Below are 72089 nucleotides of genomic sequence, written 5' to 3' on the forward strand. Positions count from 1 at the left end.
GACCCATGGCCACCGGCAGATGTGATCCAGCACTTCTTTGGTGTACTGCAGGTTAATGGCAAGGAAGCTGGGGCTTGGGCTGCTCCCAGAAAATTGGGACATCCGGGAAAAGAAGAAAAAAAGGACTCCAGGATGGCTGAAGCAACACCCACTGCTGGGGCCTAGGGTCCCTTTGCAGGACCCTGAACTACCTTGATAACACCTGAGGTTTCCCCATGGGGCAGCTCAGGGGCTGAACAGGTTAACTGGGAAAAAACCACATTTGATCTTTAAAAACAGTATTGGTGGGCAGCCCTGCGCTGTGTAATGGAAAGAAAACCCGGCACACGGCTGGGTAATCCTGTGATATTTTGAAGAAATCGTGCCCCCTGCTGATTTAATTAGATTTTTTTTAGCCTCGGCTCTAAACCTGGTGAGAACATTCAAACATACTGATTAGTGTTCAAGGTCAATAACTCAGATGTCCTGCTGGATAGTAAAAATCTTCTCTTTCAATCCTGAAATAAGATGCTTATTATTGATTTTTTGGAAGCAGAAGGCAAAAGATGAATGGTATATCTTTGCAGGGCCAGCCTTTCTGAAACCATGCCTAGCATTTTACATGCCCTTTGCAGCATTTAATGGGGAAATAAAAGCCTGGAATAATAATAAGAACAGAAATTTGTGACTAGGGGATTTGCTGGGTTTATAAACCCTCCGTGAGTGTTTGTGACTTCTCCCCATGGCAAAATCATCTCATTTCCCAGCCTGCCAACAAAGGACAATCATGTCCATTTAAAATGGTCACGAGTGATTAGCACAATAAAAATAAATCACTGTGGAACAGAAACCACTGTTATTTTACGAGATGGGTTTTTATACCCCAATATCTAAGATCAATTCTCTCAATGGTCAGCAGTATAAAAAAAAGCATGTTTTTCAGAAAAACCTCAGCCGTGTCAAACTGGCTAGTATGGAGGTCACCCGCAAAGATTCTGTCCTTGCAGGTTGGACAACAAAAACACGAAAAAAAGAAAGACAAGCCAGTGGTGTGCTGCCATGCGAGTGTGAATTGGGCTCCCGGCCAGCCCCACACTCCCATCCCACAGTGGGGCTGGATGTGGGCTCATGCTCCCCGCCTTGCTCCCCAGGAAAGGGCCACCAAACCCTCATTTCCCAATGCCCCATTTCCATCTGGCAGTTTGGGTGTTGCTGGGGCTGTGGTACAGACATGTTCCTGCTGGATTTAAGCTCGTCCAATATTTTTTTTCCCTAAAATCCTCCTTTCTGTGCTTTCCGGTCCTGTTTTGTGCTCTGCTATTGTTAAAGCGACTCTCAGTGACATTTTCTTTTGGCTTCCCTCTCCCAGTCGCTAGACCGCAAACCTGCTTGCACTGGAAGGGCATCGACTACCCTCTAGTGGATATTTTTGGAAAATATAGCTCAGCTCTTTATTGGTCTCCGGAGACTCAGCAGCAGCTCTCTGGAAAGCCTTGTGTTTATAGTTAAGATACACAAGGGATGGATTACAGTAAGTACAGCACATGCTAACAGTTGCAAGCTCTTACAAGAGCTCCTTCTCTTTAGTTAAATCAAACATGAAGGGCAAACAAGATTAAAAATCAATACTTCAGAGAGAAACTGCTCGAGTCTTTTGAACTAGTAGGTGTGTACAAGGGCAAAAATACCTGTAAGGAAAAAACAATCTGTCAATAACATCCATTTTCAGTTTTTGGAATAGCTTGGGATGGCAGCGGGCCCCTGACTTATGGCATCTAAGGACAGGCTGGAAATTACAGCAGAGAGCTCCTGGGAGGAGCAAGGACATATCCCCATGATTGGCCTTCTTACCCTTTATTTATTAGCTTTATTAATCATCTGGGGTTTTTTAAGTTAGCTAATGCATTTGCTCTTTGCTTCCTGTGAACCGTAGGTGGTGGGTTAGCCTTTGCAGACAGACAAAAATCCCACCCAGTCGCTTACTCACTCCCTCTCCTCAGAAAATGGGATGAAAAAGGTCTTGTGTCAAGGTAAGGACAGGGAGCACACTTGCTAGTTACCATCACAGGCAAACCAGACTTGATTGGGGGAAAAAATATTTTAATTTGTTGCCAATTAAAATAGATTCAGGTAGTGACAAAGACAAACATTAAAATGATATCTTTCTTCTCCCCCTTTTCGCAGGTTCAGCTTCATTCCCATCTCCTCTGCCTCCTCCTCCCCCAAGGTTGCACAGGAGGACGGGAAATGGGAGCTGGGGTTGGTCCATATCAGCTCCTCTCTGCCACTCCTTCCTCTTCATGCTGCAGTGTGGGGTGCTCCATAGGCTGCAGTCCTTCAAGATAAACCCGCTCCAGTGTGGGTCTTCGACAGCATGGTGGATGTCTGCTCCAGTCCTGGAGTACCTCCTCCCCTGCCCCTTCCTTCTCTTCCTCCCACCGTGGTGTCCCCTCTGCTGTTTCTCACTTTTCCCCTTCTCCTCTGCCCGTCCAGCGTTTTCTGTCCTTTCTGATACCACTTATCAGTAACGTTTTCACCAAAGTGTTGTATGGTACTGAACCAAAAAATTAACAGAAAACCAAATATCTGCCTACATAGAGTGCAGAAAATAGTCTCTGTGCAGAAAAACCCTCCATGCCTTTCTCCTCTTCGTCACAGCGAGCAGCATTAGTTTCTGTTCCTGTCATCTATCGGTCCAATCCCTCTTGTCAGCAGTCTCATTGGTTCGCCTTGGGCTGATGTCAGACTAAATGTCGTACAATTACCAGGCTCATCTTTATATCTTTTTAACAATAGCTTGATGCTAATACTCTGTAAGACTTCAGGAATTTCCCTGGTACACCAGGTTGTATTCAAAATTAAGATGAGTGGGCCAATTATCTCCTAGGCAGATCTTCCAAGCCTCCTGAGTATGTAGCAAGACATATCTATTTATGTCTAATACAGATTTTTAATGTCCTCCCTTATAACTTAGCAGCTCACAAATATGAGTTCTCTCATTTTGCTCGAATACACCATCCTGCATCTTTCTAAATGCATAACAAATATTTATCTGTCTTTACCTTTTCTCTCCCACCTCCTTAGTAGGGAGTTGCTGCAGCTGCTGCCTGCTGTTCTTCAGGGACATCTGTCAGGCTTTGCCCTTTGCGTGTCTCATTTCTCTCCTGAAGCACAAGCTCCATGCTGGTCTGCTGGATATTTAATAAAAATACAGTACCTCTGCCAACGTAAAAGGCTTCTGGACCTCTCCTGGTGGTATGTTGTAAGATCACCTCCTTTTTTAACACCCTTTCTTGTGGAGCTTTTGGTCGTGACTCCTGAAGCTAGACCTCACACACCCTTCTTACGCCAAATGTTGGTCACTGATGAAGGTTCAATTTCTGAATCACCTCAATGGGGGGAGTTTTGCTTTTTGCTGGGAATCACCATTATTTCCAGAAGGCTGTCCATTTGTCATGTTTTAAGAGAAAACCAGACTCTTTCTATATACACGTAGGTAAAAGGCCAGATGAGTCCTGAACCCTCTCTCTAACCTCCTCTTTCAGATCTTCCATAGTCCACCCTCTCCACTAACAGCTGAGACACCTCCAGCCTCCCTCTGCCCTGTCTCTGGGTTGGTCAAGATTTCCGAAGGGCGAGTGTTTGGTGAGGACACATTTCCGGTAATGGGCAGGTGTCATCTGAGGAGCTTCTCAGTCATTGGAAATTGGCCCTGACTTGAGCAGGGGTTTGGACCAGAAGGTCCCCAGAGAGACCTCTCAGGTTAAGTTGTTCTATAACTCTACATAAAAAATACAGTATATCACATAGTAAGATAAGTAAAAGTAATAAAAAGAGGCAAGAGTGGGGTACCGGATGAGATACAAGATGTACCTCAATTACATTATTGAAAAAAAAATTCAGCTTTTTAAAAATTTTATTTCCTGCAGTAAAAATCTCCAGAAAGTGTGTAACCATTGTTTAGTTTTATATTCCCTAATCCAATGATTTTCTAATTGCTTTGAAGCTTTTCCATAGATGCCAAGCTGCGGTGCTACCGCCCAGGGATGTACCCAACACCCCGATGACGTACATTTTCCTTGTTGGCTCCTCTGTTAGGAAGAACCTGTGCTCTCCGGTGAATGAGGCAGTGATAACACCGCTGTTTTGAAAGCAATGAGTCACCTCGGTTTACTAATAATACGTTCAAAATGTGTCATTTCTGGCTGTGTTTTAGCCAGGGCTCTGAGACACCTACCAGACAGCGTGGGACCACAGGAAGAAGTTAACCAGCATCAGCAAGTGCTAAAAGTGGTTTTCCAATGAACCGGCCCCTACGGCACATGCAGCCTTGGCTTTCCAGACACGCTCTGCAAGTATGCATCTACCACACAGGAGGCTTGTACGCCCTCTCCACAGTCAGCGAGTCCATGGGTTTGGCTTTGAAAGTTTGGTGGTGGATAAGAGAGGATTAATTTTTCCCCTTTCACTTACTCAACAGGCTTCAGAGAGTTTTCTACAGCATTGGAAAACAGGGTGTATTTGGATTTGCATGGCAAGGTTTTGGTAGCGGGACAGCTGCAGGGGTGGCTTTTGTGAGGAGATACCAGAAGCTTGCCCCCATGTCTGACAGAGCCTGTTCCAGCCAGCTCCAAGACAGGCCTGCCACTCTCCAAGACCAACCCCACCAGCGATGGTGGTAGCGCCTCTGGGATAATGTGTCTAAGAAGGGGAAAAAACTGCTGGGGAAACAGCAGATGGAAACAGGAGTGAGAACATGTGAGAGGAACAACACTGCAGACACCCAGGTCAGTGCAGAAGGAGGGGGAGGAGGTGCTCCAGGCACCGGAGCAGAGATCCCGCTGCGGCCCCTGGAGGAGACCATGGTGAGGCAGGCTGTCCCCCTGCAGCCCATGGAGGATGATGGTGGAGCAAATATTCACCTGCAGCCCCTGGAGGGACCCCATGCTGGAGCAGGTGGAGACACCTGAAGGAGGCTGTGACCCGTGGGAAGCCCATGCTGGAGCAAGATGCTCGCAGGACCTGTGGCCCCATGGGGGACCCACGCTAGAGCAGTTTGTGTAGGACTGTCCCCCGTGGGAGGGACCCCAGGCTGGAGCGGGAGAAGAGTGTGAGGAGTCCTCCCCCTGAGGAGGAAGGAGTGGCAGAGACAATGTGTAATTAACTGATCATAACCCCCATTCCCTGTCCCCCTGAGTTGTTCAGGGGGAGGAGGGAGAGAAATCCGGAGCGAAGTTAAACCTGATTCTTCTCAGAGGGGTGGGGTGGGGGGAAGGTGTTTTAAGATTTGGTTTTATTTCTCATTATCCTACTCTGGTGTTAATTGGCAATAAATTAAATTAATTTTCCCGAGTTGAGTCTGTTTTGCCTATGACAGTAACTGGTGAGTGATCTCTCCCTGTCCTTGTCTCGACCCACGAGCCTTTCGTTGTATTTTCTCTCCCCTGCCCAGCTGAGGAGGGCAGTGACAGAGCGGCTGTGGTGGGCACCTGGCCTCCAGCCTGGGTCAACCCAGCACACAGGGATGTGCCAGCTCAAGCGTCAGTCAGTCTGTTTTACAGAGCAAGCAGATTTGTTTCCGCATGATTTCAAGCGCAAGCAACAAACACGTATAGCAAAAAATAAATTGGCTTAACCAGCACTTCAAAGGGTGTGAGCTGCCGCCCATGGTAATTTCAATGATACCTGCCACTTTCCCCTTTGCAAAAGGCTGCTGGAGTGATTCATGTGCTTGTCTACCAACATTCACAGCTTCTTAAACCACATCACTTTTTTGTCTTGGACCCAAAGTGTTCAAATGAGTTTTAAAAAGAGGTTTTTTTGGTTGGGTTTGGTTTTTTTTTTTGTGTTCACAGAGCCTTCTTTTGAAAGAGAAGTGTTCCCAGCCAGCGCCCCAAGAAACAGGGATGGCAATGGGAAGTCGCCCTCCGCCCCTGCCTTATTCACCTCCCTCACGCTTGCTTTTCCCTGCAACTGCTCCCCATGAAGGGATGGAGACTTGTCCTCTCGAGAGTTGAGACACCCAGCCATCGGAACTCCCTGGCTCTCCACAGCAAAGGGGACCCTGTTCGTTACTGATTAGGCTACAAAGTTATAATGCTGATGTGCAGCCAGGCTGCAACCTTACCACGCTGACCCAAACAGAAAGCCGGGACGTGTGAGCACCTCCTCCTCCTGCTTTATTGCCAGATGGAGGAATGCTGGGGGCTCCAGCAGCATCGTGCTTCCATACGCTCCTCTTTTTTTTGTGCTGGATCCCCCCATGCCAGCCCAGCCACTCAACATTTCAAAGAAACTTCAAAATCTTTCCTAAAAAGCATTAGAATTTTGGGGTTTTTTTTTTGTTTTTTAATCAGCACAGATGGCAATGACCCCTTTTTAAGAGGAACAAGTTGCTCTGCATCTCTCCAGCCCTGCAAGGGCACCTGTACGGGGCTGGCATGGTGGGTGGGCACCACGCTCAGCAACGCTTTCCCAACGCCTCTGGTGACTGATCCACTCGGCAAAGCGGCTCTTCTGGTTATGTTCAGCTCCTTAATCCTTTTTCTCTCCCTTTCCAGAAGTCACAACTTTTCTGTTTACACCTCCGTTGCATCATCACCCCCCCCTATAGCTGCCCTGCATTTTTCTGCCTCACAGCATGTAATTAATCAGCTCAGGTTTGTAATAAAATATGACGCCCATTTAATAGACTGAGTCACGGGCAGAGCCAAGCAAAATTAGCCGATGGGAAGGATGGCAGGGGAGATAACGCCGGTCCATCAGCAGGCGAGGGGCAGGCCTGCCTCGCACAGCCAGCGCTCCGCAGTGGCGACCTGGGCGACACCGAGACCAAACCTGCTCATGTTTCCTGGTTGTTTGGTGACATTTTGGCACCTTTTCCTGCCTTACCCAGCGCCCCTGCGGTGGGAGCCAGATTGGTCAATCCTTTCCATAAGCGATGAGCACGAGCGGAGGGTTAGGCTGGGAACCGGGAAACAAACAGAACAGATGGAGCGGAGAGGTGACTGCACCCTCGTGGGGACACAAGCCCTCTGGCAGAGGGGACGAGCCTTTTTGGGAAGGGGGGGGGGGGGGGGGGGGCCACCAGCCTGGTCCCTGAGCTGTTGCTGGCATTTCAAATGTTGTGTTGATTGCTATTCATAGCATTTTTCACTGCCAGCTGTGGTACAGTCACATCATTAGGCTTCATTAGGGGGTGATAAAACACACATGTAGAACCCACAGTAAAACCAGCTGATCACCAGCACTGTGCTTTACCAGCTCTGGAATCGCAAGACAAAGCAGTTCTGTGGCATTATTAAAAAAAAAAATTAAAAAAAATCTCCCTCTCGTGGCTCAGAGATCGTCAAAGCTAATGAAGAGTTGTCGTTATGGGGCTGACGAAGGCTTTAAGGCTTGTGTACAGCTAAACTGGCGTATTAGGGACCGCTCCTTAGTAATGCCAGGAAGGTGGGGGTTTGTGCAACTTACTTTGCAAGAGTTGCAGAAAAACACAGCAATGGCAGATTAGTTTCATTTTAACATCAGAAATAGAGAAAATAGCCCGTATGGACTCACCATAGATACATGCACTTTGGAAGCAGAAGGACTGTCAAAAGTGAAAAGGGCAACATCACAATTTCAATAATGGGGGTGTCTGGTTGTGTGTATCTCCAGACACACGTAGCAAAAGTAAACACTTTGATTTTATGGTTAACACAATTGCAGTTGTTAGAAGCTTTCTAAGCAAAATCATTTTAGCTTTGTTTCATGCAATTATTACCATTTCCACATGACTGCTTTTCAACTGTTTGTTAGAAAAGGCTTACGGTGTAAGCTAATTACATCCCAAATTAAAAAAGATTTTATTATTAATGAGCAAGATAGTGGGATCTGGCATTTGCTTTCAGCAAAATTCCTACGTAATGCTGTGCAAACTAATTTGGTTTCTTATGCCAGACCAGAAACTGCAAAATTTGTGACGGTCCAAACGGCACGTTGCAGGATATTCATCGCACGAGGACATTCAGGCGGCTCTGAGGAGGGGCAGGAGAGGCAAAGCTCTGCCAGTTCTCTGGCCAGCCGTGCCCCGGGAGGCAGCAGTGGCCGGGGGACCTCGCTTCCAGTCCCCTCGGTGCAACGAGTCCCGTACAGAGCTTGCAGACGCAGCGGCAGCCTTGTGTTAGCCTGCCACAGCTGCGGAACAGGATCAAAGGAGAGAGTCATCACTACCCAAGTTCTTGCAAGTCTTGTTTCTGGTTCTTTACCTAGTATTCCAACCACTTCGTGAATGTCTGGTTTGGGGGTTTTTTAATTGGAAAAAAATATTAACAAAGAGCTAACACTAACACAAATTACTTACCCCACTTCTTACTGTTGAATAAATAATCTCCTTATTTTATAGCGCTGCCAGGAGGGATAACACTATTGTTAAGGCATGACACCACGCTGTAGAGAGGGTGTCTGCTCAAAACTTGTTCAATCCTCTCTCATCCTTGCGTGTAGCCACTGGAAAACCTACAAACCTCCTGCAGTTAAACAGCACAGTAGCCATTCCAGGTAAACTACAGGTCTTTTCTTTTGGTCTCCTTTCCCTGTTAAGGTAAAAAAAAAAAAAATAGCCCAAAGCTAAATACCTGAGAGTGGTCTCTTACTGATGTTCAGAAGCTCCTGGAGGAGCAGCTTTTGCTTTTGGTCATAGGTGGACACCAGAAAAGCCACTTTAAGATCGCTCATCAGTTACATTTTCAAAGCCAAGGAGGTGGAGCTGCAGAAACGCCCTACCTATCAATGCCAGAACATTATTTAGCTCTTCCTTAGAAAACATCAGTAGTTGGGAAAGGCTCCAGGTTTTCCTAAGGAAACAGTGTAGTGAAATGCATCATCAAGCTGGCTGTGCCTTCACTACCACGCACCTGCATCCACCCCTATGCAGTGCAAGCTGGTAGCAGCTGGCAGGTTGTGCAAAACCCACTAAATCCAACTGCTACCTAGAAAATGTTTTGCAAGTGGATGCAGATTCCAGCTACGAAATTTTCCCCTTCCCCACTAAATTGCATACAGCAGAAATTCAGTACCTCCCATTTTTTTTAATTTACTTTTTAAAATTGCTGTTCAGTCAATCCCGTAAGTCCCCAAAGGTAACCAGTCCCATGGAACAGGAATGACCAGCAATGAAAATGTTGTAATTTTAAAAGTGGTCAAAGCCAAATATTCCTATGGTTTCTTTCACTTTCCATGGAACACCAGGGCCATCCTGCTGGCCATGTATGGATCCCTCCTTGCTAACATAAAATGCTGCTTCTACTCCAGAATTTCCAGCTTCAGGAACTGAAATTCTGGCTCAAATGTTCAGATTGCATTATAATGGCTGAAAAAAGAAATCAAGAAATATAATTAGCCCACCCCCCATCTCCGAGTGTATCGTTAATCTCTTTCCTACAGCATTCTTCAAAACTGTAAAGGCTATTTTATCTAAGCAACAAAGAGAAACAGGTTCTGGATGGGGCTTTAACACCAGATACTGACTTTCTTAAAATAAATAGCATTAGTAAGCAATAATGAGGGCATTTCTTAATTTGGTTGTTTCTACTACTAAAATAGCAGAGGGTACAAAAAGAACAGTAAGTAACAACCTCAGCAAGCACACTTCAGGGATTTAGGACAAAAAAAAAAAGCTGGTTTTTTTTCAGAATTGCTGGTTCCTAAACATAGCTTTTGCAGCCAATAATTGCATATACCTGGCCTACCCACAGTGCTGGAAAAAAACCTGTTGAATATATTTACTTTCTGGCAGATTATAGAATTTTTAAAAAAATCTTTAATTCAGATCCTGAATACACTGCTCAGCAGGTCGTAACGATGTTGATAGTTAATCTTGCATTAGGATTACAAAGTGAGTTTTACTCAGTGAGGGAGGTACTACTGTACAGCGTTCTGTGCCTGTTCTAACAAACAAAAAAAGAACCTCATTGCCTCAAGATGTTATACTCCCAAACTTGCTACACCAAAGTTTAAATTGAGAACAGTGGCCAGAATCACTTGGCTGGCTAAAACAACATGTTATTTTCAGCATCTTTGCAATTTAAACGTGAGCAAACCACTAATGCTTTGTGCATCTGTTTGTAACCCAGCATATGTTCCTACCCCCCACGAAAAACATGCATCAAGATATGATGCAAAGAAGATGCCAAGAATATTTGGGTCAGGCTAAAATACCTACATAGGCCCCAGTCAGTAGTTAAAATTCCAAACAAAACACTTTACAGACAAAGTAATCGAATTCTTTCTATTTAACGCATCGCCTATGAGGGTATCTGAGCAGCCATCTGCTCATACACGCAATGAGCCGCTGAGAGCCCAGCGCAGCTCCCCGGGAGCCAGCAGCAGGGCCAGAGCCTCATAAAGTCAAAGACTCAAAGTGCTGAAAGAATGAGAAATTGCCTCAAACAGGTGCCAAAACTGAGCCAAACCATACTTTCACCAGGTAACACGCGAGTCTAAGCATGGGGAAAAGAAAAAAACCACCAACCCTGGCTTGCTTGCTTTAGAATTCAAACTGTCATCCCAATGGTTCAATTCAAGGATTTTAGTAAATCAGTGCCTCGATAGCTTTCGATGGGCTTTCGAGGAGGCCTTCCAGATCCAAGGGATTTATGGACCTGAGAGACGGGCAGCTTACGCCAACTGCTTATCGTTACAGTACTACAGGTGCATTCCGTCGCGCTGGTGCAACTAGAGGCATTCAAGAGTTTGAGCTGCAAGTGTTGCACATACAATCTCTTATCTGAGCCCTTATCAAAAGCCTATTTAATAGTATCAGAAAGCAAGGAAAAAAAATTACCCTCTTCCCAGCACAAAGCAGGTTTTTTTCTCAGTAAGGGACCTGCTACAGCCAACGCTGCAGAAGTTCAAAACACGTTGCCACTTCCCCTAGTGTTTTACTAAAGTAATTATACCTTCATTGTAAAGTCTTTTAAAAAGAATCTAAATAGAAAAATAATTAAAGTTCTTGGTACTTATTCTTCTAGCATCACAGAGTGTCCTTAGCTAGTGAAAATTCTCACTGAAATAAGTGAAACTCTACCTAGAGAGCATCAAAAAGTCAGGATGAGAATTTTTACCTGTGCAAGAAAATATCTGTACTAGTTACCTGACTTTGAAATAAAAAACAAAAGTCAGATTTATATAAAAATCCATTTTTTATTAAACTCTGATCACAACAGAGAAGAGCTTTGTATAAAATCTCTAACAAAGTGATTTCATAGCGCAGTAAACTCTCCGTCTCCCGCAGTCATAAGCTCTGGTTATGAGTGTACAATACGTCTTTGTATCATAGAACCCAAAACTGGAGTTTGTCGTTGTAGCCCCGTATTTGTTAAGCAGGAAAACCAAAATTTAATCAAAGCTGTTCCTTTTTCTAGCTTATTGTATCCACAACACCCAGTTTTGTAGTGATGCTTTGAGACCATTACACGCGAAATATTGTTACTACTCAACCTGCTCAGACTGTGTGGCTGCTATTCGGCATTTCAGACCATAAAAGAAGTCACTTCAAATGCCCCAGTGACAAAGGGCAGCAGTGAATTATTTCCTGAACACACATAGCAATCTTCATCCAAGGAGCCATCCCAGCAGAGCAAAAAGGCATGCACAGTGCTTAAAGGGAGCAAAGGGGAAGTCTGTAGTAAAAAACTAGCTACTATGTAAAGCCTAAATTTCTGAATAAATCCTAAAAGGGTTCGGGTGGTTTATTGTTGGTTTTTTTTCCTATTTAACTGGAGTACTTCCAGCACATTTGGTTTATGTCAAGCAACTAAGAACTGAAAAGCATGCTAGGCTCTCTATGAGTACTGAATCCAGGGCCACATTTTCTTCAAGCTCTGCACCTCAAGCTGTCAGCAGAAAGCGTTCAGACACCCCCTGCCACGTTTGGTGTCTTGAGAGTAGGCACAACAGCAAAAAAAATTCCTCTTTGACCCAAGGACTTCTCCTGCCCCTTCTGCCAAATGTGTGGAAACCAGGTCAGACACCAAATCCCAGGTGAGAATCTCCTGTCCAGTGAAGAAAATTCATAATGGGCTGGTTGGACCCAGACTGCTGTTGCCTGTGCCCATGAGCAGCACTGAAGGCAAAGCCAGTGCACCAAGCGATGCCACGGACTTCAAACCCCTGACTGTACAACACCCAGAGTCCATTTTAACATTTTACTCACGTGCAACTACTACAAGATCTATGAAACACATCCCACTCTGGAAGAATTTAGTAAGCAAGCACCTGACCTGAAGACACATTTACAAAAAGAGAAACAAAATACTAATAGGAGCTGTGCAAAATAAGTTTTTAGCAGTTATATAGCAAATTTCATCTTCACAGAACTTTGTTATTGCAAGAAGCTCCTCAGAAGCTCTGAAGATTGTTAATCAGAAAATACAGAGTAAATATTAATTATTTGTGAGTCCTGCCAACGCAGGACTACGTTTGTCATTACTTCCACTACAAGCATTTGTGGTTAGATAAATAGCTCTCTTTATTGCAATTTAAGACAAAGCAATTTTTATGTACTTCAGAATGTACTTATGCACAAGTACACTACTAGCATACTGTTACAGCATCTGTAAATAATAAATACACAGCAGTAACAGTTATAGAGTAGTCATTTAACTCCTGCAATGTCTAGAGGCAAGGGCAAAAACTAGAGGAGTAACTACTTTGTGTTCTCTAGCTTCTGGCAGAAGTTATTTCTTGTATTTCTCCAGTTTTCTCTCAGAAACACACTTCGAAAGATCCCACAGCATAAAGGTGGCTTTCTCATGAAAGAAATTAACATGAATACACACTGCAAGAATTAACAGTTCTCAATCTAAGGGACAGGCAGCATTTAACTTCAAATAATTTCAAGAATCAAAGATTTGTTCTCATTTAGCAGACTAAAACCTACCTGATAGCGATAGCAGTGATGCCATACAAGCTCGTATCAATTCCCACATATTGAATGAAAACGCAAATAGCTTTTTCTCCCTCAAAAATGTACTGACCGTACAGTGCTCTGGCAGGAACTGCCAACGTTGTTTTAATACTATCAGACCAGCGTTCACTGATCAGGTCCTGGACAACTGGCACCACGATGATCAAGAGCCACAATGTTGCTCCTCAATAAGCATCTTTGTGATTAATTCAAATGCGATGCCACCGATGCATCAGGCAATCAATAGAAAAGTGTGTGTGCATTTCTTAAGCTACCTAGAAGTCTCCAGCATGAAAAGACCCTGAAAGGCACTAGCCCACAGAAAGTACTGCCTTCAAAACTGCCTTTGAGTATACGCTTCAGCTGCATCGAAGAGTACAGCCTGCGTTCACCCGCTCTCTTGTGACAGCTCCAGTGCTTTGAGTTGAGCAAGCAAACAGGTAATAAATCCCTTCCCTCAACCCCCATTTCCTGGGCATTAAGAAGCAAAGTGATACAATAAAGAAAACTGAACACGAAAAACAGAGGACCCGGGCTAGTCTATTCAATCATCTGATGAATCTAACTTGATCAAATGTGCTTATTTTTAATTACTGGTGGGGTGTATTAAGGAAAAGATGCCTGAACAGAGCAGCTACCACCACCACATGTTAATCATCTAAGGGACAAATCCTGCTCTGAACACTTAGTGTATTTTCTGATTCCAAGGAGGGTGTAAGCAATGGATTGAAGCAACAGCTGTGAATTATGCAAGAGATAATTGACCACACCATATTTTGCTACGATGGCTGACTTGATTCTCTCCTACTCGACATCCAGAGTAGCTATTTGCACATAGGTGTTAGGAGTGCAACATGGGTGCAACTCAATATTATAAGGTTGATTACAGACATCATACTTGGTGGACTAGCGATGAAGGAACTTACTGAACACAGCAACATGTAACCGTGAATTACACCTACTGCCAAAAGTGCTCCAGATTGTCCAGGATGAGACGCATCACACTAACACAATGCAGTGTCCAGCAAAAGCTACACTACGTGGCTAATGGTGTTCCTAATTGTTAATACTTCCAAGACAAAACAATCTGGAGCTTTGACTACAGCGTGCAGAGTCTCTCACCACCTCCTTCCCAAAACAGAAGACTGATTGAGGTTTCTTAGCTAGAACCACTATATTCAGGCACTACATCCATTTTTCACTTTGCTGACCCTTCCCTCTCCTGCATATCCAAGGCACAAAACATACTGGGAGAGAAGCAAAGGCTGTCTCCATCCAACACCCTCAGTTCATTCCAGTCTTAAGATGCCATTTGGACCAGATCTGATGCTGATACATGTGCTGTACAGCCAGAATATATTCCAGGAGACTTCTTTGTTTAGGCAGACATCCTATTTTCAGTCAATTCCCCAAGGATGACTTCAAACCCACTAGACTAGCATTTTTGGGCAATATCCAAAATTAGAAAGTCCCCATAACCTTAAAATGGGAGGATGTGCCACAAAAACGGGGGTTTTTTTGAACTTTTGGGCTGCAAAACAGATTACATCAACACAACCTGCGCAAGACTGTAAAATCAGCAAGTATCTCAAAGCAAGATGGGACACAGAAGAACATTCTACTGAATGTATAAAACCAAACTCAAACAGCATGAAAAAAGTAATCTTTATTTTTATTGTTTACAAAAGCATGAACACCTTACGCAAAAGCAGCATCCTGAACCATACATTTCCCTCATCCTCCTTGGATATTGGCAGAAAGCAAGTATTTTCTCTGTTCTTTAGGGTTAAACATACTCTGCTGAGGTAAATGGGAACCACCCCACCGATTTCCACGGAGCTCCGACTGCTTACGTTAGCAAAGAGGCCGACTCATCAGACCGCAACGCAATGAGACGTCATATGGGTGACTTGCTTGACGTGCCAAATTGTATTAGTCTATACTTGTAACCAAGACAAATATGCTATCCAGATACTTAGTAAGGTCCTCATTCTCTTCAATTTAACTGAAACAGATCTAATTTTAAATACCTGTTTAAACATTACAACTCTCACCCCACACTAACTTCATGCAAAGTTTAACTTTATGCACCATGAACAATTTTACTCAAGTTTTTAGGAGATAGCAAGTGTGCTCATAAGCTATTTTAGGAGTGAGACCTTTCAGCACAATAGCTATTTACTCCTTTCTTACCTGCCTCCCCAGCACATGGAGGTCAAGTGCTTACTCTGAAGAAACATGCCTTAAGGTTAACCTGAAAAAAAATGTGCAGTATTTTTATTTTGCCTTCATCTTTTTCTCCTGATCTGGAGCTGGAAGTAGTTAACGGTCATATAATCAAATAGACCATGCTTTTGAACCTAAAGAGAAACACTTACTTATTTAAAAAGTGTTCTGTTAAACAGAGAATTTGATTGCAATGACTTCAAAGACTTACCTGTAGCAAGTTACTCATACTGTTTCCTAAAATGATCCCTACTATAAAACAATATAATTCCTCAGCTCCTCTGAGTTGAGGTCCCTCCCCTCAGAATCTACAACTGATGCCTCAAAATATTTATTACACTGGAAGAAATAGCTCTGGCTTGTCCGCCATTCTATGTCTAAAATGACTGACAAATACTATTTATGTCTGCAAGACTGATATTGGATCTATCGATCACTGAAAACTGCTTCATTTTACTGCTTGAGCTGTAGGAACTGTTCCATCAGGTCCTGCCAACTTCACATTAAAGAAATATAATTTAATTCACATATTGAAAGAACCTGCTAAGAATCCATATGTATACACACACACCATGTAGGTGTACACACATATATATATATAGACAATTTGTATTTATTTTACACCGACAAAGTGCTAAAAGAAACCAATAACTGTCACTGCTAGAGACGAGGCTAAATGAAATGGTACCACTTATATGGCATCAAATAATTATGAGGCTCTGATCCAAGAGCTTCAGAACTGTTAGCAAAAAAGTATCTTTCATTGGCAAAAAAGAAAATGGTTTGAATTTCACTTTTAAATAAGCTGGAAGCATTTAGAATAAGAAGTTTAAAATAATACCATGCAAAGTAGCTTTTATAATTTAAATTTCAGTTCTCTGTATAGCAAACACACATTTATACATATATTCTATTACTTTCATTGTAAAATTCTGAGGTGCCTTGGACTCAATGACGACTTCAATGAATCTGGCAGTATCTCACATGTGCATCATTGCCTCAAATTTTTAGAAAGAAAAAGTTTTACAAATTCAGCCCTGTATTCTGTGAGTCTGGCTGCATAGTCAGAAACAGAAGTATTGCACTCAAGACCACGCCTACAAAAATGCACATTTAATAAGGCCATTATATTAAAGATTATAAGGGGACTCAAGTCACTTGAACAATCAAATATATCATAAATAGATCTAGGAAAGCCATATTGCAGAAGATGGATTCAAAACAGCGGTGTTCCAGCAATTTAATAACTGATATTTTTCCATGAAATCCCAATCTCTCAAACCAGTTTTACCCACAGGGCCAGACAACATGATGTGTATGTATGCATGCATTCTCACAAGGCGTTGTTTCATTTTTTCTTCAAAGTTACCAAGTGCCCCAGAGTTTGAGGGTAAGATTCTATCCAAGTTCTGCCAATAAAGTTCAAGTTGTTATCACCGTTAAGCAGCTTCCATGCATAATGAGGGGAGAGAAGATTTGACTTTGTTATTCAAATATTTGCCAACATGCAAGACATAATTCTTACTTTACAAAGTGTAGCAAAGACATAATTCAACCTGTACTGGATATTTCTCAGTATGCTCCTTCAGAGCTAGATCACATTAAGAGTATCAGTTTATCTGATCTGGCTTACCAAAAGAAAGCGCAAACAACCAATTTAACACAATACAAGGAATGATACAGATTTACAAGTTAGCTGCCCACATCCCATGGCAAATAGAAAGAAGCTACCCTTTCATCAAAGTGGGGTAAGCTACCTTGAATTTACAATAGGCTAAGTGTATTCACACTTGTCACTACTTTGGAGTAGTGGGTGTGCTGTAAATCTGCTAGCTTGCTTTGTAGTTATTTGCTCCTTTGGACATTCCAAAGTTACTCAGCCAGCATTTTGTCTTGGTAAAGGGTAGTGGCATTTGTCCAAGGAGGAAGGGTAGACCACTACCCCTCTTCCCCATGCCACACTACATAAATACACAGAGTTATGCAAATGCAAAAAACATCAGTACAAAGGCTGGAAGAATCACGAGACATAGCAAATAGGAAACTTAATGGTCACATGCATTACAGTTCAGCAGAGACTTTCTTTCACAACCACATATTCTGCCATAAAATCCACAGTGGTGGAGACTATGGATGAACTACCTTCCAGCTCAATCAATTCCAGCATTATTTCCGAATACCACAGACTATATCCAACCCTTTTATTTTCCTAGGACCTGCTTTTAGGTTTAGACAGCTTTTAGTATAGGGAGAAGAGACAAACCAGAGATACAGATGATGTGGCCAGACAAATAGATAATCAAGATGCAAAAACTATTAAAGGTGTCACACACTTTACACCTACAGCTCTTTTCCTGCAACAACAGTGTCACTTGCTGGATGCAAGTTTGTCACCATGAATATGTTTTTGACCAGAGCTGGGAGGAATGCATTTAGACAGCAACAACACAGCTCTTGCAGTGATGAACAAGCAACATGGGAGTTCAGGATATGGTTTCTAATTCCACCCCTGTCATTGCATGCTGAGCAGCTCAAAACATCTCTTAATAATCACATTATTTGGAAGAAGAGTAACGCCTTCCATATTTTCTTCATGAAAGGAGCAGTAAGAAGTCCATTAATGTATTACATAGGATGAAAAGCCATCTAAAAGGCTTCTATTTATTTTAGCAGTTTTGACTACAAAATTATTAGCAGAATCACTTTGTCAATTAGGTTGAAAGCTGAGAAAATTTTGGGAAGAGTTTCAGAAGCCCATCTTTGATACTCACATTAAAATGGTGGCCTGACTACTAGCAATACTCTGTCTGCAAATGTCTAAACAGAGTTTTGATGGGTATCAAGTAGTAGCAGCATTTTCAACATTTTGTTTGCTGTATTTAGTACTTTTTAACCGAATTCTCTCCCCCAGTAAAGTGACTGTCTTGTAGTTAGCATGACTACTCATACATGCAGCATTTCTAAATGGAATCACATATTATTGTTTTCTCTCCACCATATTATTATCTTACCATTTTCAGTATCAGCCAGCACCACAGGTTTAATGCAGGTCACAGACGACAAGCAGCAGTCCTACTTCTACTGCTTGCTTCAAACAATGTGTTGTTTCATATTTATACATTCTTAAAATGTTTTCTTTACTTAGCTATACTAAAAGTACCACCCCAAAATTTAAGTTTACATTGAAAAAGGTTATTGATGACTTGACCAAAAAATTCTGCCCAAAGTCCCTTTTACTCCCACAGGAAATCATATTTTCTCCTGAATTAGTGTTAACAGATGTTTATATTAGAGGACTCCATATTTCAGAAACCAGTTATTTAATGCTCAATATTCTTTTCAGCAGATGAAGAGGTAGGTATATTTCCACATGAGAAAAAAAACAAAACAAAACAAAACTGTAACAGACAATTAAATCAAGTAATGTCCGAAAAGTCAAACACTGTTCTGACAGCACATAATGTGTCTGAAGATACTCTCTAAGGAGGACAAGAAAATTTGCACATTGATTAGATAATACGTCATAATTTGAAATTTAATAATTTTCTGGAAAGAAAACACAAGTATCCAAATGCTACTTCCCTCCCCTCCCTCCCCCCAGAGAAATGTGGATGTCAGCAAAACTGCCTGTATCAATGGTAGTATTAACTTTTGGACTGCTAAACATGGAATCAACTGCAATTCTTCCTTACATTCACCAACACCAGCAGTCTACAAGTTTACACAGAGACCATATGCATGATAATTACATAATTACAATAGAAATTCAACTTTAGTGTTGTTCTTAAAACAATCTTCATAAATAATGAAAATACCTTTGTTCTAGCTCTTCAGTAACCTAAGGTTAATTGGTACAGATAGTGGTTTTTTTCTTCCTCTTATAAACCAAACTGGAGGTTCCTCACTGCCAACAATGGTTAAGGCCTGGATCGAGTTACTCTCCTTTTGCTTTTCCCTTTTTCTGCTTTTTTCCATTTTCCACCACTGCATTATTTTCTGGTTTGCTTATTCCATTTGCAACAGCACCATTTGCTATTTTGCCATTCTTTACAGGTTCCTTGGGCAGCTTATATGTCCGATAGTAGAAGTTACCAAACAGGAAAATGAAGGTGACAGCATAGAAAATTACACCCCAGTGCATCCATTTAGGGAAAGGACAATCAATATAAATAGACAAGGCTGTGTGGCCAATAGTCACATGGAATTGCACCTGAAAGACAGAAAATACAGAATCAAAAAGGTCTTGATATATTCTGTAGGTCTGACTGCACCAATGTATACCGATGCACTAAGTTATGAAAACTACTAAATTAGAAGGCGGTAGGGAAGCTGTATTTGGCTGTCGCATCATGCATGCACACATATGCTTGACCAGGGACATCAAATTTATTGCAGTAGCTGGCACCAGTTTTCAGAAGTAGGAAAATGAGAAGACATTAAGAGATCTGGATTTTCTCTACCTTTTGAACAGGTTTTTACTGGTTGTTTCAACTGAATTGCAAAGTCGCATTAGACTTTACTCACACAACTCTTATCTATGCTGTGGATTTTTTGAGAAATGACGTAAGTACTTCCATCTTCAGGAAGTATTCTAACTTGAGCTGTAAGTATTAGACAGCCAAGAACTTCTGGAAGCAGTAGCATCTGCTCCAAAGCTCTGCAAATGCAAATCCACTCAGAGGTAATACCTTCTGAGATAAAAGGAGAAATTTTACTTACCAATTGCAATATGGTCAAATATCGTTTCCACCACAGGTATTTCTGAAATTTAGGGCCACAGGCAGCTAATCCATAATACATGTACATAATGACATGAATAAATGCATTCATCTGAGCTCCAAAAAAAGCTGTCCAGGAACAGAAGAGAAGACTGTCATGTAATTTTGAAAAAAAGAGAGAAATCTTTTCTAGTATTATTCATGTGATAATAAAAGTTGTAAAACACAAAACACACCAGGATTCCATCTTCGAAATATTGACTAGTATAGTATAGACCTGACTGCCAACATGTGCTGACACAAATAGCTGTTCGTGCAAGTAGTATGTCACATCTTTCATGGAACTACTTCTGCAAAAGCTTTTCATAAGATTTTTGTTGAACAGACATATATCACACTGATTCCACATTAGTTATTGTAGTATAGCTGCAATTGTTTTGCTAAAGGATTATTAAAAGCTGTATTTGACAATGTAAAGCATAAAGTATCAGATTCTGAACTTAAATCTTTTAAACTATTTAAATGCAAAAGGTTCACACCTCAGCAAGTCAAGAAACTCATGTGGAAGTCTGATGAAATAGACCAAGGAAAGCATACAAAGCAAAACTTCACTTGTGGTTATAAGACATTTAAGGGCATTGCCAAGTGAGTTTTGTCTAAATTGCTCATCTTTAGTTTCCTGATTCATGACTTAAAATATCCAGCATTCTTAAATATATAAATGTATAACTTTTTCCAGAATGATCCATGCTGGAAATGAAGATGATAGTTCTCATTTGCACTAAGATCTCTTTGCTCTGTCAAGATTAGCAGCCATTTAACAGAAACAAATTATATCTTGTTAAGGTATTCTTACACTGTCAGAGAGACTCAAAAAGGCTCTAATGTATAAGATTAGGGCAATACAGACAATAGCTGCTGACATCAAACAGCCCAGATGCCCACGTGACCTAGACACAGTTAGTTATAATAGGGTCTAGCTTATAATAGATCTGTTCATGTAAGCAATGTGCTATCAACTAGAAAACAGAAGAACATAGATCTATCCACTTTTATGCAGTAGCGCTACATAAATGCAGAAGAGCAACTGTTGCTTTTCCTTTTGCAGGGTCTAAAAACTAGGAGGCAGTGCAAGAACACCAAAACTTAAAATAAATTTGGAAATACTTGCAACTGTTATATTTAAAACTGTTGATATTAAGCATGGAAAGTCTGAAAAGGCAACAAGGGAGAGGGCATTTTGAGATATCCAGGTAATTTTTAAGTCAGACTACAAGTAAACATCCAGTCTCCAATAAGCTTATTTTATGGGGGCAGTAGCCAATAAAGATCATGAAATGTCTGCTTGAGTACCTGCATCCTGCAGATTACTCGGGAAAAATTCAAGGATAGTCACAGATATTCACATTAAATATTTCTTTTTTTGAATATAAGCGACCACTCAGTACAAGATATCTATAGTAAATGACAGCATAAACCCACCATGCATTAAGTATTAGTGTAGTTTGACAAAAAACACTGCAAAATCTTAGTTGGTTTGGTATTTACTGCATGTTATTTTCAGTGGCTTAAGCCTACAAAACACAAACAAACCAGGGTATTTTCCCTGAACCCTCAGCTCTGTAGAGCTTATAATTTGAGAGAGACAAGACAAAACAACAGGAACAAGGGTACAATGCAGGCAAAGGAGGATGCGGCAAGTACAATGGAATAAAATCCTTTGATGGGGGCTGTAGAAAGGAAGCAAGGAAAAAAAAAGGCTGATATAATGAGTTATAGACTTGTGTCATTATGAATAGGTTCTAAAAGTTAATTGACAGATTTATTGGCTCACCTTCAAGGGAAGGTTTCAGAATTTTATACATGCCTCTTTAAAAAGAAAGAAAACCCCAAACTCAGATATAATGCCAAAATAACGTCACCATTAACTTAATTATATTTGCATACAGATTGTGGGCCATAATTAGATTTTGCAGTTTTCTGTATCTGCAAAAATTAAAGTTAGGCAAGGCATGTTCATCTTTCTATTTCATACAGAACGAGGATAATTTTGAAGACGGAACTTGAGGCTTGCAATTGATGCCCATGAAGAAAAAGAGTTTTGCAATTCATTAGATTATTGCCGTGTTATCTTTTCCTCCCCCATGTTTCCCACAGAGGAAGACTGTATGCATTAAAGCTACTGCACTGCTTCAGTGCTATTTAAACAGTCTTTTATATTATAACATTAAGTCTACGAAAACTTTTTTCCATTGATCCCAAGCAATAATAATTCTCTCTTATATCCAGTCAAGAGGATATGGGAGGAAGGTAACTTACCTTGTCCACCTGCAACCCACTTAATACCAATCCACCACAAGGTGAACATGGTGAAATGGTGATAGACATGAAGGAAACTAATTTGGTTAAATTTCTTCCTCAGGATGAAGAATACTGTATCCAAATATTCAATTCCTTTAGAGACATAATACCACCATAAAGCAGCAGCTATCTGCAATGAAAAAAAGACAACACAGAAGATTTAATGATTCCAAGTTGAATGGAATCAAGTTCTGTCCACCTATCTGCTGCAAGAGAAGGATACGTCTTCCTTCCCCATATCCTGGTAAATGTTGAGGTGGAGTCATCAAACATCTGATGGTATGAGAATAACAAAATGAATACTCCATTCACCTGTTCTGGACATGGAAGTATTATTCTGAGTCTACTGCTCACAAATCACAATCATAAAAAATAGGTAACATAATTAAAAGCTTTGCCATCTCCAGTTTACCAGTTAAACATAGGATAGAGAATGAGGACACAAACTCCCTAAGCCTTGCAGGAGAAGACTACCACAGGGCTTCCTGTACTAATGAGGCAACACTTTGATGTGGTCAGAACAAGGCCGAAACATTATGATAACATGAAGCGGCAAAGGTTGAAACCTTATATAAAATCTTTCGGTACCACAGGCATATGAGCGGGAAGATTCTAAATCACTCTTACAAGCTCGGTGCGGTACAGATTTCACATCCCTTAAGGCAATATTCCTCTCAGCTTCTTGTGGCCTGCTCTGTACCCCTGCCTCTGGAAACCAACATTCCTCCAGTGGCTCTGTGCCATTCAGGGAATAGAAGAAACAAGATCACGGGAGCCACGCAAGCTGCAGAGATATAACCCAGCTACCCAACAGGGCAGTGCTACACACCCAAAATTCTTTTTCTAAGCCACCCATTACAGTGGATCTTGCCCAAGATGCAACATGAATACGGCTTCCTGCTGAAACCAGGATATTGTTGTACCAGGTAAAGCCCAGAAGCTCTGCATAGCAATTTGCTAATACTATGATATGATGGTATGGTAGTGATGGGGACTCCCTTCGAGATCCCAAAGCATAGCAATAAGTCTAGTTCCTGGCATCGTAAGTCATCTAGCTCGTTATGCAAGGGTGGGACCAGAACATATCCCAGATGGTGACTCACATAGAGAATGGAAAAAAAAAAAAAGTTGGAAATGGCACCACCAGCAAGGAAAGCAGGCAATGTCACAACACACCTATTTGCAAGAAGTTCACCTCATCTTTCAGGACTCATCTGATGGCAAATCACACTTTCTTACCTTAACATGGTATGAAATAACCCCACCACCCCCTCAGTGCCCAGGGGAGACAGAATAGGTAAGACAGCAATAGCTCCCCTTCCCAAACACACACATGATGTTAAGCAAGTGAGAAAGGGGAATCAGGGCAACAAGCAGTGCTACAGCCCTGCATGGTGTTTTCCTCCACCTCTCCAAACTGGTGGGAAAGGAACACATCTCTCCTCAGAGTAAGCTTGTCACAGCCATGGACTGGTGAACATTTTAGGAGAGATTACTGCAGAAGCAAAAACGCAGCAAGGGAGCAGAAGAGTGCCGCAGATCTGCATTGCAGACTCTGCAGTTTCCCAAAGGGACTGCACAACTCACTGTTGCCAAACTGCAGACTTCTATGTATCCGCTAATGAACACCCTTCTCACTTGCTAGACATGATTTAACCTACTTCAGGTCTCAGGAAGAGGCAGCAGATTTTGTCAATTTTATATAAAAATATACTAGTATCTGTGAAAGTTGGAGAGAGGCTTAATGATAGAAAAGCGACTCCCACAGATGTTGGAGTTCCCAGACACACAGGCAAGATGCAAGAATCATCAATGTATATATGTTGCTCAATATCCAGTACAGTTCTGCTTCTGGGACAGGTAGTCAGGTGTTTAATAACACCCACATCAAGGCTTTGTCTCACACCCATGGATTAGCATAACAGTCCAGCATCTTTTACAGATCTTTGCTAAAGCTGCATCTCTTAAATAAATTAAGATAAACATCTTTTCATCTCATGAGTTAACAATAAACACTTTGGACTGTATCCATAAAACAACAAGCCAGCACTACAATACTGAAACTCTGTGGAGCTCCTTCCTTCTGAGAATCAATAGGCCAGCTACAAGCAACCTGCCATAAAATCTCTTATAAAGCTGACATGCATTTTGTTAAAGAAACAGTAGACCAGTAAGCCAAATAGCCAATTCACTGCATGACATGGAGAAAAATGTAAGTGGAGAAAAATCCAAAAAAACAAACTTATGTTTTATGCCCAAGATGCCACAGGCTCGCTATATGCTCCTGGATAAGACATTTAACACACCTCATTCGTCTTCTTTTGAATTCCACCTGCCTTGCACAGAAAGCAATTACAGTCTGTGGATCAAAATCAGCTGAACTTTGGATCAAAATGCTTCCCATTATTTAAGAACAAAAATACCCTCCATTTCTTTGCAGAATTATACCTGCTGATTTTTGTGTTCCTGTAGATTTTTTTGCCTGAAAGCTCTTTTGCTCTCTTCCTATCATAAAATTTTACTACCATTTATTCTCAAACCTGATAGGTTTCATGTACTGATGATCTATTTCAGTGCTCCCAATGACTTATGCAGATGTTTTGACCATTAGCTTATCGATGCAGAAAAAAAATGAAGCTGCCGTTAAGTCATTTGCCTGAGGCCATGCATGCAATCAGTGTCAGAGGGCAGAAATAAAGTAGAACAATACACTGATATGTAAGCTATGTCAGGAGCAGATGGCTACTACTAAATTTCTTCCGCAAAGCACCAGAAGTTAGGACCTAACCTGTAGCCTTTCTTTGGACACAGCATGAAAGAAAGATTTAGCTTACAAGAAAATGTGCATTAAAAAGGCATATTCCTGAAATGAATAATACTATTCACAACCATACCTTTTCTGGCAATTTTCATACGCGCCAATCTAAGTCTGTTAAAACACCAGATGGCACAGAACGATTACATTACAGCCTAGGATTAATGGGGTCAACAAGAGGTCCAATCCCATAACCTCTGCCTGCTGCAGGGTTTTTGAACAGAGGGTTGTTTTAACATGGGACTCTGTTCCTGCACCTCCTTCCTCATTTCAGGTTGGAGACAGTTATCCACTAAGGGGTTTGAACGGACGGGTACTTCTTAGATGGTAACAGTAATGTGAAAAATTAAAGTGGCTTTTAAAGAGAACTCTTTTTCCCTGCTTCAGTTACAGAATTTTGTTTACAGGACCATGAAGTCTATTTTGTTAAGTTTCCTTTTCACAGAAGTTTAAAGTAAATTATTACTATATTTATTTCATAAGAGGAAACCACTCAAGCTCTAGACATAAATACAAACAATGCAGATTACAATTACAACACAGAAGACAACCATAGCTCAGCTTTACGATTACGATCAGCACACTTAAAACTAGGAGGTAACTAATCCACATAGCCCCAGAATCCTAATTCTCAGCTCTCCAGAAATGCTAATAAAATAGATGAACTTTGACCTGGGAAACAAGGACACACACTATAAGCAGAAGGGGAAAGTGACTACTCACAGACACTAACATGCCTTAATTTAGACAGTATTAGGAAATTGTTCACTCCAAATACTTGAGCTTCCTAAGGACTACTACAAAGCACGGATTTAACACCTCAGCCCTTTGCATTTATTATTTTGATTCCTAAGCTATAACCAAAAAAAGTCTTCCAAGATGCAGCTGCAGCTCCTTCAAAATCCCTTATTGGGGATTTCTTCCCCTTTTTCTTTCTTGTCTCCTATGAACATTTTTTTATAACCAATTACAAAACACACTCCTCAACTTCCTGCCAGCAGTCAGTAAAGTGGCTATCTACTACACTCAAAAGACAAGTCCTTTAGAAAGGACTTTCTTTCTGAAATTGTGGAATCTCATTTCCATCTCTGATTGCTCCAGTCATCCATTGCCTCCTGTAGAACAACAGCCAAAGGAGCCTGGATGAAACTAACAGGTGTAGGTAGGTTCAAAACAGTAAGTAGGAGAACCAGCTCCTTCACGCTATGTGTAAGCCACCTACAGAATTAACTGTCAGTGAAAGCCAGAAGTTTGATAAAGTTGAAGAAAACATACAGACAAATTCATAGAAGAATATCCCCTTAAAAACTGGCAAAACAAACAGGCTATGTCTGATTTCTGTGATTCTATGACTTAAGAGGTCTGTGAGCTGCAGATCGCAGGTGTTGCTAGACTCTACAGGGGAAGTGCCACCACATGTGCTTACACTGTTTCCTTGAAATCACCATTGGCTTACTGTCTTGAGACACAATGCGGGTTGAAGAGGAGAAGACAAACATTCTCTGGCACCCATGACAGCCAAACTTTTTTTTTTTTTTTTTGGAACCATTTACCAGCTCCCTGTACTCCCTCGAGGAACAAAAGATGGTTTCTTGACCCCTCATTTTGAGCAGGAGCTTTGGTCAAAAGGGGCCACTACATGGCAACATCATAGTGGCACATTCCCAAAAAGCTAGAAACAGAGGTCATACCAGGATTTCTAAGTTTCCATTTAGACCAGCACATGCAATTCATTTCACATTTCTCAATATTTTAGTTTTCTAAGCCCCACAATAAAGTCATATATGAAGCTGCTGCTTCCCAGAGCATGTTCCATAATGCTTTCTGGGCTCAGTTCTGTCTCCATTCAAGTTAGTCCCAGTGTCCTTTATCTGACTAATATGGGACTCATTTACTCATTCTCTTACAAATAAAGTTATTGTATTTGTAATTAATTCTACTGTTGCAGTGCAGCATTCCTCTTCAGAGAAAACCTGGTGCCAATAGATCCTAGACATTTAGTATCGAGATCTGTTAAAAAGGTATGAGAGATGTGATACAAGGTTTATCAATTCTAAAGTCAAAACTGCAAAACAAAGCCCAAATTTACTTACATTTAAAAATTGCTTTTGCAGGTTTATATTAAAAAAAATGATGGTGAAATGAATCTTGATGAGGTTTTGGGGTTGGTTTTTGTCCTACAGTGTCAAAACCCAACAACATACCTTCTAAAGGCAGAGCATGATACGCTGTAAAGCAGGCCAGACACATATCCTAGACTCTCTAGTTCGAAAAAGTAAACTTGTGGAAAGTGTAGTTTTCTACTTGCGACTTATTTACCTAAATTAAGAATTCATTCAAAAGAACTACTGTATAATAATCAAGATAAGGGTCTTGACTGATAACATACTATAAAGTTGCTGCAACAACTTGAGAGAACTCCATTTTCCTTGCTTCCTCAACTCTCTCACATGATACAACATAAATTTTTGAAATAAAGTTTATGCAAATCCACAGGTTTGCAAAAAAAAAAAAAAAAACCACCTTAAAAAAGTCAGGATATCCAAAGAATAGATATTGACAGAGCAATTTTTTTCTTTTCTGGACATATCATATACAATAAATACATTGTGCAGGTCATTTGGCCTTTATTTCATTGTATAACAATGCTTTGTTTGTTGTAACGATCAAAACAGAAGATAATTTGTTTCAGCACAGCCTCCCACGGACAAGCGCACCTAAAAGTGAGGCTATTAAACAGAATTTTTGCATGTTAAAAGTCATTACCTCTTGTACTTGGCTATTATAAAAAATCCTTCAATATATGCCATACCAGTTGAGTACAAGGGCATTCTATTTTGCTTATTTATTTTTAAAAAAACACAACTGTGAAGCATTTGCTATAATTGGCTAGATTTTGTTTGTAAACAAAATTATTAACAGAAGTATTCTAGTGACTGAAATAGTGAGTGCAGAGTATTGGCAAAGGTGAAAGGCGACTACCATAAGGCCAATAAAAATCTACGCACAGAGTTGTTCTGCAATATCCATGAGGTGTCAGATTCAAATGTATTCTTCTCAATACAATCCCTGCCACGTGCACAAGCTTCTGAGTAATGCTACCCATGAACAGTCACCTTGTAGACAGACATTTTTCGAAATGTGTTTAGACTATAACACACTTTGATTACATTTTCAGGAACACTTTCTAATCTGTAGATGAAACTTGCAAGAACAGCTGAGAGATTCTCAAGTGTCAGCTCTGCCAGAAGATAAGGTTTAGTGCATGAGCTAATCAACGCTGTTACGGAAATTAACAAGCCTCTGCACTTTGATTTTAATTTGAATGCTTTCCAAAAAATACTCATTTGAAATTTAAGCTTCTGCAATGAAACATACTGATAATACATTTGCCAGAAGCCAGCAAGACCTCACGAAGCCAATCATGGATAAAGGAGACAAAAAGTTGCCTCACCAGTATGAGTAAAGTGCAACCACAGTATATGCTGACAAATCTTACTTGCTTTGATCTAGCTGGAACACTGCACCTTTACCATGGTTACTCTGGTATCATAAACTTCAGCAAGGTCTAGGAACCAAAGTATGTAAACAACGTTTATCTTGGATTGTACAACTGCAGATGAAGCCATGGATGGTATCTTTAAGACTACTCTTACTTGTGGCGGTCACATCAAAGTTAATGCAAATACACTGATGCACTTTGATTAAATCTGCTATGTGCAATGTAGTCAAACCTGAAGCGATCTGTGAGAATATAACGGGATATAGTCATGGCTGACAGCAGAACTTTAGAAAAACTATTTTCAGACAAAAATTAAGCCATCATGTAGCGCTATATATTACATACACTCATTTACAAATACAAAAGAAGAAATACTCACCCTAACTTCATAAACATTATCTGAATAGTCCACAGTCTGGCAGACGTAGCTGTACCCTCGAGCTCTTGATGACAAAAACAGCTGAAAAAAATTGAAGTCAGACATGAGGGGAAAGATGCCACATAAAACATGTTCATAACTATTATCAGCAAGTTTCTTGCTACATCAAACTTACCAGAACAGAAATATTTAAAATATCTTTATCAGCCCTGACAATACTACTGAAGAAAGCCAATATTTAGTTCTAACAACCTGTTGTTACACAGTACCTATTTTTTCCTTGCAAATGAAGAAGTACTCATTTTTCCCTGCATGTATCTGCCCAGATAATTAGAGCCCTGTACAAATTAGTAAGAATTCCAGTATGACCTTAAGTTATTCAAACATGAGTTTTCCTTCCGACAGCTCTAGCTTCAGAGACAGAAAATACCTAATTGCTTTCACTATGAGTGACAGAAACACTATTCCCATGATGGATTAGAGAGAACTCTCTCCAATAGACAGAGATTAGATAATTTGGATCTACTATTCTAAAAACAGTATACCAATCAAAATCCAGAAAAAAAATCAAACCTGAACAGCCAATGCTAAGCAGCCATAAAACATCTTGAAAGAAACTGGATGAAGAAAAGTTCCCCATTTCGTGCCAACAGAAATGGCCTAAAGCACATGAAGTGCTCCTGTAGGGCCACTCCAGATAAAGCATGTTGCAATAACCTTAACAGGAGAAGACAAAGTTGACATTTGAGCAAGTTCCCATTGAAAAGAACATTTGCCTAGAGCTGTACAAGATTCAAGTAACACTTATAAACTTGACATTCATAAATGTTATGATCCAAGATTGTTTAAAACCAGGTAATCCCACCCTGTTAAGGATCAAAAAAGACAGCAGTGGAGCAGACATAACCTGTAAATTGTGAGCTGTAAAAGTAAAGAAGGGTGATACGAAAGGATTTCCAAAATAAACATGGGTAGGCACTGACTATTCTTACTGCTAACCTGACTTCCATCTCATTTAGACTGAGCTGGAGTTGACTTCGGTAAGACAACTTGCATGCAGCACTAGGAGTGCAGACAGATGCAGAGACCAGTGTTATCCAGGTAAAACCAACATACAAAACCTTGTGAAACCTTCAACTTATTTGCTGCACATGTCTGTTAAGGAGGGAAGTGAAAGAACCGTCCACAGAAATGATCCTAAGAAAGAAATTCAACTACTTCTGCACCATCCAAGTCCATTTACAAACAGCTGTAATACCACTATTCTCCAGCGTGGTCCCACAGGGGCACGAGCACATTTGATAATATCAGAGAATAGCAGGGAACAGTTTAGTCCGCACTGTTGCAGACACTAACCAATCTCTACTGCAACCTACCTTGGTCAAATTACCCAGTTCACTTGGCAAAAGGCAGTAAATTCACTTCACCAGACTGCCTCAAAGTAGAACAAGAAGAAATTCAAGATTTTGTGGCAAAACAGGGGCTACGTGTCTGGGACTTCTGCACGTTCTAAGCAAAATTTGCTCCTAATTTGAATCTGAACTTGAGTCCAATGTATGGGAGTCTTGGACTAGACAACCTAGTGGTGCTTTACGGACTTACCATTTTAATGTAAGTATCACAGATGAACAATACAGCTTGCCATCAGGATGATTATTTAAACACCATCTAAAGGCATTTCACATTCAAATTTTGTTCTCAGCAATACCTAGAAACTTTACAGTCATTCACAAAATACAAATTGTGTACCATTTTACCCGTAACAATTACATTAATTGTGCAAATTACAACAGTGGCACACTGGTGTTGTTAACCCCACATAGACTGAAGCAGAAGTTGCCTGGTTAAAGGGAACAATTGAAACTTGAACACCTTCCTCCTATCAGCCTCTAAGATCAAGAAAAGACACTTCCTGTAAATGTATCCAAAGCCTTAACATCCATTGAATAACAACCTACCATTTGAAATAGCAGGAAACTAGAACCTCTGTCTGTGTCTAAAACTATGAGCTTTCAGCCAATCAGCAGCAAATGCTTCTTTGCAGTCCCCTTCATTTTTATGTTAATTCAGTGATTTGGAAATGCCATGCAAACACTTGTGTTATCCTATAAGCAACACAGGTTGGAAAATGAATTGATCACAAGTCTGGTATTATTCAGCTTATGGATAAACAGAACCAATTTAAATAAGTGAAAAAGACAGTCATGGCAAAACCACTACAGAATTCATTTCAGAGGAGTTTCAGTTTTTACCCGCCAAGATGATTTGATTTCATCCATTCCCACAACTATCCTTGAGTGTCAGCATTAAATTCTGTTGTACCTGTATGTAGTATTTTATTACTTAGTTGAATAGTGCAAGGAAACAAATTTAGACAAAATGACAACTGAGGTGTGATGGCTGAACTTTTACTGAATGATGTCTTAAAAAATGACTGAAATCAGTTATAATTTTATTATAGAAGGTCTGGGGAAGGCTCAACATGCAGAGCATCATCAGATATGCCATGCTTTCATGGCAAAAGTACAGAACAGATCAGCTAGAAAAAAAAGAGTTCTGCAATGCTGTAATTTTAACTGGTCTGTTCATTTGCTTACTTCTGGAAACAGATTTTGCAACTTTATGATCTGAGGTCTTCCAGAAAGAAGACTCTCAATCCACATGAGAAAAGTCACAGCAGCATAAACTACCCCTTACCATCAGCTATATTCTGGATAGCTATCCTTGAATAATATTTACCAAACTGTTAAAGTAATCCCATTCAGCTACTGCTGAAGAGCTGATCTATTGCATTGTTACTAGTCATTTCATCTGCACAGAAAACCTAACAAAGGAGAAATGCAGCAACACCGAAATTTATTCAAATTAACACACTCAGAACATTGCAAACCAAATATTAGAAGACTGTATCCTTTTATTTTTATTTAAAGATACAGTTCATTTTAATTCTTATTCTAAAAGATAACTTACAGACAAGATACTTTTCCTCACTACAGACATCTGAATTTCTAAAAGTGATAAACTCATTGAAAGCACCAACAAACAGCTCAATTTCTAACAAGATACATTCTGACACACGTTAACATTATTAAAAATACAATAAGTTACAAGTATTAAATCTATACAGACTTTAGTTAATCTGTCCAGTATTTACACTAACATAAATCTAAGAAGAACTTGGAATAGCTAGTACACAAATTCACTCTATAGACTCATTTAGTGCATTTATTTTCAAACAGAACATACCTACTTACACAAATACTCACATCAAAGGCAAACTCAGCTTTAAAAGTCTATGCAAAACATTCACCCTCAACAGATGTCACGAATATGAAAGATTATTTTCATTTTGCTATCCATAGATGCTTAAATAGGAATTCCCTCCTGCAAGAGGGCATACACACCTCTTTGAAAATGAAGAAGTTGAGTAGAACCATTCCAAAGTTGTAAACAACCAACAGGAAACGTAACTGGAAGGGCTCTCTTGTTTTCATCCATTTGGGGCCCAGCCAGACAGTGAGGAGATAAATAGTACTTATAGTCAGTGTTGGAAACGGAGACTGCATCAAGGGCCAATCATCAACACGTTTGTCTGGAGGGAATGAAGCAAACAGAAGGAGTCAACAAGGTCTGAACAAAATGCATCTCAACATCATTTTAAGCATTCCATTTGTTAAGTATTATTCTCTCCTGGAATAGCTGCATCAGATAGTAGAAATATAACACACTCATTCTTTGTAGGAAGGTTAAAGAAAATAGTTTAAAAAAACCCCCACTATTTCACATTACCTCACAGAGATTTTTTTATGTCATGCAAGTTCTATTGTCCAGTTCTACAGTCCAAAACAACAAAGCAAACAGAATCACATGAGCCCAAACTCAACCCACTAATCCCCCGCAAAACAATTTTGCTTATGATGAACAGTGACTGAAGCAGCAATGTAACCAAATATTCAACAGTGCCACAAATGAAAGACACACAAATTTGGTAAAACATTGATAAAATAGCTTTTATTACTTTAAGATTAGGCACTAAAAAGCCTCCAATTAATTTTATACAAGTTATATGATGTTAACAAAGTACCTTTGCTATTAGATGTAAGTCAGTCTCATACGTTTCAGACACAATACTAACAATGTTACTGGAAAACAATGAAATAAAAGAGTCCAAAGGGATGGTTCTAGTTAGAGTATCCTGTGCTGCCATACAGGAGACAAAGGTTTTATTTACAGTCTCCTTCAGTCACTCACGGGATCCAGAGTTACACATACTCTAGAGCCCAGAATATGCTATATTAAGTTCTGGATTTGTACCAAAAAAAGGACTCTTAGCCTGATGAACCAGTGACTTCTAGGATTAGAAGATGGCTCTGCTACACAGGTGGCAAGGGAAAGACTCCAGTGACACCTTCTTACTCAGGGTTTCCTTCCCTCCCATATGAAGGCTAATCTCTAGTTACAGCAAGAAATAAAAGCCAACTATTCCATAACTATCAATACTTCAGATACTGCACAGCTCTACGATGCTAACTGGATTCTTTTCCAGATGCTTAGGCCAGTTGGAGTTTAGATAGAAATCACACCACAGGGCTCCTTGGGAAGCTGAGACATTTAAAACACCTGCCTTCAGTCATTTGTGGGCAATTTCACACATAGCAATGCAGTTGCCCACAGACTTACCTAGAGAACAAGTTTCTTTTGGAGAACTGTTTTTCTTCATGGTAACCCAAAGACAGTGAACACCCCCTGCCCCCCACACCATAAATTAATTTCTGATTCCAGGCATACCAACAGGTAAGTTAGAAACCCCTTCTTATCTACAAAATGAGGAACTCTGATGCAACGAGGAAAGTACAGAACAGCACTGCCACTACTCCTCCTCCACTTCTTTCTCGTTTCCTTGGTTGCCCTTAAGATCATACATTAGAACCTCATTTTAGGAGCAGATTTCACGAGACCTTCTATTTCTAATAAACAACACATATTGTTGAAAGATGGTGTGCATGGTACTGACTCTTCTTGCTGACACTGTCAGAATGATGGGAGTCAGCCTTGTGACTGCACCTACCAACAGAAGCCAAGAGCAAGATAGGGCAAGGAGTACAGGTAGGAGTGGCAAAAAATTCAGATAGATTGTAGAAACGCAGGCAGTGAAATAGAACTGAAATGAGGAAAGACAGTTAGTTACCTCTTACTTTTCAGCAAGTCCCTGGAACAGACACTTCTATTACAATATAACGTACTGTCTGTAAAACATGAGAACAATTGCTTTATAGTACAGTATAGTGTCTTGGGATGTAAAGGAACAGCCCCATTTTCCAGACCTCTCAGAATGCCTCCTACTGAAGCTGAAGTCACACCGCTGCATTGCAATTATTATACTGCTGTCTCCCTTACACTTTACTTCCTGCTTGTTTTTAGCAATTACTCTACCAATCTAAATTTAAAAATAGAAGATACAGCATCTATAAGACAAGAGAAATTGAGAACCTCATCATCCACCTGATACGAAGCAGGGGCAAAGAAAAAAGAAAGGTTTCACTTCTTAATTAGAGATAGCTCTGGGAATAGCCAATGTGTGACATGCTTTAATCAAATCCGCATCTCACTTCAGATACTGTAGTGTCCAAAGAGTTAGGAGCGGGTGAGACAAGAGACCTGGTTGCTTTCCCAGCCTTCTTGCACTAAGTAATATAAAGAGGCAAGGACATATTAGGGAATTTGTCTCGGAATTTTCTAGCCCAGTGTTTCATGGCATCCTGAACACTGAAGTGGCAATACTAAAAATGTGAAAAAGGAAGAAGATCAGAATTTTACCCAGGAGCTGAATGTTCCCACCCACTGCTGAGAATAGGAAACCATGACCTATCCCAGATTTCTTTTTGTGGCAGGACACAAAGATTCCTAGAGGGAAGAATGAGGATTCACTAGAAGGTGAAAGGGAAGACAAAGGGAAAACTTGTATGAAAGACCAGGTGCAAGTAAGCTTTGTCTCACACTTCATCAGGACTGTAAACAATTCTTCCACCTACTTTCCACAAATACTACAAATTGAAGAACTTAACTTCAGAAAACCAAGAGATATATTTAATTAACTCTGAACAACATAAAAGCACCTGGGTAGCTGCCATTATAATTCCATACCCGTATCACGGTTTCAGCCTGTTACTTTGCACAGGGTTTCTGGACAGTGAGTCACCACATCTCAGAGACAAGACTTAAAGTATTTGAAAGAAAGGCATAGCTCACTGATACAGACTGCGTAACACATTGCCCGGGGAATCTATCTGATTGGGATTTTGGGGGCCTGACCCCTCCTAGGACAATTAATTACACTTTGAACACAAAATGAATGTATGAGAGGGAATACAATAGGTGATTCCATTCTGGAGTACATCCTGGCCAAAACAGAAGCATATTAATAGTCAAAAAGTTTATTGTAATCCCTACTTTGTTGTAAGACCACCACCTTGCATTTATTTTGAGGGCATTTAGGAGACTCTGCATATGATTATTTTTTACTAATAATGTGGCATCAGAAAACAAGCTACTTTTCATCCCAGAAATTGCTAGATTCAGAAACTTGTTCATCACAAGATCTCTCCTGGATAATACAAAGTAATTTGTTCAGTTTTAAACCAGCTCCACGCACCATTCTTGTTGCACAGAAGATATTACAAAACCAATTTCATTTCAGTTTACCAGGCAAGCCTGCTTGTCCATGTTCTACACAGAAAACACAGCTACATGCAAACCCTTGTCCCAAATTTCTTTTCAGATACCCTCTTTCAAACCAAGATAAATTCACTCATGTGAAACCTCCCAAGCTACTCCAGCACCCTCCTCCCTCCCACCCCTCACCCTGTTTTAGCAAAAAAAGCATAATTTTGTGTCCTACTTACTAGCTGGTGCTGATGACCACAAATGGTTTCTGCAAATTACAGAGAACTGTGATAGCTTAAGGGGACATATGAGTGTATTAAATCCTGCAGTACTTCACATGCACTAGGTACATTATTACCTGAAAGATGAAAAAAGCTTGAAATAAAAAGGCCAGCTCCCTGAATTAAAAAATCCCTCCAACTGCTTTGAAGCAAAATGACCAATGCCTTTACCTGATTAAAATTGACAGAGACTGACTGAATCTTTCAGGGGATTACTGCGTTTGTCTTTCAAATCCTAAGACTCAGATTCTAATTCGATCACAAATAAAATGTCTGTTGTGATGGCACAGCCTGTAGTACAGTGCTTTTTTTGTAAGGTGAGAGAAGTTTTAGAACAAACATTTAAAGTTGCACTCAATTGTAAAAGCGAATCCAGAGTAGAATAAGGCATCTGCTAACATGTTCCTGATAGAAAATTACTGTTATGTAAGGAAAGAATATGAAATGTTTATATACACAAGGTTTTCCTGTCATTTTGTGTATATACCTTTTAAAGTTTCACATTGCAAAGACAAGAAATAGAAGAACATATATACATATATAAATTGTGTGTGTGTGTGTGTATATATATATATATATATAAAAAAAAATAATTGAAGTTGCCCTGAGACACCTACCCTTACAGGATCTGATTCTTTACATGGGGCAATTAACAGGAAATACACACATAAACCCCTCTGATTTATTCTTCCAAAGGAAGAACAAGAGCAGGACCAGTGAAAAGGACTGAATATCATACCCAGTAATGTTCAAAGCGGACATAATTAACCTATATTGCACTATGGAAGGCAAATGAAGATGAATTTCAATAAGTAAGGCTGCGCTGATGGTGACTTAAAGTTAAAAATCACAAGCAACTTCTGTAGAACATACTGTAAGTGTATCCATATGCAAATGCTTCTGTTAAATGTGGTTCAGCATTTCCTTTCCAACAGAGAGGATTTTTGATAGCTAAATTTCCTGCATATTACTGAGCCTATGATATTTTTTTTTCTTTCCTCAGGAAGTACAAACTTTAAAAATAAGCAAACAAATGTATAGCACAGTTGCTCCTACATTTATCAGGAGAAATCCTGAAACAGTACAGTGGTGACTATCTCTGCTTTTAATATTAGTTTTAGAGAAAACACTACATAACTAAAATACATGACTTTTGAAATTCTCTGCATTCATATTAGATTCAAAATCAATACTTAGTAAGTCTTTATTTTGACTTTAACTACATACGTATTCTTTAGCTATAAGGTTGCTAGTCACTAATTTATCTGGAGCGCCTTTCAAAGTTATTAATAGCTATTGATACTATTCTCAGAGCAAAGACACTTACAGTGCCAATCCAGCACATCCATCTGTCCAATTACATTTCCAAAGACACTGCAGAAATGATGGTGACCATTTAAAAGTGTCTCTTAACAGAGCTCTCTGCAGATCACGCTGTTTATTTTACCAAGAAGTCCTCTCAAAGCCCAATCTCAAGTTTAAGAAAGATTTCCTTAAACAACTGAAATTTTAATTCCACAATAGAGGGAAGGCAAACCAGTATTACCTAATTGGAGTATTGTTCTATGAACTACACTGTTTTAATTATCTAAGAATTTCATGCATCTTGTTACTAGCAGTATAATTGAAGGATATTACAAAATGAAAACACATATAAGAAAACATGTAAGAAACATAACTTCATGGATCTTAAAATGTTTACAAAGTTTTCACATTAAATTCCTTTGCAGTATTTTAGTGCCTCCCTCTCCCCCTTTTTTTTCCCCTCTCTGGTTACAGATTAATATTCTATCAACATACTTTGCTTTCAGCATTTGTATTAGAAATACTGGCTCAGTCCTGTAAATATTTACAAGTTAATATAAGGTTCACTGTGGCTATACAACCACTGCAGGCTGGCTCAGTTCAAAGTAAACTAGAATAAACATCTACATGATTAGACTCTAGGCTTTTAAACTAAATGGAGTAATGCAACAGGATCACTTCAAAGTATATTTACTGTTAGCAGTTTGTAGAGATTCCAAGAAAAAAAGTTCAGTCTTTGACTAACTAAAACCTCAGAACACACAAATGGAACAAAAGCTGAAGCTGTGAACTTAGCCTTTAAAACAGTACATGACTAACTACATGGGCTGCACAACTTGAGACTGAAGACTTAGAGAAGTAGTATTACAGGGTCAAAACTGAGAAACCGTGTATCTTTGGATTGAATACCTACAAAAGTAATCTTTCTTTTCACTTATTTATTACAATTTTAATAGAGCAGTTTATATAACCCAAAATGAGTGATTCTTTTAAAGGTCTCCAGTACTTGAATTAACTTGTCGGCTTTGATAATTGATTATTCATTGCACATATTGCACTCTAATCCTCAATTATCTCAGTTTATCAAGTTTCTTTACAATAAATCCTGTGATAGAGGATTGAAGCTAGTGCACAAACTAAAATAACATGCCTATTCCCTAACTCCTGTTTCAATCAGAAAAAAGTCTATGTCCCCCTAGGAGGGATTGTGCAGATTGCTGCAGGAAAGCAAAAGAATAGGGACACAAGGAACCTCCAGTTTATGCTTCTTTCTCAGCTTTATCTCACCTACCATACTTGGCAATGTCTTCAGTTTTCTGGCACTATGGGTATTTCTAAGGAGTCTGACAGGTACAGTCTGATACCTGTACCTAACTCAGGAACACTGTAATCTAGTATAATCTACAAACCCAAGGCCATGAAACTTTCCTTAACACGTTTCACCTAAGAGATCTTCCTTAGAAAAATTTCCCATTTTACTATAGGATGTCTTTTCAGAGGCAGAAAACCCAGTAGAATATATAACAGCTTGCTGCAAAATGTTAACTAGACCCACTGCATAAATTTGCTCCCTAAATCCCAAAGGATTAGGATTAAACTTTAACCAATTCACGATACTTTTCTCTGCTAGACTGAATACCCATCTTTCATCAATTTTTCCCCCTCCTCATTTGGGTAGTTATAAGCAGCCATCAGGTCACTGAGTAGCTGCTATTTTTAAAAATTTTATTTAAAGAAACACCTTATTTCATTCACCTGAAGGTGTATTTTCCAATCCTTTAATTATTTTCATGGCTCTTCTCTGGGTACTCTAGAAACATTTAAATCAGCCTTGCACCTGTTTAATGGGCAAATTAACTTTACCAATCAAGTCTCTACTGCTTTCCCTCACAGAAGAATTCTGTATTATCACAGTAACATCACAGCATCAGTGGTGGTTATGAATGGCAAGCAAAGAGGTCAGTATGTTACTGGTAAAGCTAAGGATGACGTACACACAATGCTATTTGGACAAAGGGTCCCAAAACAGCAAAACAGCTGGCCTGATTTATGTGATTTTTTTAAATACAGAACAGTACAGATAAAACATGTTTACTTTGATCTTTAAGAAAGAACAGAAATATCCGAGTTAAGCATTTTGTCTATACCCAAGCTTTAACTAGCCAAGAACAAACTAATTTGTTTGGGCTGAGAACAAGAGACACAGAAATTTTATGGCAAAGCATTGCTGTTTTAACAAACTATGAAACATCAAGCTAAGATGCAAGAATAAAAATATTCAGTCTCAGGCACAATGAAAAGCATATACTCTGAAAAACAAGACAACAAAACCCACAGATTTTAAAAGTTTGCAGATGAAGCTGTACAAATTCTGTTGCACTCAGAAATGAGATGCCTGCCCAAAACGAAAAGGACTACAGACAGACTAACAGGTACTGCCTATAACCAGCTGTGACTTTGTTTTAAATTTCAGGGCTTTGTAATTGACTGTTTAGTCTTCTTTACAGCTATGCACAGCAACATAAAATCAAAATACCACACAGCTAAGAACATCTCCTGCAGCTAATGAACACCTGTGTAATATGCATGTGTTTCATAAACTGCCATTAAAGTAACAGGAATGCCTAATCCCAATTTGATGTTAGACGGTCAGATGTATTTTAACTACTATTCCTGTTATTCTAACTAGGATTCCAATCTTCTTGGGACTCCCATCATTCAATCACTAATACCATATTGTCCCTGTGCCTGTACACAGCAATTACAGGATACATTTCTTTCAAGACAAGGATAATAATGGAATTATGAAGTTCAGGAGTCACATCAATTCACCATTAGGTCTCAGGATTTTCAATTCTAAGAGATTGCCTTGTTCAAATTATTTTTTTATTTATCTCCTCCGTTGATTACGATTATTTGTGAGGACAGTGCAAACACTCTGCTTCAAGGAATAATAAAAATATAATCCTCACTGAAGCTTACACAAGATTTGCAAGATAGTAAGCCCTTGAGGCACATAGCATTCTCACGTTTGTCAAATCTTACTTTTCCAAACATCACAAAAGCAAGATAAATTCCCAGTGCAGTGGTACCTGCATGCCTTTTCTTAAATGTTAGAAGTTACAGAACAAACAGATGAAGAAAACAAAACAAACAAAAAAACCCCAACAAAACAGAACAAAAACCCCAACCAACCCATGCGATGCAATTTTATGAACTAGTTGCAGAACTCTATGATCCAGCCCATGTCTGGGTATTTCTAAAGAAATAAAAGGGCTTTACACTTTAATAAGCTTTCCTTCTACAGTGTTTACTTTATTTAAACCTTTATTCATACTTCCCGTGTCTTAGCCAAAACTGTATTTCTGTATTTCTCTCAGACTGGAGAGGTCATTACCTCACACAAAAGTGATGAGTTTTGGTACTATGAAAATAGTTGTAGGGGTATCAGTAAGCAGTAATACAAACACAGGATTTATGCACATTCAATGTTGCAATAACAGGTTAGACTATTGGCCCATCTACTGTGATTCCGAGTTTTATAATGCCAAAGGGGATGATCATAGAATAAATCTTCTCCAGAGACAGATATTTTTTTTTTATTAGACTCCCTCAGTTAGAAGCTAACATCCTTGAAAAGTGTGAAGGATTATTAATAACAGTTTAATAATAACTCTGCAAGGCCTTATCCACTGTAGAGAGACATGTGTTACATGCTCAGCATACACGGGACAGTAAGTTCAGCACTGGTATGTGTCTCACTAATGTGCTAACACAGCGGAAGGATACTGATGCTTAATCACACAGCAAATGTAAACAACTTATATTGCTGCTCTCGTAACACAAAATGCTTTGGAGCTGCAGATGAACATTTAGAGACTCCTAGATGCAGTGATCAAACGTGTATGAAAACCAGCAATGGCAAGTGAAATATACCTGAAAACAATACCAGAAAGCTACCAGAGAACATTTGCTAGAAGCTGCAGAAATCTGATAAACTACCCGTTTTTTCTGTTTACATCAGCACGAGGATGCTGCACATCAGTTTCGTTTTACAGAAGGATGAATGAGGTAGGAATTCTGTTTTGAGCAAAAACTACAAAAGGAGTTATTGAAATATGTTAGCTTTTATCTCAGTTGTTTGTAAACAAAATTTACAGTTGTGAGGTACATTAGGTCTTCTGTTAGCGTAACACAAGTACATCACTCAAAGCCTCCAAAGAAAAATAACACTGTGAAACATTTAGAACTTATTTCCTCAACATGCCTTTGACATCAGCAAAAATAGCAACTTGGGGAAGGGGGGAGAACAACAACCCCAACGCCAAAAAAGAGACTAATTTTGAAATGTTCATTTTCAAAACACAAACTGAATGAGAAAATGTTTTTATACCCAAAGATGACCAGAAGAATGATCAGTGTCTGAATCTTGCACTTGCTGAGTATACAGTAGCACAATCTTCAGTTTGGGAGCTAGATAATGCCATATCCAACCTTTCATGGTAACATATGACCCCCAAATCTAAGCTTCTCTAATGGTTTCTGCAATACAGTTTCTCACTCTTGATCAAAAATTCATGGATCACTGAAACTGAAATTTGTCAGAGTAGAGGAAAATTTGACCTAAATATGAAAGCACTTTGGGGTACTCTATGTGTAAGTATTTCTATTGGGCACATCTGTTCCTGGTAAACCATGAAATACTAAATACAAACCCAGAAAATACAGTTATGAAGTCTCCTATTTACAGACCAGCTATTCAATTTAGCATCTATATTTCCTATTATTTTTTCCTTTAGAGTATCTTAAACCATTTAAAAAGAAGGTGTCACAATGATGCTTTACGAATAGAAGGATATAAAATCTTGTCTAGAGAGGTAAGATTTACTGGCTTAACAGAAAAAGTGAAAGACATGGGTTATAAGTTCCCTTCTTCCAGCAACATTCTGTGAGCATTCAGAAAGCAATAAAACAATCTCTGATATTTGCTATAACTGGGAGAGGGAAACAAGGAAATGATATCTATAAGCACATAAAAAAGAAAAAAATAACAGAAAAATACCACAGTCAAGGAAGCAAACTGAAGCATAACATATACAAGAGCTGGAAGAAGACACTTTTGAGATACTGCAAAAAAGAAATAAAAGGAATAGGAAAATCTAATGGAAACATCCCAAACAGTCGAGTCCACAGTTATGCTGAAACAGTGGAGTACATGTGGGAGGTGGATGGATGGAGTGAAACTAGGGAAGAATCTCATGGTACAAGCAGACACGATGACACAGAGAGAACACTCTGGGACAGGAGTTAAGGATCAAACCACTGAAATTATTCAAGTACATAAAGAAAGGAGTTGAATTGCAGGCACATAAGCGAGTTAACCTGACACAACCAAGAGCAGTTAATGCCCACAGGCATGCCATTATCTCGCATCAAATACAAGCCAAATTGAGGTGGCTTATTTCCCCTCATCTTCCTTGAGAGAAAGGTAAACTAGCTCCCGTCTATCTTGAGATCCAAGCACACACAATGGGAGTTAATACAAAACATAGTGCACTCAATTCATCTCTGGGCTTGCCTTGGAGCTACTTTGCTTTACCTACAGTCTAGGGTGCAGTCCTGAAAATCCCCACAGAGCTGACACCTAAGTCTTGGCAGGCCTGAATTTCAGAGCTGCCTTCTTCTACATACGTAAAATGCCACAAGACCTTGAAGTCCATAAGCTCAGAAGCACTTGAGTCTTGGCACAATTGATTACGGTTATACTTGCCACCTAAACAAGATCCAGAAACTACGTAGCTGCCATCTACATCTTCCTAAAGGAGATGTCAGTCAGGTAGTCTCACACACAAGAGTTCTTTATGAAATGCAATGGTAGCTTCAACCTGTTTTCAAATACAGCCTGAGAAAGCAAAGCCCTGACACATAGCAGTTTACTAGTCAGAGAAGTCCTACCTCATGAATCAGATCTGCCCATAAAAGCACACTGTCCCAACTTCTGTGCTTTAGGCACACTCCACTCATACCAACACTCTTTAAAAGCCAAAGCTCTCATTCTTTTTATGGCCAATTCTTTTTAGTGAAATGAACTCTCATGTAGCCCCAGTTTTTCAGGCCATTCATGTTTAGCCCCATTCGCCTTACCTTAAAAAACTTAAGTACACACCACAGTCTTCTTCCCTCCCTAAGCTTGCATCCTAGCAAATTCTTCCTCCCAAAGATCTCTCCATGCCCACTTGGAGCCTTTTCATTCATTCACCTTTCATCTAAGTGCTCCCTTAATCCTTTCTACATGAATTGAGTAACTCCAGAAACCTGTCTGGACTGGCAGAGGAAAAAGTGGAGTCTTGTCTCATCCACTCCTCGTGGCTCCTAATCTACAAAGCCTTAAAAGGAACTACATCCTATGTTTCCTACACCTTCTTCTACTAATTGTTCAAACATTTCCTTTGGCTTCTGGAATATGCTGATGAGCGTTCAAAGAGAAGTTCATACCACGTTCTTGCCAGTGCTCTTTGAAGGATTTTTTCTGTTTCATTTCTTTGCTGGAGCTGAGAGTTGCAGATGACCACCTACAACTCCTCCTCCATTTTAGGAAAGAGAAGTCTTCCACTCACAACTCAGCTCCTCTACCACAGTGTTAGCTTTGCTTCAGGCTACTCCCCCAGGCTCGAGTTCTTGAAGCTTGGTGATCCAAAATCTCTAAGCAGACATTTCCGCTCCAGTAATGTACTTTTCTGAATGTTTCCATTTCCAAAGGTGCTTGGTATCTGTTTTGTTCTGATTATCTGTCTTTTGAGTTCCGCAATCTGGTAAAGTCTTCTAGTGATGACATGTGGGTGGAATTTCCCTCAAACACCCAGAAAATTCTCTTCAGTACTGACAGCTGTTTTTTCTTCACTAATGAAGTCCCTCCCTCCACTGTCAGGCAGTTAAATATGATACTTAATGAAACAAGTCAAGTAAATTGCTCAGTTTGGTTGACAGTAGACTCACATAATCTAGTCCTTAACATTCTTTACTTTGGTAATCAATTTCTCCAAGTGCTGCTTCTGCCACAAGACAGCCAAATCCAATTACACCACCTTCTCCAGTTTCTGGTGTGTTTCTTCCTGTCTAATCCTTGTGTTTTACCCAGTCATGGTCACAGATCAAAAAACCCTGTTCCCTTGAGAAGAAAATTGTATCTGTAAGACAAGCATCATGCCAAATCACTAAGTCTAATGCTCATCCAGCCCTTTGAAAGCTTAGGAACACGTTCTGCTTTGTTTCTGTGAGACAGGCTTCATGAACCTTCATCTCACCCTTCGCTCTCTCTCCCCATCGTTACCCTCTGAAGACCTTTCACGAGGACTGTACTTGCCTCCAGCTTTCGCACAAATCCTCGAATACCACAAGGTACTACTTGCACTCAGACTGTTCTGCTAACCAACCCAATGAACTTTGTACTCAAGCATAATGTTCAGGATCCTTTGGCCACACCTGGTTTCTGCATGGGGAAAAGAATGAGGGAAGAAGAAACGTATTTTCTTCCAGTTCTGTTCCCTGGACCGAAAAAGAAACTGAACCTGAACTTCCTGAGCGTTCTTAACTTAGTCCCAAAATCTTCCTGGCAAAATTTTTTATGGCATTTGAGTTCCCATGGAAGCTGCTCCACTGGTTCACTTTTAAGGCAAGCAGCTGTAAGTTTCCAGTGTTTCTCACCCTCACTGCCTTACACTTCTCACCCAACTGATAAAAGCTACGACTGATATTGCTCCTGAACAAGATGCTACTTAGAAGACTATCCTACCACTAAAGTGAAAGTTTGCATCTTTCTCCTCTCTCCTTTCCTCCTGATGGAAAAAGTCTGTAATCTTATTAACTGCAACAGCTGTAAATAGTTGCTGTTCCAAAGCAGTCCCACGTGGCCTGGGATGGCCCTGCCTCCTTTTAGCTTTGAGCTCCAAGAACAATCATTCTCACCCAAAGGCAGTAAAGCCTTCTGTTCTTTAGTTCAATACATTTAAATTAACTAGTTCCTCTACAATAAATCTGTTTGATACAGGGTTTCACAAATCCCCTTTTCAAGGCACAGTCTCCTATTCCCCATCCCCAACTGCCAATGGTCTCTTCACCCATGTTTTGAGATTTCCACATTCTTCTTTCCTGGATTGTGTCCTGAGTTATTCATCTTAATAGTTCCCCTGGACTCAGGCTGGAACCTCCCTTTAAGTCACTTGTTCAGTCATATAATCATACCCTTAATCCTTCCTGGCAGATCTAACCCCAACCAGCTACCTGAGCTGAGAGAAAAAAGGAAGCCCTACCCTACCCATTGCATGTAACCGGTCCCATACCCTTACAGAAATAATGGCATGATCATCTTTCCTGATAGTAACTGTTCCACCAACCACCTTTTTTTCTCCTGCTGACTGACTGCTATGACCATGTTTTTGTCCTTTCTACCTCTCCTTGAAGTTTATGGCTTCCTAAATGATCTCCTTCAGCCTTTTCAGGTGAATATATGGTTACAACAGATTTTAGGCTTACATGAAAGGGGTCTAAAAAGACAGTCAAGGAAGGAGAGGAAAAAAAGTAGGTTTTTAACACATTAACAAGCAAAACCATTAACCTAAGGCTGAAAGTGTATTTAAATATATGGGGGAAAAGTCATAGAATACTGTTCTTATTCCTAAATGCAAGATTTAAAAAAAACCAAAACCACAAACAAACCAGCTTTAGATAACATGCTTAACGCTAAAAACATTTTGACATTAAAAAAAAAGTCCAGTTAGGTTCATCATATACTTAGTCTTTTGGGGTTCTTTTTGGTCTCAGAAAAGGTCAGTTGCTTTTTAACTAGCACAAAGCAGGGAAGGAAAAAGGCCAAATCTTTACAGCACAAAAATAAAGCAGCACAAGATTCACTGGGACATTCTGACACAGTTCTACACAAGCCTCATCACAGGAGTCCCAGGCAGCATTAGAAAACCCCTGCTGGCAGGACAATCCTGCTGAATACTGAGAACAGGGCTAAAGACAGACTTGGGTGTCCAATAAAAAATGGAAGTGAGAACTGGAGAGAATAAGTAAATTTGGGTTTATATGAATGAGAAGTTTTTGTGTAGGAGTAGTAGTGGGAATAAAATTTCTTCACATTTTATTGTGTAATTTTGCTGTGTAGTAGTGTTTCAGTGTGATTTATTGTGTAATGCTATTGCATGGCATCATTTGTTGAGCAACTTTGCTGCGTGGTATAGTTTTTTATTTAATGATATTGAATGTTAGGCAATGGTCTTGCATGCCATAATTTGAGTTTTCTGTTGAGCAACATCACTGCCATAGTTCTTGACACAAAGGTAAATTGCATGAATTCACATAACAGTGCTCAATTAATGACTTTAACATATATTCACTCAGAAATGGCAAAGGGAGACAATTATTTTTTTCCTCAATGAAGACACATGCAGAAAAGCAGCAAACTGAGCAGATAGTTAAGCAGCAAACTTAGGACAGTAAGATATGATTTCATTAAATAGTAATGCAGCATTGCCTCATAAATGACACTTTCTTATCTGGAGCTACCTTGTAAGTACTATGTGTGATATTACAAGTTTTGTATATCCATACCTGACTGTAAAAACTACAGGGGGACCTTCTTTTACATGCTACTGGCTATAAACAAGAGCAGTAACATGTTTTTGATGTGACTTAGGGACTATCCAAAACTATGCTTGCAAGGACCTGCTGAAAACCAGAACCTGAACAAGAAACTCTCCACCTCTTATGCAAAATGCAACTGATTACTTCATTACACTGCAAACCTGTGTTAACAGGAACACTACTGAGATAGAGCAAAAATTTAAAATTTTGCATCAGTAAATTAGTAAAAGACTCAAGCATATTTTAGATGCCATCATAATGTCATCCTACTACTGCTTAACATTCTCCAAAGAAGCAGGAGGAAGAAATAAAAGTTTGCTCTATATGTAGTACTTGTGTAAGTTACTTATCTTTACATTCCTTAAATAAACTTGCCTTTTCATCCCCCTTGGTTTGTTCCCTCTAATCATTTTTGCTTACAACATACATGGTCTATATACAGACTTAAATAACATGTTTGAAGTTCAGGAAATATATCCAAACTTGAAGCCTTTTCCAAACAAATCAAGTAATCCATAAGCATATCAACTTTGTACCCACATCTATTTTTATATCCATCTGATAATGCTATTGATTGGCTAGAACAGCATCTTTCATGCATTACCTGGCAGTGTACGAACAATGGTATGTTGCAAGAGGCAGAGAAAGAGAGAGAACACTGGTAGATTATAACATAGCGCTGCTGCAAGCATTTTATTTGATCTCATATTCTAGCAGGTTTTAAATACAGGAGAAAAAAAATACGCACGCAAGCTTAATTTTTAAAATATGGCAAAAAACAGAAGACAGGCTGGGAAGGCAAATTATGAAAAAAGTGAGCTCCCTCCATCTATAACATAAGATTGATTTATTATCTGTCAAATTTCTGTCCCCCTCCCTTCTGCAAAGAAAAGACTGCTGATGCAGTTAGCTTCCCATCTGTAAAGAAGGCCTCGCATTCTCACTTATCATACTGCCACAAAATACATCCATAGTTGCAGTCAACCCAGAGTTTTGCTCCATATATTTCTAGGTTTAAATCAAAATACCTTAGATTTCATTGCTGCATGGACAACTAAAAAAAAAAAAAAAAAAAAAGAAAAAAGAAAACATCCAGAGAAGCGATTCTTCTGTCAACTGCCCAAGGCTACTCACAATAGCAACTATGAAAGCTGCAACTCTAACTTGTTCATTTCATTTGACCATTCACGCTGAGCACTACTCCCAGAACTACTGGTCATTGTAGCGAGTTACCATCTCATCTGCTGTCCCAGCACTGAAAGCTGCTTTTTCACATTTCTCCATACTGCAAGACATTTTCTCTTCCTTCCGCATCTTCCTCATTGCGGTCATGGGGTGCCAATACAAAAATGGAGCGTATTGAAAATGGAAAACAGCAGAACGAACTCAAACGCACTTCATATAAAATGAAAAGCTTCTGCATTGACGGTAACAAGCATTTCCTCATTTAGTTTGCTGAACTCGACGCGATGCTGTCACAGGACTCCCATCTGCCGCAGAAGCCAAAGGCCGCCTGAGCTCCGGCATGAATTACCGGCGGGCCTCGCTTACCTCCGACATCCGATTCCCATACGGCCACCCCAAGGCACGCTGCGGCGAGAGGGAACCAGAGGAACGACGGCTCCGGGAAGCGGATTTTGCTACGTCCAGCCCGCAGGCGTGCGGGGGACACCCTCACCTTGCCATGAAGGGATGCCCTGCGCACCCCGGGCCGTTACACGGGATTAAGAGAGATAAACAAACAAAGCACCCAAGCACACCCAGAAGGACGAGGAGGAGAAGCGGGTGCGGAGGGGCCTGGCCCCCCGCCGCGGTCCCAGGCCCGGAGACCCAGGCCCGGGCCCGCCCGCCGCCTCAGCCCCCTCGGCGCGCGCCGCGTTTCCCGGGAGACGGAGCCATTTTGAACCGCTGCGCCTCAGTGACAGCGGGCGGGGGGCGCCGGCGATGGCGGTGCCGGGGTTGCCGGCGGGGCCGCCCTGGCGCGTTACCTCGGATGCTCCAGGTCCAGCGGTAGAACTCGAGGGTGTCGTTCACCACGCTGGACACCAGGCCCATGGCGCGGGGGGGCTCGGCGGCGGCGGCACCCATGGTGAGCAGCAGCAGCAGCGGCGGAGCCGGCAGACCTGTCTCGGCGCGTGCGTCCGTGCCTCTGCGCCGGGGCTGCTGCTGCTGCTGCCCTTCTACAGCCGGGGAAGTGATTTAAATCTCTATCTCTCGGTATCTTCCCTCCAGACTCCGCCTAGCTCCCGTCACCGGCTCCCGTGCCCCGCGGGCAGGGAGGAGGGCGAGGAGGCGGAGGCGGGCGGAGGAGGGCGGGCGAGCAGGCGGACGGCGCGCCGGCCGCGGCTCCGCAGCACCGGCCGCAACGCGCGGTGCGGTGCGCTTAGCGTCACGTGACCGCCGGCTCGCTGCCCGCCGGCGGCTGCCCGCGGGGTGCGCGGCGGTCCGGCCCGGCCGCGCAGGCGCACTGCGGGCGCCCAACCGGCTCCCGGCTGAGGGCAGCGCGGCGGGAGCAGGTGCAGGGTGGATCGGCGGCTCTTGACGCTCCCTTGGGGACCCCGCTCCTCCCTCAGTGGGCGTCCGTGGATGGAAAAGAGGTGCTTATTATCTTAATTTGACTTTTTTTTTTTAATAGGTATGTTTTACCAGACGGGGAAATAAATATTTCAGTCAACTTTTATTTCCTTTCTTCCTTTTTTTAGCAGCTTGGATTTTTCTTTTTTGCTTTTGCCTCTCACTCCCCCTTGACAGTAAGCAGTGCTTGCTTTACCTCAAGCTCTTTGTAGTGAGGTGTTGGCTTTTCAGCCGAATGCCCTGAGAAGGTTCAGCTAAAATCCAGCACTGATAAAGCCAGCAATCGCAACGGGATCTTGCTATCTCCCTGCCCCACCGCGGTGGTTGGTATCATTTCCCTGACCAGCAACTTGCCCAGGGGCCACTGAGGTGCCTTGGACACACTCTCCCCTCCATTTCCTGGACCACAGCCTGTATAGTCGCTTCATGGCACAGGTTTGCCTGCCTGGACCGTTGCTGGAGCCTGGAGAAGGAGCCTCTGTGGCAAAGGCTGGCAGGGCCATGGGTGCAGTGCTGGTTCATCCATTCTGCACTCTACGTTTCAACCCCAACAAACCCTCTGCCTGGTGCGGGTGCACCAGCTGCTCCTCACACCCTTTGCCTCTTATCTCCTCCTGCCAGCTTGTCTCTCGCCCTCCCTCTCCCACGATCTGCATCGTGTGGATGGCTGCATGACACCCTTGGGATCGGTTTCCCCACTGAAGGACAGGAGGGGAGCTGCTCCACCCAAGTTGTGAGCTTTCCTCCTGGCAGACAGCAGATCAGATGGTATCTACCTCTCCCTCCCTCAGTGCAGCAGCACCTGTGTCACTTCTTGTCACTTGGTCTTGGTGAGCACAGCTTGTACTCCTTCTGGGTGAGTCACCCTCCACTCAGCTCCTGGGCCACCCCCTGGCTGCTGCGATCCCATCCCTATGGATCGGAGAGGCACACTGGCCATCGCTACTGACTCCACTACAAGCAGAGCCACTGTGCCTGGAGCTTGGAAACCAGCCGGTGTTAGGGAGTAGGGATCACTTGCACTGGGAAAAGGAAGAGGAGCTATGTCAACTCTTGAAGGCCTGGATGGACAAGGAAGTCCAACTTATCCCAATGCTGCCTGAAAGTCGGAGCTGAAGCAAGGTTACCGCATGCTGATGTATGGACAGCTGCTACTTCTCTCACGTGAGAAGAGTCAATCAAAACCTTGCATGAATTGCACTGACTTAAACTACATTTTATTTTGATGGCACTGATCATGGCAGGATGTCTGGTGAGAGCTCTGAAATGGATCTGTCACTGGGCAGGACAAGATGAACACCAACCTGCTTCCCAAGTTGCATGCAGGCAGTATAGTGGTAGGTGTGGTTCCTGTGCCTCCTTCAGGTGAAACCACTGCAGCATATCCTTGGGCAGTTAGAAACTTAATGCTTAGTTGGCATTGTCTAAAACACAGCTTCAGAACCTTTTTTGACATTATCATTTAAATCAAAAGGAAACCAGAAGAATGAGTCATAATCCTCAGATCGGTGTAGAGCCATTTGCCTTGACCACATGTTTGAAACAGAATGGGCTGCTGAATGAATCAACACGACAAAGGATCACACTCCCCTGCCATCATTGATGTCAGGCAAGATGTGGACTAAGCAGGGTGGCACCAACACAAGGAGTAAAGATAAACAGTCTGCCAAAGAACAAAAAGGAACAAGACATATTAGCAATATTAATACATACACATAATAATAATTATATTATAGCCTAGATATGCTTATTTATTAAAATTATTATTTATTTATTCTGTGGAAATTGTTTTTGCACAATTGACACCAATAATCATTGTTTATAAAACATTTATACAATCCAGTTTACTGTTTCATCTATTTCAGATTAGATGATAACTTTTCTTGATTGCAATTAATTCCTTTATATTGGCAATATGATTGTACTTAGATAATTTTACAGACCAATTAAGCCTTGAGAAGAACCGCAACAGAGCTGCAGAGCTTGGAGAGCAGGGAGAAGATGAACGATCTAACCAGAATAACTTCTTTTGTGCTTTGATATTGGCTTTAAAAAAAGTAATGAAGTTTATGACAAACTATTCTCATTAGTTTAACTTTCAGTCTGCAAGCACTAAAATTAGGTCTGTGTCTGAGGGCTTCCAAACACATCTCAGCTCGTTTCCTATATCCGTGCACCCAGCAGGATGTGCTGGTTCTAAGAAAGCTGAGACCCATGTCTTCTACTTAAAGAGAGCAGAAGGAGGAAAGCATCCAAAGGCATAGCATTGAATCAGCCCCCAAGGAAATCTGCAGCATGGTAGTCAGAGAAAGATGATTTTTTAATATCATTAATTGAAGTTGTCATCTTCTACTTGGTTATCTACACATTCCTAAAACCCAGACATCTCAGATGGGCAAATTTCCACTCAGAAAATGCAGGCCAGTGGCAGCCGATGCCAAAGGAGCACACATTCCCAGCTGTTCTCTGGCCATTTGTCTGAAGCCTGTGCGCTTCAGGAAAGGTGGAGAAGGTAACAGGAAGCTGTGGGACAGCCTGCCCCAAGGAAGATCTCCTCCCAGCTGCCATTTGAGATGCAAACTGTTTGTATTCCTTCCCAACCTTTTTCTAAAAACAGCAATGAGATATCTCATTTCAGAACTATTTCAAGCCGTTTTCTGCTTCTTCATGACACAAATAGCAATAGAAATGTTACAAAGTCCAGATGATCAGTGCATTTAGTAATGCACATGAAAAAGCATTTACTAATGTCTTTCAGTGAAGAGTATTCTACTGTAATGTTTGATGAATGAGCAGGTGCTTCTGCTGTGTATTCCCACTCAGGTTTGGCTTCAGGTTAGCAACAAGACTGTTTTAAGGGGAAAGTGAAATACAGATATTTTGGATAGTATTTATGAAGTGCAGCAGGAAGAAAGTGGTCAGAGCTTTGTATGTTGCTGCCAGTGATCCCTCCAGGCAACTCACCAAAAGACAAAAACAGCAGTAAAAGGACTTTGCCTTGCTACAAAGAGACACACAACAAACAGGAACTTTCCTAGTGGGAAACTGTAGAAGTGCTTGAATCAATGCATTTGACAGAAGATCTAAATGTTACACCATGTGGTAAGGGACAACCTATTCACTTACCAGTAAAGAAGCCATACAAAGTGTTATATGCATTAAGCACGACCAAATTTAAATTGCTCAAAAGACCTTAACTTTAAAAATGTGTTTTGATTACTTTAACTATTGAACTAGCATATTTTTTTTCATTTGATTACATCAATGTTTTAAGAGGGAAAAAGCTGAAATAAATTAGCACAGCAATTTGCAGTGCGTGGGATTTTCTTGTGCAGCCTGTCAAATTTATATACTCCTTGCATTGAAGCTTTCTAGCTGATATGCCTTATAAAGGCTGCTAGCTGTGCCCAAAAAGCTTGTCTGATCTTGGAATCAACAAGCACAGGCTTAATTGTCTGCATATGCAATAGTACAACTGCTGTCTGCTTCAATAAAGAGGCTGGTCTAAGGCAGCTTTATACTATACATACTTAAAAGAAGCTGTTTTCAAACAACCATAATTTTTAAAAAAATAATAACATTAAAACCAACAATGTGTCTTTCGGGACTAATTAATTTTTTTGTTTGTTTGTTTATTACGTAACATGTTGTTAACTCCATAATTTGATGTGGGCTAACTCAGGCACACAGGGATTACACAGCTTTTGCACAGGAAGTCTTCTGTAGGATTTGAAAGAGATCCAGCTCTTTTGTCTTCTAAACTGTCTGCTAGATGCCACCTGTCATTTCATACACTCAACTACATGAAAACAGGTTTTTTCCAAACTAAATATATTGGAATGATGCATCAGAAAGTATCCAGAGATGTTAATACTCAGTGCAGGCTTTCGCTAAAACTTACCTTTGGATGCAAGTTCGCCAGCACTGAATTTGATTTCCGGTCTGTACCAACTTCATGTTTTGAACAGCAGCTGGTTTTGCTGTGGCTCTATCTGAAATATCAGAATTAAAATATGTTTAATATCCTGGCTTAAATGCTGAAGGGCCAGACTCAACAGAGACAATTCCTAGTGAAGTAAATACAACTATTGTTGTATTTCTTCTCCATCTTTCTACTCAAAAATTTGTTCCTGAGAAGATGACCAGGAAGTGGTGGATGGCTCTCTCCCAAGCTACATCAGGTTTTATTCCCCAGTAAAGATAACTGCGGTTTGACTCCATTATGTTTACAGGTTTTAAACTGTAGAACTAACCCTATTTACTGCAAACCTGGACAATCACTGGAACTGTTGGCCTGCAGTGTTGGGCTGCATCCAACTTAAACTGCTGCTGTTCTGTCCTGGTCCAGAAAAGCCATGAGTCCAGCAGTGCGTCCCAGCCCCATTCCGAGAGATTTATTTACAATTCATTCCTCTGTGGGAGACTTCATCCTAACCGGGAAGCAGGTACACGTTCATAGCTTTACCTGTGTTTCAGCTTCCTTTTAAAAATGTGTGTTTCACGGACACCAGGATGATAAAAACCTGTATGCATATTATCTCATTCTGCCTTACTGATACTTTTCTTACATGGTTTCTCATACTTTTACACAGCTAAGATTTTTATCTGCAGTGCTATCTGTCACAGCATCTATCATTTGTGAGGTGTGGCAAGCACGCTTTTGCAATGAGGGCTTCATATGTGTACATGCTGGAGAACGGCTATGCCAGACTATCAGCTGATGTTTTGAGGGCACTGTGTTGAAACGACAGCAACATGTATAGTCAGATCCGCAGCACCTCGCAAACTACCGAATCCAGCCTTTTCCACAGGTGTGTGTCACTGCTACTGCACCCACTTCACTGGGTGTGTCAGCCATCCTGAAGGCGTATAGCTGTTTGTAGGGATGATTTTGCACCTTCGCTTCTGCGCTAGTAATGGCCTGAAATGTAGGGCATAGTGCCCTGCAGAAGGCACTTATAGCAATATAGTTAGGTGGAGGGGTGCTGATTACACAAGCTGTGCACTATTACGCTGTCTCCGGCTGTAACTGTGTGAGTATGGGTGGTAACGACGGTGATGTGCCTACCCTTTATCTGTGTGATGTGTGGAGGACAAAATTGTGGTAAAGGAGTTACATAAAGGCTGTGTCAGCCTCTGGGCCTCTGAATTGGTGCGACCTGGCGCGCGCTCTGCCTTTCACTCTGCCGGGGGGATATTCTGTAGATCTGTACGCTCTTGACGGACAGCCTGAATGCTAGTCCTCATTAGAGTCTTGCATTGCCCTGTCCTCAGAAGATCTTATGGAAGTATTTGCCACAGGGTTATACATTTTATAAACAGCGAGTTAGCCATATAACACCCTACTGAGATAAGCGGGTATTAACTTCCTTTTGTGTATGGTGAAATCAAGCTTAGAGAAAAGTAATGCCAGTTCCAGCTCTTTGGAACAGAATACAGCAAAAATGTTGGGATCTCCCTTAAGTTATCTAAGTCTTGTCCACTCACTGGTTCACTCACCCATGGTTCACTGGTCTGTCCAGTGCCATATTCAGACATGATCGGGCAGAGCGTGAACCTCAGGACCCTACTTGGAAAGAACTTAAAGATCCACTTGCTAGTTGTAGGCAAGACAGACACATATAAAACATAACATTTCCTACGCTGTATAGTGAAATTCCAAATTTCTCATAAAACATATGAGAGTTTTCTTGTACATTTTCATGCAGTGGTTGCTCTAACACTTTTTAGTTGGCAGGATTCTCAACAGAAAATTTTGTAGTAGGTCTGTGTGTGTGTGTATAACACAAGGGTGTTTTAAGTGAACAAAACAAGAGCAGAAAAAGATAACTCACCATTAGAATATTTAGTTGCTGAAATCAGAAAAAACAGCCGTTACCTTGTAAAGGACCTTAAAACAGTCTTCTACAAGCTCCTGTCCACACTCAGCCCAAGTCACCATAGGTCCATCTCTCCAGCAGGCAGGGAAATCCCCAGGGAGGGCTGCTGTGCAGATGCACCGTGCTTCCTGCTAGGGTTTGCACTGCCCGTTGTGGGGTGTTGTGGTGCTGGGCTTGTGTCAGCCTGTGAGCCATCCATTCTTAGCGCAAGAGGCAATTAATACTCAGGAAGATTTTACCAGAATTACAAAGCTCTGGTGGGAATGAAGTCACCTGTCCCCAAGGTAAGAGTCACAACTCTACATGGCAACTAAATGGACTCCCAGAAGGGAAGGTGACACCCTAAACTGTTGTGCTTTTTAAAAGGCAGCTATTGCATATGAGTAGGTGCACAAAATATGCACATTTTATCTGCCGCGCACATTTTATCCACCCCATACGTAGCTACAAATCTTTATTTTCCCTCAGGTCTTGTCTCAAAATTTTAAGTCTTATCTATGTAATAGAGCAGGATGCTTAAAACTAAAACCTGGGAAGCCTGACACTGTAAGAGGATCTATCTGTTAGAGGCAGTATTAAAGTATGCCCAAATGACAAAGACCAGCCAGATACTCTAATAAATACCTGCCCAAAAATCATAAGAATGGAGACGCTCATGGACACAGAATAATAGCTCTGTATCTGAATTACGTAAAGAATTCATGAAGCAACAGTTGGAACAGATCCTCAGCTTGTATAAATGAACAGGACTCTGTGGACTTCAGTAGAGTCTTTATGGACACCTATTTTATGTTGTTTACAGGCAGAAATACCAACAGAAATATAATACTTGCCTTTTCATTAAGAAAGTGGCAACTGAAAATGTAAGGGAGGCCAAAGATGCTGCACTAAAAGAGCACAATAAAATGTTTATTATTATATTAACATACTCTGAGGATCAATGTATTAATATTTGTCAACATGAAAAAAATAATATTTTTTTAAAATAAACTTGTTAAATAATAAAATTTGTTTGTATTTCTTCCTAGCTGATTCTAATAACAAAAGAACGGGGCTTGTTTGGTCTACTCCTAGTAAGCCGTGGGATTTGAAGATGGAAAGCAAAAGAGGCAAGTTGTGATAATGGCTCTGAACTTCAATAGAGAGGACGTCAGGGAGATTCCTGGTGTGCTAGTTCCCAGGAGCTGCTGCTTTGAAAGACAAAGGAGCCCAGGAGAGTGGGTTGATATTCAGGGACAACCTCCTCAAAGCACAAGAAGCATCCACTTCTGTCTGCAGGACATGATGCAGGTGTATGGAGGCCAGACTATCTGAATGGGGAACTCCTGACTGGGCTTAGATGGAAAAAGGAAGCCTATGGGAAGTGGAAGCAGGGATGGGCTGCTCAGGAGGAATGCCCAAGTGTGCAGAGACTGAATTACAGAAGCCAAAGCTTAGCCAGAGTACAAACTGGTGAAGGACATGAAGGATTACAAGAAGGACTTTTGTAGGAACAAAAGCAGCAAGAGGAAGACTAAGGCAAAATGGACAGGTGACCTAGTGATGGAAGGAGATGGAAAGGCTGAGGTTTCTATGCCCCAGTCTTTACTGGAAAAGTCTTCCCACATGTTTGGTGGAATACAACCAATGTTAGAGGAAGACTGAATTATGGATTACTTAAGCAACCTGAACACAGAGCCAAGCAGGATGCATGGCTGATATCACTGCAAGGCTGTTCTCTATCTTCAAAAGGCTGCAGTGATCAGAGGTTCCCAATGAATGCAGAAGCAATTGCCACACCCATCTTCCAGAAGGCCAAGGAGGAAGAGCTGGGGAAATACAGGCCAATTGACTTTACTTCAGTCCTTGCAAAGGTTATAGAGCAAATCCTTCTGTGAGCCATGTCCAGGCACATAAGGGAGAATAAAGTGATTGGGAAAAAACAGCATGGATTTACCAAGTGCAAATTGTGCTTGACCAACCTAATTGCCTTCTACAATGTAATGACAGGATGTGAAGATGAGGGCAGAGCAGTGGATGTCACTTACCTTCACTTTAGCAAGCTTTTGACTCTGTCTCTTGCAGCATCTTTGGAGATGAACTAGAGAGATTGGGACTAGCTGGGTGAATTACAAAGTGAGTAAAAAAAAAAGGCTGGAGCAACAGGCTGAAAGTGTCATTGTAGTTATTTATAAGTGGTATTCCCTGGGCATTCATATCGGGACTGATACTGTTTAACATCTCCATTCATGGCTTTGACAGTGGAACAGCACATGCCCTCCACAAGTTCACAAATGACATCCAACTGGGGAAGCAGTCATTGTGCTGGATGATCCGGCTGCCATTGGAGGTACCTTGACAAGCTGGACAAATGGGCTGACAAATAATTTATGAAATTCAACAAGGGAAAATGGAGTCCTGCATCTGGGACGGAGTAACACCATGCAACAGTACAGGGTGGGGACTGAGCCAGAAAGCAACTTTCCAAAAAAAGACCTGGGGGTCCTGGACAACAAGCTGAACATGAGTCAGCAGTGTGCCTTTGCAGCAAACATGGTCAAACACATACTGGGCTGCAATAGCAAGAGTGTAGCCAGTGGGACAAAGGAGGTGCTTCTTCCCTCTGTTTGGCACTTGTGAGACAGCATCTGCGATGATGTGTGCAGTTCAGGGCTCCTCATTACAAGAAAGACTTGGACATGCTGAACCCATTGGAGCACCACCAAGATGGTCAGGGGCTGGAGCATGTGATGTAGAAGGAAAGACTGAGGGAGCTGGGTTTGCTCAGCCCAGAGAAGAGATGGCTTCAGGAAGAACTTATTGCTGTCTACAGCTACCTCCTGGGACAGTGCCAAGAAGACAGAGACAGATGCTCCTCAGGGGTGCACAGAGGAAGGATTAGAGGCAATGGGCAGAAATTGCAGCTGAGAAAAAGATATTTAGAACCCAATCAAAGGGCCTGAACAATCTGCTCTGACTTCAAAGTTGTCCATGGTTTGAGCAGAGGACTTGACTAAATGATCTTGAGATCCCTTCCAACCTAATTTCTCCTGTAATTCACCTTCAACTCCAGAAGTTAAATCTTCCCTCCCTTAACTCCAGACTCCAATCTGAGCAGACTGATGGTGAGCTGAGGTTGGTACTACTTCTCACATGATTCCTTACATAGACTTGTACAACTTTCTGTATATGTTTTTTAGTATTTTTAAACTTGTTCTTAAGAACATAGCCTAAGGAAGTGCGAGGTAATGCATGATGGTGTTACTATGAAGTAAATGTAAGTACACCCCTGCCAGCATGTAGCAGTTTCATTTTATTCTTTTTGTCTTTGCCTCATTGATTTCACTTTAAATTTCTGAGTTTCCACACTCCATGTAGCAGCAGCTGAAATGATCACAACCACAGGGCTATTCATGGGGACAGGAATTTGGCAGTTGGACTAGATGATCATTGTAGGTGCCTTCCAACTGAAATAGTTCTATTCTGTTCTGTTCTGTTCTGTTCTATTCTATTCTATTCAGAATAAGCTGTCTATACATCCTATTTAAGTTCACAACTAATGAAAGGGACTGGAATCTGTTGTGTTGGGTTTGCATGGCAAGGTTTTGGTAGCGGGGAGGGGGGTCTACAGGGGTGGCTTCTGTGAGAAGCTGCTAGAAGCTTCCCCTGCGTCTGACAGAGCCAATGCCAGCCGGCTGCAAGATAGACCCGCCGCTGGCCAAGGCCAAGCCAATCAGCACCTCTGTGATAACATATTTAAGAAGGAAAACAAATAGTTAGGGAGAGCTTTTGCAGCCAGAGAGAGGAGTGAGAAGATGTAAGAAACTCTGCAGACACCCAGGTCAGTGCAGAAGGAGGAGCAGGAGGTGCTCCAGGCGCCGGAGCAGAGATCCCCCTGCAGCCCGTGGTGAAGACCATGGTGAAGCAGGCTGTCCCCCTGCAGCCCATGGAGGGAGGATGAGGGGGTGTAGAGATTCCACCTGCAGCCCATGGAGGACCCCATGCTGGAGCAGGTGGAGGCACCTGAAGGAGGCTGTGGCCCCGTGGGAAGCCCATGCTGGAGCAAGCTCCTGGCAGGACCTATGGATCTGTGGAGAGAGGAGCCCACGCCAGAGCAGGTTTGCTGGCAGGACTTGTGACCCCATGGGGGACCCACGCTGGAGCAGTTCGTGAAGGACTGTAGCCTGTGGGAGAGACTCACGTTGGAGAAGGTCGTGAAGGACTGTAGCCCATGAGAGGGACTCCATGTTGGAGCAGGGGAAGAGTATGAGGAGTCCTCCCCCTGAGGATGAAGAAGCAGCAGAAACACCGTGTGATGAACTGACCGTAACCCCCATTCCCCGTCCCCCTGTGCCACTGAGGGGTCGGAGGTTGAAGCCGGGAGTGAAGTTGAGCCCAGGAAGATGGGAGGGGTGGGGGGAAGTGTTTTAAGATTTGATTTTATTTCTCATTCCTCTACTCTGTTTTGCTTAGTAATAAATTAGATGAATTCCCTCTCTCAGTTCAGTCTGTTTTGCTCGTGACGATAATTAGTGAGTGATCTGTCCCTGTCCTTATCTCGACCCACAAGTTTTTTGTTATACTTTTTCTCCCCTTTCTGGTGAATGAGGGGAGTGATAGAGCAGCTCTGGTGGGCACCTGGCCCCCAGCCAGGGTCAACCCACCGCACTCCTGAAACAAGAGTAAATGTTGTACTTATTGTAAGAATGTAAAAATGTCCAAGCAAAGGTAGGCAGTGTCTGGTAGAAACCAACAGCAGAATGGAAAGTAACAGCAGAAGCCAATGAACAGTAATTCTCCAATAGACTTCCCTAGCTGCTAGCAATCTGTGACTGTTTGATCTGTCTTTGAAATTAGTTTTACGGCCATCCTCAAATGACAGAACAATCAGCCTTATTTCAGCACCAAAGAACCCTGTCTGAAACATTAAAAAGGGAATCTGAAAAAGCATATAATATGTTAGGACTGTAGCTACTTGGTAGCATAACCTTCTGGGGAAGGAAGATAGTTTCTTTGTTATTCTAAGATAGTTTTTGGTATGTCAGAGAAACTATGGATGACTCAATTTATCTCTGTTTTCCCCAATCCTTTAAAAAGATCAGTTGCTAAAGTGTATTAAAGAAAAAAAAAATGCTGTAATTTAATATAACAATATACATCAGACACTGGGTAAGAAAAAAAAGTAACTCTGAACATGAAAATGGCTATCATACAGCCAAAAGTTAATATATGTACATATGGTATATAGTAGCATTAGTGATACCAGTATGTTCTAGAAAGGCTATCTGTAGGTACAGGGCTAGCTTCAGGGGTGTATTCCAAGTCCACAGAGGCTATTTAGCTACAGAAAGGAAACCACACTTCTAAATTTTTTACAGTTTTACACAGTACAATATTGGTACCTAAAGAACAATGCCTCGTAGGACAGTATCTAATTATAAGAGTATCTGTCTCCTCTCTTTTGCTGACGCAGGGGTAAGGGAGCAGACCAGATAATTCTGCAAGGTGCAGGTGCATGCATAACCCAGTGCCAGCCCAGAACTGGTCAGCGACTGCAGCACAGAGGATGCGGTCCCCAGGCCTGCTGGTTATTGTGTCAAGAACATGCTGAAACACCCGTCTTGGTTGCTGTCACCATCTCTGCTCCCTTTTCCACCCAGACTGGCTGCCTATCAAATAACCTCCATTTAACTTTCTGCAGCAAAGCAAAAGGAAAGTCGTATCTTTTATCTCTATGGCATACAAGAGTTTCCATTTCTCTTCTATTTTGAAAAAAGTATTTATAAGTTGTAATTTATCATCTTTTTTTTTCTCTGAATGTCCTGCTTTAACAGCCTTTAACTACCTGTTATACTTCCTCTGCCCTATTGTATAGATCAGTCTATTATCAGTAATTTCCTCCTTATGTCAGTCTTCATTTGGTAGCCTCTTGATTTTTTATTGGCTTGAAAACCACACTAGTCTTATTTTGACTGTTATTGTTAGGCATATATTCTAGATGTTATATCATTCCCCAAAGTTTTTGCAAGTTTTCAGTACTTTTTTAGAAATGCGAATGCCAGATCTGTCCACAGTATCTCAGAAACGGTCTTATTAGTTACAGTTGATGGTTCCATTTGCAGCTACCCTTTCTGTTCTGTCACTTAACTACTTGTTAATCCACATAATTTAAAGTAAGTAATTTTTGCATCTCTAATTTTTTCATAAACTCATGCAATTCAGTGGCCTATAGAAGCTTTATCTTATATACTAGTACCATTACCTTTATTGGTCAGACTTTTGATCTTCAAATAGCAAGCCTGTCTGACAAAATCTGTATTTCATAATACCAGGTTGATGGACATTAATTGCTTACACATTTTATTTTCTTTCTCATAGCATCCTATTTCTGCCTTTTCAATGGAGTCCTGAATCCATGTCACGTTAATGAGTTACATGTTTGTGAAATCAACCAATTTAACATTTGGAGTAATGCACCTGAAATTCATGAGTGTTTCAAGATTAGAGAAAAATCAACTTTAATATTTATTTGACCAAATTTTAATAGTTCAATACTCTCGGAGAGTGAGTTCTCCATTCCTATGGTTTTTAAAATATTTCAAATATAATTAAAGATTTGTGTCCGGTTAATTATAATATTCCTTCCAGTGTTTCAAGTGTGATAGCTTTACTTAGTGATTTGTGAAGTGGCTAGGTGGGATGCAAATTGTATTCTGTTCATGTGTATTGCATTTAATATGTCAGAAATGACAGAAACATTTTGATATGGCAACTAAAAATGAAATCTATTCCTAGCTGCATTTTTTTTTTGTATGTGCAGAAGTATCTTAGAACATAGGTTACAATGTGACGTGTCCTGAGCTATAATTCCAGTATATGCTATCTCACAGTATGTCATATAGGATTTATGATCTGTTAATAATCCTAAATTTGCTCACATTCATGAATGATACAGATAAGACATACTGTAAAGGAATATTTGTGAATGTACAGGTATGACAATCACAAATATGCTGCTGTAGAGGAATTGCGACACTGTGATTAATAATAATAACCGTAGTAACAATACAGCCAGAATATCCCTCATGGTCATCACAGAAGTGTTTGCAAGACTGCTTTACTTAGAGAATCAAACATTAAACCATATATATCATATACAGCAACTTTTATTGCCACTGGGGTTCAGATTCCATACAAATGTATAGCATTTTTTCTTGCATGACAATATTAAACATGTTAGAATAGCTGTCAGTATATCCTAGAATGTGAATATTCTGTATGTCTAGTACATGTATGAATGGAGTTTCATCCATGAGTCGAATACATCCAGTGTATAACAACTATGGATTATAGGAGGTTTAAAAAATATTCTATTCATTGCAAATAATAATAGTTTATCTGTAATGCCATAGCAATGGGAAACTCTGGAACTTGTATGCTAGAAATCACTTACACCTACAGCAAGGACACAACCCTTACCATAAAGGCCTTGCAACATAGGCTTGGATAAAAATATCTTATAGGCAAGTCGGATATTGGCAGTTTCAAAACACTCTGACATGCTTGCATGAAAAATGCTTTGGCCATGGGAGGGGAGACTGGTCCATGTTATGGGTAGAGACTGCCAAGAAAATATTCCTATATAGGTATAGTGACCTATAATGATGATTCACTGATCTTACTGCTGTTTAAATTGGTACCCAAGGTGATTCCACCTCCTTTGCCTCTTCCTACTCCTCCTTTTCTTTTTCCAAACATGAGCTTAGCTTTGATGTTAAGTTTAAATAGATTCTTGTCGCGTATTCGATTTCTGTGGTTAGGGCTTGCCATGCGTTCAATGAAGAAACCTGAGCTCGTGCCTGCAGGACTTGTAGGTTCCAGGTGATTCTCCTGTGTTGTGTCTGTACACTAACATGTAACACGAACAACCCATGTGTGCAATAATAAAGCTGGGTATATGCTTGTATAATTTTTGTTATGTGGCTATCCAACTTCACTTAAAGGATATGGTGGGTACAATGCAAATTATCATCTTATATAGGTGATATTTTAGCCATATCATTCTTATGAATAAATAATACATAGCAGCAGTTGATTGACCAAAATGGTAAGTATGTGTTTAATGTCACTTTACTTTGTGTGCCTGCATATCTTCTATAACTACTCTAGGTTTCACAGCCAGTGGGGAGAAATAGAAACTTGCAGCGGAAGACGCATTCTACCACCCTTAGATAAAACAAGCCATTGCCTGAGGTTTTCTCTCTCTACCAATAATATAAAGAGCCTAGAACAGTGACTAGGTGAGATACCTAAGTGTTAGGTGACTAAAGAAACGAATCCCACCCTTATATATAGTTTAGGTAAACTTCACCTGTTCTGAGCCAGTGCGTATATTCTCTACGTACATACAAGAAGAATGTGCTGTCCTATTATGAATAATAAGAATACTTTTCATGTATCTATCTCATTCACCCCAGGATATCCTCTGTGTGCTTTATAAACATTAATTAATGTGGCTTCACAACAATCTCATGAGGAAAGAATTGCCCCCAATTTAGAGATGAAGAAATGCAGCCGTAGCATGTTTAAATAAGTTGTCCCAGGTTGCAGAGAAAACCAGTGTCATAAATGTAAATACCAGAGGATGCCTCACAATCATAGCCCAAAGATAAGGTAATCATAAGGTGTGGTTCCCAAATCAATACAAACAGTGTAATATGGTCCTTACTTCCGCCCTATTCAAAACAAATAGTTTGAGGTGTGGTGTGCACAGGGTCATTCCTGATGTGTTCACTTCAGTCATACATTAAACTTGGTACAGATGTAGCCAGACTGACTAAGGACAGAACGACAGGGCAAGGACCAAATACCTGTTCCACATACTTGGGACATTGGTGTGTCCGTACGGTTCTGTAGAATCCAACCTTTCAGCAAAGAAACACAATTTAAGAGCAGCCCTGTGGGGAAGGACTTGGGGAGACTGGTGGATAAAAAATTGGACGTGATGACCCAGCAACGTGCGCTTATAGCTCAGAAAGCCAACCGTGTCCTGGGCTGCATCAAAAGAAGTGTGACCAGCAGGTCGAGGGAGGTGATCCTGCCCCTCTACTCTACTCTTGTGAGACCCCACCTGGAGTACTGCGTCCAGCTCTGGGGTCCTCAGTACGAGAAAGACATGGAGCTGTAGCAGAAAGTCCAGAGGAGGGACACAGAAATGATCAGAGGGCTGAAGCACCTCTCCTATGAGGACAGGCTGAGAGTGTTGGGGTCCTACCTCCTGGACAAGGCTTAGGAACAACTGGGGAGAAGGCTAGTTGTTTCAGGCTGAAAGTGGGACAGGGAGTGTTTTAGGAGCTTGCTAGTGCAGATGATTTTAGTTCAGGATCATGGAACATTCCCTGATGCCGATTTATTAGTGGGGACATAAGCACTACTAATGCCAGGCATTGTTCACACCTTCAGGAGGCTTCATGTCATGACTTCTGAGGTTATCATCAATATGAATTCACTGCATATTTTTATCCACACCACCCCTCTCCCCTCCTGGCTTCATCACCTTCCTGCCATTCTTGCCCAAAACCTCTTATGCGCACGTCTACTATCATCAGTGTGTGCATCTCCAGAGCTGCAGGACAAATCGCGTGGTGAGGTTATCTCCCTGTTTTGCCATATGGAAGCAGCAAACATAGGTACTTCAAATGCTGTTCAAGTACTCTCCAAGTATTAGTCACACAATTCCCTTAATGTTTTTACTCTCCCTGCTTTTTCGCTTGTCACTCTTCCATGTACCAGATAACTTCCTGATGTGTTGACGTTTGTTCAATGTTTCACTCTCCATTTCCATACAGCCCTCTCCATTTACTACAGAGTTCATCTCAGCTATACCAGCCAGCAAAATGCCAAGTCACCTTTCCTGCTGCTGTCTGGGTCATGGTATGGTTTGGGTTAACTGCTGGTGTGAGCAACCAACAGCCAGCTCCTTCAGCCACCATCATCTGCTATGACACAACTTTGAACAGACGCTCTCTCATCCTTTTCCTGGAGGATACAGGTGAAAGTACCTGAGAGGTTGCACATTAATGGGAAAGAGAAAGGAGAAGAGACCACAGGGACCATGGGCCTCAAGGTCAGCCTCTGGAAGCGGGTGCACTGGAAGGTATTCTACTGAATGTTACAAGCACCAGACTAAGTAAAAGCTGTGGACATGTCTTAGAGGATGGTCTATGACCAGAAAAAGGTCCACGGATCCTCTTTACTGTGGTCATGGGTGAGTTGTAACAGAACAGACAGACACTCCTCAATTTCACTGCAGTATCCAACATTATGAACTTATTACTGTTTTACAGCTGCAGATTCTACTTGGCTTTGTGTAAAGATGGGAGAAAAGTATTTGCCTGGCACCACTTTTTCCCTGTATCTGGTAATCTACAGAGGATGGAAGTGATTTAAACATACAACTAGGGACTATTTTAAACTATTTCTGTAATTTTCAGAAATATAAGAGATATAGGTATAGTAAGGAAGAGTACCCATCTTTTCCAATCTTTTTGTAGATTTATCCCAGCAGTAGATTGAGCCAGATTAATTAAAACTGAAAAAATTATTTAAATGGAGGGACTGTGCATCTCAGTGCTGTTATATTCTTTGGCTTGTGTCATTTCTTAGCAAGCTTTTTCTGATTGAGAGGGATGGGGAAAGGCACATGAAACAATTCGTTTTTTGGAATTCCCCTTCAGCAGCTGAACTTTTCATGCTTCCCTAAATTTTCCCTTTAGCTGCCAGGTGACACCAGGTAATTGTGGTGGGTTGACCCTGGCTGGGGGCCAGGTGCCCACCAGAGCCGCTCTATCACTCCCCTCATTCACCAGACAGGGGAGAAAAAAGTATAATAAAAAACTTGTGGGTCGAGATAAGGACAGGGAGAGATCATTCTCTAATTATAATCATGAGCAAAACAGACTGAACTTAGAGAGGAAATTCATCTAATTTATTACTAAGCAAAACAGAGTAGAGGAATGAGAAATAAAATCAAATCTTAAAACACCTCCCCCCACCCCTCCCATCTTCCTGGGCTCAACTTCACTCCCGGCTTCAACCTCCGCCCCCCTCAGCGGCACAGGGGGACAGGGAATGGGGGTTACGGTCAGTTCATCACAGGGTGTTTCTGCCGCTTCTTCATGCTCAGGGGGAGGACTCCTCATACTCTTCCCCTGCTCCAACATGGAGTCCCTCTCATGGGCTACAGTCCTTCACGACCTTCTCCAACGTGAGTCTCTCCCACGGGCTACAGTCCTTCACGAACTGCTCCAGCGTGGGTCCCCCACGGGGTCACAAGTCCTGCCAGCAAACCTGCTCTGGCGTGGGCTCCTCTCTCCACGGGTCCACAGGTCCTGCCAGGAGCTTGCTCCAGCATGGGCTTCCCATGGGGCCACAGCCTCCTTCAGGTGCCTCCACCTGCTCCAGCATGGGGTCCTCCACGGGCTGCAGGTGGAATCTCTACACCCCCTCATCCTCCCTCCATGGGCTGCAGGGGAACAGCCTGCTTCACCATGGTCTTCACCACGGGCTGCAGGGGAATCTCTGCTCCGGTGCCTGGAGCACCTCCTCTCCCTCCTTCTGCACTGACCTTGGTGTCTGCAGATGTTCTTACATCTTCTCACTCCTCTCTCTGGCTGCAAAAGCTCTCTCTAACTGTTTTTCTCTTTCTTAAATATGATATCACAGAGGTGCTGATTGTCTTGGCCTTGGCCAGCGGCGGGTCTATCTTGTAGCCGGCTGGCATTGGCTCTGTCAGACACAGGGGAAGCTTCTAGCAGCTTCTCACAGAAGCCACCCCTGTAGACCCCCCTGCCCCCCCCCGCTACAAAAACCTTGCCGTGCAAGCCCAACACAGTAATGAAGAAATCTTCTGTGCATTAACAGCTGGAATTATGCTTATTTTTCCATAGCTTGCCTTTTTTTCAGTCTCCCGGAGTAATCTATTCCAGGTCCTACTGGGTATGAAGCAATAGTGAAACCATTTCTGGTAACAAGATCATGATGCTGTACTATGTTATATTATTATTTTCCCTAGTAAATCCTCCTTTCATTTCCCCAGTTATTAAAAGTTTTACTAGTTAACAGAGAAAAAGAAATTCTTAACATAGTTTCTGTTTGTTTTGGCCCAGATTGCTTTGGCTTTAAAGACTTCCAAATACACACTATTTCAGATGGGAATAAATGCATGTCATGTTGATAACAAATCCTAACTGGGCTTTTGTTTTTGCCTAGATATGAGGAGAACATTTTTCCCTCTTCTATTAAAAATATTTTCAGTTGTTCTGCACATACTTTTGGTTTTGCACATACATTTCATTTTGTTGATATATTGGCTGAGTAACCTAAAAATGAGGTTATGGGCTTGGAAAATGAAGGAGAAACATGTTATTGCACCCCAAACTTTTACTGTAGGTAGAGTATCTTAAAATTCTGTCAAACCAAAAGTCTCTGGTGCACAGCATAAAATCAGTTCATAACAGGAGAGTGGATATGCATACCACACCAGTGCACAACACATGACATGACCCACGGTCACCTGGCATTCCTTCATTCCTCAGCCACGCCATGCTGCAATAAGGGATGTGGGAGCAGGAGGCATCCCTCATTTTCCCTGGTCGCCTCCCCTTGGCCTCAGAGGGAGGAGATGATAGGATTTCTGTCTCTGTGTGCCAGATCTGCAAGCTGAGTGTGTATTGGGATAACATATATGACCAGAGCCTGACATTATCTTCTCAGGTAAAGAGAAGATAACCTAAGAAGTATGCAAGTGTTCACTACGTGAACTGCAGCACGGCCAGGACCACATCCAAGTGTTTCCCTATGCAGTGACATCTTCACTGCAGCCTGCACATTCTTCCATCATCCTGCAATTACTAGGCTTCATGGTAGGAGCAGGTCAATGGGATTCCTTGCAGCAACAGTGAAATCACATGCTTTATTGATTACCTTGTCTGTAAGAGAATAAAGTCTCTGTTGTCCCAAAGGGCTAACATCAGATCTTTTCAACAATGTGACAATACATACCTTTGCCAATACTTCTTATATATACACATACACATACGCATACACATGTTGAGTACCACTTGAGAATGATGGAATAGCAGCCTCAGCAATTCATTTTCCACGTGTTCATTTGATGGGCAGCTAATGTGGACAGAGTACCACTGATGACCTGGGAAGTCCAATTCCAGACAGCTGCTATTTCAGGGATATTTGAATAACTGTCCTATAACCCAGAGGTGTCATTTCAATGTCTGACTTTGTATGGTGCTACTCTAACAAATGAATCAGGAAAGGGAACAGGAATGAAGCGTATCACAGTAGAACTAGATCTTGATGCAAATAAGATGACAGATGCAGGTGATGAAATGAATAAACCTTTCTGTTTGGGGAAAATGATGTGAAAACAGAGATAATAAGAGTATAATTTTATGATGCGGAATTGGGAAGGGATCCTCCCAGTGGGATATAATTGTTTGAGAAGACAGGTGAAATTGTCAAAATAATGTAAGCTGATGGGGTGTCAGATAGGAGTGTGCATGGAAACATGATGAGAATTCAGCGTGGAAAAAGGAAAAAAGGTGAACTACCAGTGAAGTTACTGGACCAGGCTCCAGGATTACAAGTGTTATTACAGACATGTACATATTGTTTTTCTGAAGGAAGGGAAAAGATATGCTATTACACTTCCATTTCAACGACTTTCAGAATCTTGATGAACAACCAAAACCATTTATATATGTGGGTCTTGCTGACATTGACTCTCTTCAGCATTATTCACCTGTCACAAGAGCTGTGCCCTTTTGAGCTGTTCCGTCATCAAAGAAGTAGGGCACAGGTAAATCTAACTGTAGCTTCTCTAATGACTGCAATACAACTACCTTTCTTAGAAGTACACTAAAACCAGACTGTAACTGAATATTCAGTTTATTGCTTTGGAACTGTTTTGGAATTCTTCAAGCTGTTTGAGTAATTCTGTAATATAGCTTACTTCTTCTTTCTTTTTGCTTCTTATGATACAAAATTTTGATAAATACATTATTCCACAAAAAGTTGTGCAAGTATTGCAACAATTATGTATTCACTGTTCAGCTGAACGGACACTTCTGAGAAAACTACCTCTCAGAAGTCTCATTCTGAAGTTATCTTTAGCAAATTCAGCATTTCCGCAGATGGACTGGAGAAGAGTTCTGGAAAATTTATTTAGAACAAAATTGACTGCGTAGTCAACATTGCATAGCGAAGAATGCAGAGTAAGGTACATACACAAGTAACCAGCCAACAATGACAAAACCCGACATTATTCCATGGTAACTTCATTAGTATAAAAATTAGCTTGAAACACTGTTGAGTAGGAGTTCCAAAATGTTCAGTGTTTAGTGGGATCTCTTCTCCTTCTGGTAAAATGGACTTGTGTTTTACTAGAAGTTTTTCTCTGATCTGTCTTTCATATACTACATTTTTTTAATTCCCATCTAATTTTGGTGTTCATGCCTCAAGAGCAACCAAAGATACCTCAGCCTCACTGGTGTTCTTCAGGTGTACAGCACCAATCATACTGACCAGCACAGGCAGTATTTTTTGCTGTCCTGCATCGGTTTTGGCCTTCAAACTCACTGCCAGGACCTCAGAAATTAATTATTTCATAGAGTTTTAAGTCAGACAGGATTGTGAAATGAACATCTGTGCTGATATGTCACAACTTACTGCATTTCATTATATTACCTTTGTATTGAGCCAAATACGTTTTTGACAAAAACATTCTTTCAGAAAAAGTAAATTTGATTCAAATATGATTATTCACAAATCCTGTTGAAAGTTTTACTTCAGTGGTTATGCTCAGTGCTGTGCCTTGTCTCCAGTTCAGATGTGTCCAGTTTCATCTTTCAGACATTAGTTCCTTTGAAGTTTTTCTCCACTAAATTAGAGACCACTGTAATTCCTACTTTCTGATCCCAGCAAAGATAAACACAATAATCAAGTTATCTCTCAAGCCTCATTTTTTTTTTTCTTTTTGAAATAACTAAGAAGGCATTTTCTTCAGCTCTGAGGTATTTGTTGTGGAACTTTTGTGCATTTTAATGACTCATTTTTTGAAATGAGGGTTCTTTGCTGTTGTCTGAGACTTCCCAGCACCATATATGAACATAAAATAGCCTCTCACCTCCTACTCACTAATCATCTGATTTTTATCCATGAGGTTTGAATAATTTCCTTTTGCAATAGCATCATAGTTTTGCATTTGCAGTCCTTAAAATCCATATAAATTTCAGAGTTTTCCAAGATACATCAAGCTTCTGGACCAAGAAAGATTTTCCCTTGGTGACCAACCTCATTACCTTCTGCAATAAGATGAGTGGCTTGGTAGATGAGGGGAGAGTAATGGATGTTGTTTATCTTGACTTTAGTAAGGCTTTCAACACCATCTTGCATATGGTTCCTCATTGATCGACTGATGAAGTGAGGTGGAATGAAAGTGATCTGAACTGCCAGGCTCATGAAACACAGCTGAGGCCAGTTCCTAATGGTACCCCAGGGGTCGATACTGTGGTCAATACTGTTTAACATCTTCATTACTGACCTGGATGATGGGACAGAGTGTACCTCAGCAAGTTTGCAGGCAGTGCAAAGAGTAATTGATATGCCAGATGGTTTTGCTGCCATTCAGAGGGACCTTGACAGGCTAGAGAAATGGACCAACAAGAATCTCCTGAAATTCCATAAAGGGAAATGCTGAGTCCTGCCCTGGGGGAGGAATAACCCCATGCACCCCTACATGCTGAGGACCAACCAGCTGGAAAGCACCTTTGCAGGAAAGGACCTGGAGGACCAAGTGGACAATCTGACCATACGCCAGCAATATGCCTTTGCAACAAAGGCCAACAGCATCCTGGGCTGCATGAGGATAAGCATTGCTTGCAGGTCAAGGAAAGTGATTCTTATCCTCTACTCAGTTGTATGCTGAGACATGTCTGGAGTGCTGGGTCCTGTTCTGGGCTCCCCAGTACAAGAGACATATGTCCAGAGAAGGGCCACAAAGATGATTAAAGGATTGGAGTATCCCTGATACACGGAGAGGATAAGAGAGCAAGAATTGCTTAGCCTTGAGAAGAGAAGGCTAAGGGGGATCTTATCAATAGGTATAAACACCTGATGGGAGGGAATGAAGGCAAAGGAGCCAGGCTTTTCCCAGTGGTGCCCAGTGACAGGACAGGAGGCAATGGGCACACTTTGAAATACAGGACATTCCATTCAAACATAAGAAAAGGCCTTTTTTAACTGTAAGGGTGGCTGAAACCTAGATTATGTTGCACAGAGAGGTTGTAAAGACTCCATCTTTGGAGATATTAAAACCCTGACTAGACATGGCACTGAGCAACCTTCTCTAGATGACCTTGTTTGAGGAGGAAGGTTGGACTAGGTGATCTCCAGGGGTCCCTTCCAACCTCAATGATGCTGTGATTCTGTGAAAGATATTTAAAACTGCCCTCAAATGGCAGATTGGTTGCCATTATTTTTTTTTTTTTCAGAAAAAGGTGATGGGGAAGAGAAAGTTGCCATAGCACTTAAAAGACAAGAGGATAGTTCACTGTATGAAATATAAGCAAAAGTTGGAGAAGTTCTCTATATCTTCTTAACTTGAATATGACTCAACTATCTAAATTGCAGAGGATGTCAAAGGGGCAAAAGATCCAATAAGTAATGCAGATTGCTTTTGGAGTCACTTGTGGGATAAGGACAGTAATAAAGACAAAGAAATTTATAGTGGGATAGTGAAGAACTGACCATACTCCTT

The 72089-nt window shown here is 41.1% G+C and overlaps 1 protein-coding gene across 1 annotated transcript; it reads right to left on the bottom strand.

Moving 5' to 3' along the window:
• Nucleotides 1-18487: 18487 nt before the first annotated feature.
• On the bottom strand, nt 18488-49232 carry ELOVL4 (ELOVL fatty acid elongase 4). Its single transcript, XM_075747565.1, has 6 exons — nt 48812-49232; nt 32334-32521; nt 28930-29010; nt 22192-22363; nt 19874-20001; nt 18488-19364 (listed from the first exon to the last, which is right to left on the bottom strand). Exons 1-6 carry the CDS (start codon nt 48909-48911, stop codon nt 19089-19091), a joined length of 945 nt encoding a protein of 314 aa, XP_075603680.1. The 5' UTR covers nt 48912-49232; the 3' UTR covers nt 18488-19088.
• Nucleotides 49233-72089: the final 22857 nt, after the last annotated feature.

Source organism: Balearica regulorum, chromosome 3, assembly GCF_011004875.1.
Source record: "Balearica regulorum gibbericeps isolate bBalReg1 chromosome 3, bBalReg1.pri, whole genome shotgun sequence".
NCBI lineage: Eukaryota > Metazoa > Chordata > Aves > Gruiformes > Gruidae > Balearica > Balearica regulorum.

Excerpts from the sequence above, each read along its gene's own strand:
- ELOVL4 (XM_075747565.1), bottom strand. The coding sequence starts at position 48,911 with ATGGGTGCCGCCGCCGCCGAGCCCCCCCGCGCCATGGGCCTGGTGTCC. Across the intron at positions 20,002-22,191 it reads GTGGGTTGCAGGTGGACAAG|CTTTTTTTGGAGCTCAGATG; the intron begins GTAAGTTACCTT and ends GTTCCTGGACAG. Across the intron at positions 19,365-19,873 it reads ATTTGACCATATTGCAATTG|GTGCAATTCCATGTGACTAT; the intron begins GTAAGTAAAATT and ends TCTGTCTTTCAG.